Genomic DNA, 72,089 nt, shown 5'->3' on the forward strand with positions numbered 1-72,089 from the left:
TGTTCAAGTGGTCCCTAAGCTGGCACCTAGGCTAGCCTAGATTCTATACTCACCTAGTCCCTCTAAACTACTAAAGCGAGGGAATGTACGTTCTAGGTCTTCAAAACTCAAGTCAGGTGGGACGACATCAAAAGGTAGAACATCATCTGCTACTCCTCTGCACGATCAGACGTTGCCATAGGACGTCTCTCTGGTACCTCATCAAGTAGCCACACAACAAGAGTCTCGTACACAGGATTTAGGTTAGAGTTCACGTGCAAACGGGGTGTAGACATTGGCTGGTCTCACAGTATATACATAAAAACAGAGAACAATATTCACCCTAGACTCAGAAGACTATCTAGAGCGGAATCCTCTTTGCAGAACCATCATCAACAAACTACAGTAAGGTACTCTTACTTCCATCTGAAGGGGGAAAGGAGAGAGAAGGGGTAAGAACTGGGGAGTTCTTAGTAAGGCCAGGGTTATTAGTTAAGTTCATTAATTCCGTGTTGTTTAGCAGATGAATAGTAAAATACCGAGAAGTAGTGAACAGAAGATACAGGTAAATAGAGAAAATAGAGAAAACAGAAAGCAGAACACAAACAAAAGAATACAAGAAAATAAAACGCAATTACAAAAATAGAATACAAACAAACAGAGCATACATTCATTCAATAATCATAACAGATAAAATGCACAACCAAGTATGATGCATGTCTGTCCTATGCAGGCCATGAGCTCAGGTGTCGGTTTACACCCTGCAGCCCGACATTACCTAGGAACAAGTCCCAGATATGGTTTCCCTTTGTGTCCTTAGTGCATACGTGTCGGTGGTAAGAATACCACTCCTTCGTGACTACCGGCAGTCGGCGCAAAGCTCGACCCTCATAATATACGCACAAGGGGAAACAGTGATCCTCAGTTCGTGGGCGTCCCCGAGATCAATTCACAAACAAAATAATGATCCTTAGTTCGTTGGTTTCCCCGAGATCAACATACAACAACAAACACGATCCTAAGTTCGTGGGCTATACCCGAGATCAATACTCAACAATACAGTAATCTTCAGTTCGTGGGTTATACCCGAGATCAATACTCAACAATACAGTAATCTTCAGTTCGTGGGATATACCCGAGATCAACATACAACAGTTCGTGGGTTATTCCCGTAATCAATGATTATCAGTTCGTGGGTTTTTCCTGCATATAAAATAATTAACAGTTCATAGGTTTCCCCGAGATCAATGATCATTCAGTTCGTGGGTACTTCCCGTATTTAACCAATTATCCATTCGTGGGTTTTACTACTCTTTTCTCTTTGTCTGTTTACTCTGCTCTTATTACTCTTATCTCTATATCTGTTTCCTCTGCTCTCATTACTCTTTTCTCTATATCCCTATTACTCTTTTTTCTTCAAATCTTTACTTTACTCTGGTTACTCTGTTTTCTGTGTTACTTTATTCTGCTCTGATTTCTCTATTTAACGTTTGTTTTTAAGGCTTATGTAAATTTCGGAATGAATAGTTAGCCTGTCCCAAGAATAGGTTCATTAAGTCTATACTGAAATAGTTTAACTTTTCATATAATACCTAACCCTAGTCACAACTCAAGGACTAACTAATTGCCCTAGTTCGTTCACCAATCTCTGTCTGTTTTTCTATTATTAAAATTTTATAGACTTTTCTTTGGTCTTTATCTTTTCTTTAACTTCTTATCTTTCCTTTATCTTTGCCCCACTAACATGTTATTACCACTCCCTAAGTGTTTTATGAAGGTAATTATGAGATTCTACGCTTAAAGTTGTCTTTCTAAAGCTTTTACATAAAACTGCCTTTTTCCGCATTATTTTATTATTTTTATTAAAATATTATTTTTAATTAAATATTACTATTTAATATTTAATTATTATTTATTATTTTATTACTAAATTTTCGAAAATTACCTTGCCTTTACCTTTTAACCTTTAAAATTAACTTTTTACCCCGGTAACTTTTAATATTTCTACTTTAACCACCCTAACTTTCAGAAATTACAAAATAACCCCTCAAACACCAAATAATTACAACCTTGCCCTTTTTAAGATCTAAGGCCTGCTCTTCCATGTTCTTCATAATACTCAAAGTGTTCTTCGTGTTCTTCGTATATTCTTCAGATTCTCTCTCTGTTTTTACCCGTTTTTCAGTCTTTTCAGCAACCGATTTTTACCAAAATTCAAAATAAATTCCCAGCCACTAAAACTCCATCTTTTCTAAATGTTTTAAACACAAATTGAACCCCAATTTAAGGATTAGGGTTCGTTTTTCCAGCTGCACTCAAGAACATGTTTCATAGCTTGAATATCAACAAATTTCATCAAATTTTCACCAAAATTTCAACAAGAATAACTCATATAAATCATCAATTTCAAGCACAGACAAACCATATCATAATCACACAACTCAAACACAATCAATCAAGATTAAATTCGTCAAACCCTCAATGGTTTTTCTGCTCCAAATTCAGTTATACTCTCAGGTGGTCCTCAAGCACTTTTTCCTCCTAAATCACATCAAGAACAACTTTAAATCCACAAACCCTCAACTGACAAAATCTCCCTCAGCACATTAGGAAGGGATATATCACCTTAGACTTGCTGAAAATTAAGGTTTCTTGGCCCTCAAGTCAAGTTAAGCATGATTCCTAAGGAAGAACATCAAGAAAACACATGTTTAAGCATGTCTCCTTGAAAACCGAATTGAAGAGGGAGGGAGACAGCCATCTCACCTTATTTCCAGCCTTGATAAGTCACATGGTTATGTAGAGGAAGAAGAGAGGATCATTTTGGTGAAATCAGAGTTTTGATTTGAGTTTTAGTTCAGAAGAAATCAAGCTTTGAAGAATAAGTGTTCATGATAGTTTCTCTCTTTTCTCTCTTGTTATTTTCGGCCAAAATGATGAAATGAGACAGCCTTGGAGGTCTTGGAGGTTTAAGGTGAGTTGTGATTGGTTGGCTTGGAGGTGGGTTAAAATAATATTAAAATATATCAGGTGTATATCTACTAAAACTAGGTGTATCGAAACACTTGTAAAAATATCTCTAAAAATTCTTTTATGAGCTACTAGAATAAATGACACTAGTAACATATTTATTATGAGAATAGAACATGTATGATGAGGCCTTAGCATTGCTAAAGTCATCAGAGAGTACTGGTGCTAAGCTGCACCAGTAAACCGTAAACCTGGTTAAACCGATTTTCTGTATTTAACTAAAACAGACTAGGTAACCTTATAATATCATTCAAACATCTTCTAATACTAATATAATGATAATATTATACTATTATCTCTCTCCTCTCTTGGATCGAGTCCGGTTCGTCAAACAGAGACTATTTACAAAAATCAGATTCAAAACTGCCAACGATACGGTTCAAAAACTAGGTTCTTCGCGATTGCATTATCGAGCTTGCCTCAGAAGAGGTTCTAGCTTAAGGATGACATAATGACAATGAGGATTGAGATGCTTGATGATATATCATAGGTGTTCCCTTTACTGATCTTCCGGAGAAATCCGTACTTTCAGAAAAGATCTCACGTACTCGAAAGTCAGAGTTGTTACATTCTACCCTCCTAAAGGAAAATTTTTCCCTCAAAATTTCAGTTGGGTGCAAGAATCCTTCTTCAAGCGTCTATTTCCTTCAAGCCATCCTAACGAAGAGATCGATTCATTCCTTACAGCATCCAATTCTCACACAGCCATAGCCATGAAGATCATAACAGTTATGAAGATAGCTGTGGCTCACGTCAATTCATCGTTCGGAGCTCGATTAAACCATGCCTATTCACAGTCATTGAGGTCTTATCCGCACCAAACAATCAACATTAAGGTGATCAATCTTAATATCTCATGTTAAGTACGAACATTCCCAAAATGAGCACTCATAGACATTCATGCCAAATGTATCTTAAAGATACCCTAACAGCATGAGACACACAAGCAGAGTATGCAATGAAGCATAATCAGTCCAATCCCCAGGCTCTACTGGGAACGAACTGCTCTGATACCAAATTGTAACGACCCAATTTTCTGTATGTCTAGATCATACCGGAAACTGAGCATTACCAACTTGTCTTCCTAATTATTATCTATTATTTATTATATGAGCCTGATTCGTTGTTTAAAACGTAGTTATTTTGCGAGGTACCTTTCTTTTAAAACGTTTGGATTAATAGACGGAATCATTCATAATCAATTCACAAGTAATAACAGATAAAATAGTTATAAACAACCACATATACATACATCACAAGTAGTTGACAACATTCGGTGATTCAGCCTTTATTAGAGTATAGATTTTTAGTTAGAACACCCATAGATATAGCTAGATATTAACTATATACATATATATACATACAACAACCCAGGTCCTGACCTGTTCAAGTGGTCCCTAAGCTGTCACCTAGGCTAGCCTAGACTCTATACTCACCTAGTCCCTCTAAACTATTAAAGTGAGGGAAAGTACGTTCTAGGTCTTCAAAACTCAAGTCAGGTGGGACGTCATCAAAAGGTAGAACATCATCTGCTACTCCTCTGCACGATTAGACATTGCCATAGGACGTCTCTCTGGTACCTCATCAAGTAGCCACACAACAGGAGTCTCGTACACAGGATTTAGGTTAGAGTTCACGTGCAAACGGGGTGTAGACATTGGCTGGTCTCACAGTATATACATAAAAATAGAGAATAATATTTAGCCTAGACTCAGAAAGACTATCTAGAGAGGAATCCTCTTTGCAGAACCATCATCAACGAACTTCAGTAAGGTACTCTTACTTCCATCTGAAGGGGGAAAGGAGAGAGAAGGGGTAAGAACTGGGGAGTTCTTAGTAAGGCCAGGGTTATTAGTTAAGTTCATTAATTCCGTGTTGTTTAGCAGATGAATAGTAAAATACCAAGAAGTAGTGAACAGAAGATACAGGTAAATAGAGAAAATAGAGAAAACAGAAAGTAGAACACAAACAAAAGAATACAAGAAAATAAAACGCAATTACAAAAATAGAATACAAACAAACAGAGCATACATTCATTCAATAATCATAACAGAGAAAATGCACAACCAAGTATGATGCATGTCTGTCCTATGCAGGCCATGAGCTCACGTGTCGATTTACACCCTGCAGCCCGACATTACCTAGGAACAAGTCCAAGATATGGTTTCCCTTTGTGTCCTTAGTGCATACGTGTTGGTGGTAAGAATACCAATCCTTCGTGACTACCGGCAGTCGGCGCAAAGCTCGACCCCATAATATACGCACAAGGGGAAACAGTGATCCTCAATTCGTGGGCGTCCCCGAGATCAATTCACAAACAAAATAATGATCCTCAGTTCGTGGGTTTCCCCGAGATCAACATACAACAACAAACACGATCCTCAGTTCGTGGGCTATACCCGAGATCAATACTCAACAATACAGTAATCTTCAGTTCGTGGATTATACCCGAGATCAATACTCAACAATACAGTAATCTTCAGTTCGTGGGTTATACCTGAGATCAACATACAACAGTTCGTGGGTTATTCCCGTAATCAATAATTATCAGTTCGTGGGTTTTTCCCGCATATAAAATAATTAACAGTTCATAGGTTTCCCCGAGATCAATGATCATTCAGTTCGTGGGTACTTCCCGTATTTAACCAATTATCCGTCTGTGGGTTTTACTACTCTTTTCTCTTTGTCTATTTACTCTGCTCTTATTACTCTTTTCTCTGTATCTGTTTCCTCTGCTCTCATTACTCTTTTCTCTATATCCATATTACTCTTTTTTCTTTATCTCTTTACTTTACTCTGGTTACTCTATTTTCTGTGTTACTTTATTCTGCTCTGATTTCTTTGTTTAACGTTTGTTTTTAAGGCTTATGTAAATTTCAGAATGAATAGCTAGCCTGTCTGGTACGCGGAATCGTGATTACACTTTAAGTATGTAAAATTCATCGCTCTTTCTTTCCCTGGTAATGGCGCCAAAAACATGATGCCAAGACCACGGTTCACAACTCCGTGTAACTGACCAGCAAGTGCACTGGGTCGTCCAAGTAATACCTTACGTGAGTAAGGGTCGAATCCCACGGAGATTGTTGGTATGAAGCAAGCTATGGTCACCTTGCAAATCTCAGTTCGGCAAATATAAATTGATAATGGTGTTTTCGAATTTAATATAATAAAATAGGGATAGAAATACTTATGTTATTCATTGGTGGGAATTTCAGATAAGCGAATGGAGATGCTTTCGTTCCTCTGAACCTCTGCTTTCCTGCTATCTTCATCCAATCAGTCTTACTCCTTTCCATGGCTGGCTTTATGTGATACATCACCACTGTCAATAGCTACTTTTGGTCATCTCTCGGAAAATGATCCAATGCCCTGTCACGGCAGGGCTAATCGTCTGGAGGCATTACCCTTGTCAATGGCTTCATCTTATCCTCTCAGTGAAAAGGGTCAACGCACCCTGTCACGGCACGACTATTCATCTGTCGGTTCTCGATCATGCTGGAATAGGATTTACTATCCTTTTTTGTCTGTCACTAACGCCCTGCAATCGCGAGTTAGGAGCTCGTCACAGTCATCCATTCATTGAATCCTACTCGGAATACCACAGACAAGGTTTAGAATTTCCGGATTCTCTTGAATGCCGCCATCATTCTAGCTTACGCCATGAAGATTCTGATTAAGAGACCTAAGAGATATTCATTCAATCGGAGGTAGAACGGAGATGGTTGTTTGGCACGCGTTCATAGGGAATGATGATGATTGTCACGTTCATCACATTCAGGTTGAAGTGCGAATGAATATCTTAGAAGCGAAACAAGATGAATTGAATAGAAAACAGTAGTACTTTGCATTAATCTTTGAGGAACAGCAGAGCTCCACACCTTAATCTATGGAGTGTAGAAACTCTACCGTTAAAAATACATAAGTGAAGGTCCAGGCATGGCCGAGATGGCCAGCCCCTCTGATCTAAGAACCAGGCATCCAAAGATGATCCTAAGATCCTAAGATGATTAAAAGATGGTCAAAAAGACGTCTTATACAATAGTGAAAGGTCCTATTTATAATAAACTAACTACTAGGGTTTACATGAGTAAGTAATTAATGCATAAATCCACTTCCGGGGCCCACTTGGTGTGTGCTTTGGCTGAGCTTGAGTGTTGCACGTGTAGAGGTCCTTCTTGGAGTTGAACGCCAGTATTTGTGCCAGTTTGGGCGTTCAACTCTGGTTTTGGCTCCTTTTCTAGCGCTGGACGCCAGATTTGGGCAGAAAGCTGGCGTTGAACGCCAGTTTACATCGTCTATTCTTGGCCAAAGTATGGACTATTATATTTTGCTGGAAATCCCTGGGTGTCTACTTTTCAATGCAATTGGAAGCGCGCCATTTCGAGTTCTGTAGCTCCAGAAAATCCACTTTGAGTGCAGGGAGGTCAGAATCCAACAGCATCAGCAGTCCTTCTTCAACCTCTGAATCTGATTTCTGCTCAAGTCCCTCAATTTCAGCCAGAAAATACCTGAAATCACATAAAAACACACAAACTCATAGTAAAGTCCAGAAATGTGAATTTAACATAAAAACTAATGAAAACATCCTTAAAAGTAACTAGATCCTACTAAAAACATACTAAAAACAATGTCAAAAAGCATATAAATTATCCGCTCATCACAATACCAAAATAGGATAAAAAGAAGAGAATATACTATAAATTCCAAAATATCAATGAAACATAGCTTCAATCAAATGAACGGGACTTATAGCTTTTTGCCTCTTGAATAGTTTTGGCATCTCACTTTATCCATTGAGGTTCAGAATGATTGGCATTTATAGGAACTCAGATTTCAGATAGTGTTATTGATTCTCCAAGTTCAGTATGATGATTCTTGAACACAGCTATTTCATGAGTCTTGGTCGTGGCCCTAAGCACTTTGTTTTCCAGTATTACCACCGGATACATAAATGCCACAGACACATAATTGGGTGAACCTTTTCAGATTGTGACTCAGCTTTGCTAAAGTCCCCAATTAGAGGTGTCCAGGGTTCTTAAGCACACTCTTTTTTTGCTTTGGACCTTGACTTTAACCGCTCAGTCTCAAGTTTTCACTTGACACCTACACGCCAGAAGCACATGGTTAGGGACAGCTTGGTTTAGCCGCTTAGACCAGGATTTTATTCCTTTAGGCCCTCCTATCCACTGATGCTCAAAGCCTTGGGATCCTTTTTATTTGCCCTTGCCTTTTGGTTTTAAGGGTTATTGGCTTTTTGCTCTTGCCTCTTGGTTTTAAGAGCTTTTGGCTTTTTCTGCTTGCTTTTTCTTTCTATTTTTTATTTTTTTTCTATTTTTTTCGCCCCCTTTTTTTTTCTGCAAGCTTTGTTCTTTGCTGCTTTTTCTTGCTTCAAGAATCATTTTTATGATTTTTCAGATTATCAAATAACATGTCTCCTAGTCATCATTCTTTCAAGAACCAACATATTTAACATTCTTAAACAACAACTTCAAAAGACATATGCACTGTTCAAGCATACATTCAGAAAATAAGAAGCATTGTCACCACATCAATATAATTAAGCTAAGTTCAAGGATAAATTCGAAACTCATGTACTTCTTGTTCTTTTGAATTAAAACATTTTTCATTTAAGAGAGGTGATGGATTCATAGGACATTTATAACTTTAAGACATAGTTACTACTACTAATGATCATGTAATGAAGACACAAACATAGATAAGCACATAACATAGAAAATGAAAAACAGAAGAAATAAGAACAAGGAATGAATCCACCTTAGTGATGGTGGCGTTTTCTTCTTGAGGAACCAATGATGTCCTTGAGCTCTTCTATGTCTCTTCCTTGTCTTTGTTGCTCCTCCCTCATTGCTTTTTGATCTTCTCTTATTTCATGAAGCATGATGGAGTGCTCTTGATGTTCAACCCTTAGTTGTCCCATATTGGAACTCAATTCTCCTAGGGAGGTGTTGATTTGCTCCCAATAGTTTTGTAGAGGAAAGTGCATTTGAGGCATCTCCGGGATCTCATGGTGATGAGCTTCATACGCCTCTTGAGCTCCATGAATGGGCTCTCTTGCTTGCTCCATATTTTTCTTAGTGATGGGCTTGTCCTCTTTAATGAGGATATCTCCCTCTATATCAATCCCAGCTGAATTGCATAGGTGGCAAATGAGGTGAGGAAAGGCTAACCTTGCCATAGTGGAGGACTTGTCAGCCACCTTGTAGAGCTCTTGAGGTATAATCTCATGAACTTTAACCTCTTCTCCAATCATGATGCTATGGATCATGATGGCTCGGTCTATAGTAACTTCAGACCGGTTGCTAGTGGGAATGATTGAGCATTGAATGAACTCCAACCATCCTCTAGCTACAGGCTTGAGGTCCAATCTTCTTAGTTGAACCGGCTTGCCTTTGGAGTCAATCTTCCATTGAGCTCCTTCTACACATATGTCCATAAGGACTTGGTCCAACCTTTGATTAAAGTTGACCCTTCTAGTGTAGGGGTGTTCATCTCCTTGCATCATGGGCAAGTTAAACGCCAACCTCACATTTTCCGGACTAAAATCCAAGTATTTCCCCCGAACTATTGTAACATAGTTCTTTGGATCCGGGTTCTTACTTTGATCATGGTTCTTGGTGATCCATGCATTAGCATAGAACTCTTGAACCATTAAGATGCCGACTTGTTGGATGGGATTTGTTAGAACTTCCCAACCTCTTCTTTGAATTTCATGTCGGATCTCCGGATACTCATTTCTTTTGAGTTTGAAAGGGACCTCAGGGATCACCTTCTTCTTGGCCACAACATCATAGAAGTGGTCTTGATGGGCTTTGGAGATGAACTTTTCCATCTCCCATGACTCGGAGGTGGAAGCTTTTGTCTTCCCCTTCCCCTTTCTAGAGGATTCTCCGGTCTTAGGTGCCATCAATGGTAATGGAAAAACAAAAAGCTTATGCTTTTACCACATCAAACTTAGAATTTTGCTCGCCCTCGAGCAAGAGAAGAAAGAATAGATGAAGAAGAAGAAGAAGAAATGAAGGAGAGGGAGAAGGTGATGTGGTTCGGCCAAGAAGGGTATAGAGGGGATGTGTTGTGTGAATTTGAAGAAGAATGGAGGGCTTTATATAGGGAAGGGAGGGGGGTTAAGGTTCGGCCATATGGGTGGGTTTGGGTGGGAAATTGGTTTTGAATTTTGAAGGTAGGTGGAGTTTATGAGGTAGGTTTATGGGGAAGAGTGGATGGATGTGAGTGGTGAAGAGGTGATAGGGAAGAGAGATTGAGGTGATTTGTGAAGGGTTTTTGGGGAAGAGTGTTTATGGGGTTGTGTGAAAGAGAGTGGTGAGAAGAAGTGAGTGGAGGTAGGTGGGGATCCTGTGGAGTCCACAGATCCTGAGTGGATCCTGTGGGGTCCACAGATCCTGAGTAGATCCTGTGGGGTCCACAGATCCTGAGTGGATCCTGTGGGGTCCACAGATCCTGAGGTGTTCAAGGATTTACATCCCTGCACCCATTAGGCATGTAAAAATGCCTTTGCACACAACTCTGGGCGTTCAGCGCCAGGTTGGTGGCCATTTTGGGCGTTCAACACCCATTTGTGTGCCATTTCTGGCGTTGAACGCCAGAACCATGCCTGTTCTGGCGTTCAGCGCCCAGAAGCTGCCCATTTTGGGCGTTCAGCGCCAGAACCATGCTCGGTTCTGGCGCTGAACGCCGGACAGATGCTCCTCCAGGGTGTGATTTTTCTTCTACTGTTTTTGATTCCGTTTTTAATTTTTATATTTATTTTGTGACTCCACATGATCATGAACCTACAAAGACATATAACTAAGAAAAATATAGTTAGATAAATAAAAATTGGGTTGCCTCCCAACAAGCGCTTCTTTAATGTCAATAGCTTGACAGTGGGCTCTCATGGAGCCTCACAGATGTGCAGAGCTTTGTTGAGACTCTCCAACACCAAACTTAGAGTTTGGATATGGGAGTTCAACACCAAACTTAGAGTTTGGTTGTGGCCTCCCAACACCAAACTTAGAGTTTGACTGTGGGGGCTCTGGTTGACTCTGCTTTGAGAGAAGCTTTTTCTGCTTCCTCTCTATCGTTGCAGAGGGAGATCCTTGAGTTTTAAACACAATGGAGTCCTCATTCCATTGAAGGACTATTTCACCTCTGTCAACATCAATCACAGCTCTTGCTGTGGCCAGGAAAGGTCTTCCTAGGATGATGGATTCATCCTCTTCCTTTCCAGTATCCAGGACTATGAAATCAGCAGGGATGTAAAGGCCTTCAACCTTTACTAACACGTGCTCTACTTGTCCATAAGCCTGTTTTCTTGAACTGTCTGCCATCTCTAATGAGATTTTAGCAGCTTGCACCCCATAGATTCCCAGTTTCTCTATTACAGAGAGGGGCATGAGGTTTATTCCTGAACCAAGGTCACACAGAGCCTTAAAGATCATGGTGCCTATGGTACAGGGTATTATGAACTTTCCAGGATCCTGTCTCTTCTGAGGCAATGTCAGTTGATCCAGATCACTTAGTTCATTGATGAACAAGGGAGGTTCAACTTCCCAAGTATCAATGCCAAATAATTTGGCATTCAGCTTCATGATTGCACCAAGGAACTTGGCAGCTTGCTCTTCAGTAACATCCTCATTCTCTTCAGAAGAGGAATACTCATCAGAGCTCATGAAGGGCATAAGGAGGTTCAATGGAATCTCTATGGTCTCTAGATGAGCCTCAGAGTCCTTTGGTTCCTCAGAGGGAAGCTCCTTGTTGATCACTGGACGTCCCAGGAGGTCTTCCTCCTTGGGATTCACGTCCTCCACTCCCCTTGTAGGTTCGGCCATGGTGCTTATGTCAATGGCCTTGCATTCTCCTTTTGGATTCTCTTCTGTATTGCTTGGGAGAGTACTAGGAGGGATTTTAGTGATCCTTTTACTCAGCTGGCCCACTTGTGCTTCCAAATTTCTAATGGAAGATCTTGTTTCATTCATGAAACTCACAGTGGCCTTAGATAGATCAGAGACTAGATTTGCTAAATTAGAAGCATTTTGTTCAGACTCTGTCTGTTGCTGAGTGGATGATGGAAAAGGTTTATTATTGTTAAACCTGTTTCTTCCACCATTATGAAAACCTTGTTGAGGCTTTTGATCCTTCCATGAGAAATTTGGATGATTTCTCCATGATGAGTTATAGGTGTTTCCATAAGGTTCACCTAAGTAATTCACCTCTGCTATTGCAGGGTTCTCAGGATCATAAGCTTCTTCTTCATAAGAAGCCTCTTGAGTACTGTTGGATGCAGCTTGCATTCCATTCAGACTCTGAGAGATCATATTGACTTGCTGAGTCAATATTTTGTTCTGAACCAATATGGCATTCAGAGTATAAACTTCAAGAACTCCCTTCTTCATAGGCGTCCCATTACTCACAGGATTCCTTTCAGAAGTGTACATGAACTGGTTATTAGCAACCATGTCAATGAGTTCTTAAGCTTCTGCAGGCGTTTTCTTTAGGTGAATGGATCCACCTGCAGAAGTATCCAATGACATTTTAGCTAAGTCAGACAGACCATCATAGAATATATCCAGGATGGTCCATTCTGAAAGCATGTCAGAAGGACACTTTTTGGTCAACTGTTTGTATCTTTCCCAAGCTTCATAGAGGGATTCACCTTCTTTCTGTCTGAAGGTTTGAACATCAGCTCTAAGCTTGCTTAGCTTTTGAGGAGGAAAGTACTTGGCTAAGAAAGCCGTGACCAGCTTATCCCAAGAGTTCAGGCTGTCTTTGGGTTGAGAATCCAACCATAATCTAGCTCTGTCTCTTACAGCAAAAGGGAAAAGCATGAGCCTGTAGACTTCAGGATCTACTCCATTTGTCTTAACAGTATCACATATCTGCAAGAATTCAGTTAAGAACTGAAAAGGATCTTCAGATGGAAGTCCATGAAACTTGCAGTTCTGCTGCATCAGAGAAACTAATTGAGGTTTCAGCTCAAAGTTGTTTGCTCCAATGGCAGGATTGGAGATGCTTCTTCCATGTAAATTGGAATTAGGTGCAGTAAAGTCACCAAGCATCTTCCTTACATTATTATTATTTTCGGCTGCCATCTCCTCTTCCTGTTCGAAAATTTCTGAAAGGTTATCTCTGGATTGTTGTAATTTAGCTTCTCTTAATTTTCTCTTCAGAGTCCTTTCAGGTTCTGGATCTGCTTCAACAAGAATATTCTTGTCCTTGCTCCTGCTCATATGACAAAGAAGAGGGCACAGAAAAAAATAATAATAATAATATGGATCCTTTATACCACAGTATAGGGGTCCCTTTGTGAGTGGAAGGAAAGAGGGAGAATTTTCGAAAATAACTTTTGAAAAGGAGTTAGTGATTTTCGAAAATAGTTTTTGAAAAAGGTTAGTATTTTTTTTCGAAAAAAAATTTTTTTTTTTTAAATAAAAAAAAATAATCAGTTAATAAAAAAGAAATTTTTGAAAAAGAGGGGATATATTTTCAAAAATTAGAGAGAGAGAGAGTTAGTTAGGTGGTTTTGAAAAAGTTAAGAAACAAACAAAAAGTTAGTTAGTTAGTTGAAACAAATTTTGAAAAGATAAGAAGTTAGGAGGTTAGAAAAGATATTTTGAAACCAACTTTTTGAAAAAGGTAAGATAAGAAGATATTTTAGAAATTAGTTTTGAAAAAGATTTGATTTTTAAAATCTCAATTAATGACTTGATTCATAAGGAATCACAAGATATGATTCTAGAACTTAAAGTTTGAATCTTTCTTAACAAGCAAGTAACAAACTTCAAATTTTTGAATCAAAACATTAATTGATTATGTTATTTTCGAAAAATTGATATAAAAATAAGAAAAAGATTTTTGAAAAATATTTTTGGAATTTTTGAAAATAACTAAGAATTTTGAAAAAGATTTGATTTTTGAAAAAGATTTTGAAAAAGATAAGATTTTCAAATTGAAAATTTGATTTGACTCATAAGAAACAACTTGATTTTAAAAATTTTTGAAAGAGTCAACTCAAATTTTCGAATTTATGAGAGAAAAGAGGGAAGGATATTTTTTTGATTTTTGAAATTTTTATGATGAGAGAGAAAAATACTAAAAAGATGCAATGCATGAAATTTTTAGATCAAAACATGTGATGCATGCAAGAATGCTATGAATGTCAAGATGAACACCAAGAACACTATGAATGTCAAGATGAACATCATAGACACAATTTTGAAAACTTTTTAATACAAAAAAAACATGCAAGACACCAAACTTAGAATTCTTTAATGCTTACGCACTAAGAATTCAAGGATGCATATGAAAAACACCATACAACACAAAACAAAAAATCATCAAGATCAAACAAGAAGACTTACCAAGAACAACTTGAAGATCATGAAGAACACTATGAATGCATGAAATTTTTGAAAAATGCAAGATGCACATGCAAATGACACCAAACTTATGACATGACTCATAACTCAAACAAGAAACACAAAAAATGTTTTTGATTTTTATGATTTTCTATTTTTTTTGGATTTTTTCGAAATTTATATGAAAAAGAAAAATAAGGATTCCAAAATTTTTAATATGAATTCCAAGAATCTTGCATTCTTAGTCTAAAGCTTTAGTCCAGGAATTAGACATGGCTCACTAGCCAGCCAAGCTTTCAATGAAAGCTTCGGTCCAAAACACTAGACATGGACAATGGCCAGCCAAGCTTCAGCAGGTGAATCAGGAACAGCAGCAGATGGATTAGCAACAACTAGCTTGCTCTTTATAACAAATTGCTGCCTCAGTCCAAATAAATTTAGACATGGCTTTACAGCCAGCCAGGCTTCACATGCTTCATGAAACACTAGAATTCATTCTTAAAAATTTTGAATAAAATTTTTGAAAACATTTTTTTTTTGAAAACAGATGAGAAAATTTTAGAAATATTTTTGAAAAATTTTTGAAAATAAAATAAAAAGAAAATTACCTAATCTGAGCAACGAGATGAACCGTCAGTTGCCCAAACTCGAACAATCCCCGGCAACGGCGCCAAAAACTTGGTATGCGAAATTGCTACTCGGGTTGTGAATTGTTGTTCGAAATTGATTCCCCGGCAACGGCGCCAAAAACTTGGTACGTGGAATCGTGATTACACTTTAAGTATGTAAAATTCATCGCCCTTTCTTTCCCTGGTAATGGCGCCAAAAACATGATGCCAAGACCACAGTTCACAACTCCGTGTAACTGACCAGCAAGTGCACTGGGTCGTCCAAGTAATACCTTACGTGAGTAAGGGTCGAATCCCACGGAGATTGTTGGTATGAAGCAAGCTATGGTCACCTTGCAAATCTCAGTTAGGCAGATATAAATTGATAATGGTGTTTTCGAATTTAATATAATAAAATAGGGATAGAAATACTTATGTAATTCATTGGTGGGAATTTCAGATAAGCGAATGGAGATGCTTTCGTTCCTCTGAACCTCTGCTTTCCTGCTATCTTCATCCAATCAGTCTTACTCCTTTCCATGGCTGGCTTTATGTGATACATCACCACTGTCAATGGCTACTTTCGGTCATCTCTCGGGAAAATGATCCAATGCCCTGTCACAACACGGCTAATCGTCTGAGGCATCACCCTTGTCAATGGCTTCATCTTATCCTCTCAGTGAAAATGGTCAACCACCCTGTCACGGCACGGCTATTCATCTGTCGGTTCTCGATCATGCTGGAATAGGATTTACTATCCTTTTGCGTCTGTCACTAACGCCCTGCAACCGCGAGTTAGGAGCTCGTCACAGTCATTCATTCATTGAATCCTACTCGGAATACCACAGACAAGGTTTAGAATTTCCGGATTCTCTTGAATGCCGCCATCATTCTAGCTTACGCCACGAAGATTCTGATTAAGAGATCTAAGAGATACTCATTCAATCGGAGGTAGAACAGAGGTGGTTGTCAGGCACGCGTTCATAGGGAATGATGATGATTGTCACGTTCATCGCATTCAGATTGAAGTGCGAATGAATATCTTAGAAGCGAAACAAGATGAATTGAATAGAAAACAGTAGTACTTTGCATTAATCTTTGAGGAACAGCAGAGCTCCACACCTTAATCTATGGAGTGTAGAAACTCTACCGTTAAAAATACATAAGTGAAGGTCCAGGCATGGCCGAGATAGCCAGCCCCTCTGATCTAAGAACCAGGCATCCAAAGATGATCCTAAGATCCTAAAATGATTAAAAGATGGTCAAAAAGACGTCTTATACAATAGTGAAAGGTCCTATTTATAATAAACTAGCTACTAGGGTTTACATGAGTAAGTAATTGATGCATAAATCCACTTCTGGGACCCACTTGGTGTGTGCTTGGGCTGAGCTTGAGTGTTGCACGTGTAGAGGTCCTTCTTGGAGTTGAACGCCAGTATTTGTGCCAGTTTGGGCGTTCAACTCTGGTTTTGGCTCCTTTTCTGGCGTTGGACGCCAAATTTGGGCAGAAAGCTGGCGTTGAACGCCAGTTTACGTCATCTATTCTTGGCCAAAGTATGGACTATTATATATTTCTGGAACGCCCTAGGTGTCTACTTTCCAACGCAATTGGAAGCGCGCCATTTCGAGTTCTGTAGCTCCAGAAAATCCACTTTGAGTGCAAGGAGGTCAGAATCCAACAGCATCAGCAGTCCTTCTTCAACCTCTGAATCTTATTTCTGCTCAAGTCCCTCAATTTCAGTCAGAAAATACCTGAAATCACAGAAAAACACACAAACTCATAGTAAAGTCCAGAAATATGAATTTAACATAAAAACTAATGAAAACATCCTTAAAAGTAACTAGATCCTACTAAAAACATACTAAAAACAATGTCAAAAAGCGTATAAATTATCTGCTCATCACTGTCCCAAGTATAGGTTCATTAAGTCTATACCGAAACAGTTTAAGTTTTCATATAATACCTAACCCTAGTAACAACTCAAGGACTAACTAATTTGCCCTAGTTCGTTCACTAATCTCTGTCTATTTTTCTGTTATTAAAATTTTACAGACTTTTCTTTGGTTTTTATCTTTTCTTTAACTTCTTATCTTTCCTTTATCTTTGCCTCACTAACATGTTATTACCACTCCCTAAGTGTTTTATGAAGGTAATTATGAGATTCTACGCTTAAAGTTGTCTTTCTAAAACTTTTACAGAAAACTGCCTTTTTCCACATTATTTTATTATTTTTATTAAAATATTATTTTTAATTAAATATTATTATTTAATATTTAATTATTATTTATTATTTTATTACTAAATTTTCGAAAATTACCTTGCCTTTACCTTTTAACCTTTAAAATTAACTTTTTACCCCGGTAAATTTTAATATTTCTACTTTAACCACCCTAACTTTCAGAAATTACAAAATAACCCCTCAAACACCAAATAATTACAACCTTGCCCTTTTTAAGATCTAAGGCCTGCTCTTCCATGTTCTTCATCATACTCAAAGTGCTCTTCGTGTTCTTCGTATATTCTTCAGATTCTTTCTCTGTTTTTACCCGTTTTTCAGTCTTTTCAGCAACCGATTTTTACCAAAATTCAAAATAAATTCCCAGCCACTAAAACTCCATCTTTTCCACATGTTTTAAACACAAATTGAACCCCAATTTAAGGATTAGGGTTTGTTTTTCCAGCTGCACTCAAGAACATGTTTCATTGCTTGAATATCAACAAATTTCATTAAATTTTCACCAAAATTTCAACAAGAATAACTCATATAAATCATCAATTTCAAGCACAGACAAACCATATCATAATCACACAACTCAAACACAATCAATCAAGATTAAATTCGTCAAACCCTACCTGGTTTTGCTGCTCCAAATTCAGTTATACTTTCAGGTGGTCCTTAAGCACTTTTTCCTCCTAAATCACATCAAGAACAACTTTAAATCCACAAACCCTCAACTGACCAAATCTTCCTCAGCACATTAGGAAGGGATATCTCACCTTAGACTTGCTGGAAATTAACGTTTCTTGCCCCTCAAGTCAAGTTAAGCATGATTCCTAAGGAAGAACATCAAGAAAACACATGTTTAAGCATGTTTCCTTGAAAACCGAATTGAAGAGGGAGGAAGACAGCCATCTCACCTTATTTCTAGCCTTGATAAGTCACATGGTTATGTATAGGAAGAAGAGAGGATCATTTTGGTGAAATCGGAGTTTTGATTTGAGTTTTAGTTCAGAAGAAATCAAGCTTTGAAGATTAAGTGTTCATGAAAGTTTCTCTCTTTTCTCTCTTGTTATTTTCGGCCAAAATGATGAAATGAGACAGCCTTGGAGGTCTTGGAGGTTTAAGGTGAGTTGTGATTGGTTGGCTTGGAGGTGGGTTAAAATAATATTAAAATATATTAGGTGTATATCTACTAAAACTAGGTGTATCGAAACACTTGTAAAAATATCTCTAAAAATTCTTTTATGAGCTACTAGACTAAATGACACTAGTAACATATTTATTATGAGAATAGAACATGTATGATGAGGCCTTAGCATTGCTAAAGTCATTAGAGAGTGCTGGAGCTAAGCTGCACCAGTACACCGTAAACCTGGTTAAACCGATTTTCTGTTTTTAACTAAAACAGACCAGGTAACCTTATAATATCATTCAAGCATCTTCTAATACTAATATAATGATAATATTATACAATTATCTCTCTCCTCTCATGAATCAAGTCTGGTTCATCAAACAGAGATTATTTACAAAAATCAGATTCAAAACTGCCAACGATACGGTTCAAAAACTAGGTTCTTCGCGATTGCATTATCGAGCTTGCCTCAGAAGAGGTTCTAGCTTAAGGATGACATAATGGCAATGAGGATTGAGATGCTTGATGATATATCATAGGTGTTCCCTTTACTGATCTTCCGGAGAAATCCTTACTTTCAGAAAAGATCTCACGTATTTGAAAGTCAGAGTTGTTACATTCTACCCTCCTAAAAGAAAATTTTTCCCTCAAAATTTCAGTTGGGTGCGAGAATCCTTCTTCAAGCGGTCTATTTCCTTCAAGCCATCCTAACGAAGAGATCGATTCATTCCTTACAGCATCCAATTCTCACACAGCCATAGCCATGAAGATCATAACAGTTATGAAGATAGCTGTGGCTCACGTCAATTCATCGTTCGGAGCTCGATTAAACCATGCCTATTCACAGTTATTGAGGTCTTATCCGCACCAAACAATCAACATTAAGGTGATCAATCTTAATATCTCAAGTTAAGCATGAACATTCCCAAAATGAGCACTCATAGACATTCATGCCAAATGTATCTTAAAGATACCCTAACAGCATGAGACACACAAGCAGAGTATGCAATGAAGCATAATCAGTCCACTCCCCAGGCTCTACTAGGAACGAACTGCTCTGATACCAAATTGTAACGACCCAATTTTCAGTATGTCTAGATCATACCAGAAACTGAGCGTTACCAACTTGTCTTTCTAATTATTATCTATTATTTATTATATGAGCCTGATTCGCTGTTAAAAACGTAGTTATTTTGCGAGGTACCTTTTTTTTTAAAATGTTTGGATTAATAAATGGAATCATTCATAATCAATTCACAAGTAATAACAGATAAAATAGTTATAAACAACCACACATACATACATCACAAGTAGTTGACAACATTCGGTGATTCAGCCTTTATTAGAGTATAGACTTTTAGTTAGAACACCCCTAGATATAGCTAGATATTAACTATATACATATATATACATACAACATCCCAGGTCCTGACCTGTTCAAGTGGTCCCTAAGCTGGCACCTAGGCTAGCCTAGACTCTATACTCACCTAGTCCCTCTAAACTACTAAAGCGAGGGAAAGAACGTTCTAGGTCTTCAAAACTCAAGTCAGGTGGGACGTCATCAAAAGGTAGAACATCATCTGCTACTCCTCTGCACAATCAGACATTGCCATAGGATGTCTCTCTGGTACCTCATCAAGTAGCCATACAACAGGAGTCTCGTACACAGGATTTAGGTTAGAGTTCACATGCAAACGGGGTGTAGACATTGGCTGGTCTCACAGTATATACATAAAAACAGAGAATAATATTCACCCTAGACTCAGAAGACTATCTAGAGCGGAATCTTCTTTGCAGAACCATCATCAACGAACTACAGTAAGGTACTCTTGCTTCCATCTGAAGGGGGAAAGGAGAGAGAAGGGGTAAGAACTGGGGAGTTCTTAGTAAGGCCAGGGTTATTAGTTAAGTTCATTAATTCCGTGTTGTTTAGCAGATGAATAGTAAAATACCGAGAAGTAGTGAACAGAAGATACAGGTAAATAGAGAAAATAGAGAAAACAGAAAGCAGAACACAAACAAAAGAATACAAGAAAATAAAACGCAATTACAAAAATAGAATACAAACAAACAGAGCATACATTCATTCAATAATCATAACAGATAAAATGCACAACCAAGTATGATGCATGTCTGTCCTATGCAGGCCATGAGCTCAGGTGTCGGTTTACACCCTGCAGCCCGACATTACCTAGGAACAAGTCCCAGATATGGTTTCCCTTTGTGTCCTTAGTGCATACGTGTCGGTGGTAAGAATACCACTCCTTCGTGACTACCGGCAGTCGGCGCAAAGCTCGACCCCATAATATACGCACAAGGGGAAACAGTGATCCTCAGTTCGTGGGCGTCCCCGAGATCAATTCACAAACAAAATAATGATCTTCAGTTCGTTGGTTTCCCCGAGATCAACATACAACAAAAAACACGATCCTCAGTTCGTGCGCTATACCCGAGATCAATACTCAACAATACAGTAATCTTCAGTTCGTGGGTTATACCCGAGATCAATACTCAACAATACAGTAATCTTCAGTTCGTGGGTTATACCCGAGATCAACATACAACAGTTCGTGGGTTATTCCCGTAATCAATGATTATCAGTTCGTGGGTTTTACCCGCATATAAAATAATTAACAGTTCATAGGTTTTCCCGAGATCAATGATCATTCAGTTCATGGGTACTTCCCGTATTTAACCAATTATCCGTCCGTGGGTTTTACTACTCTTTTCTCTTTGTCTATTTACTCTGCTCTTATTACTCTTTTCTCTGTATCTGTTTCCTCTGCTCTCATTACTCTTTTCTCTATATCCCTATTACTCTTTTTTCTTTATCTCTTTACTTTACTCTGGATACTCTGTTTTCTGTGTTACTTTATTCTGCTCTGATTTCTCTGTTTAACGTTTGTTTTTAAGGCTTATGTAAATTTCGGAATGAATAGTTAGCCTGTCCCAAGAATAGGTTCATTAAGTCTATACTGAAATAGTTTAACTTTTCATATAATACCTAACCCTAGTCACAACTCAAGGACTAACTAATTGCCCTAGTTCGTTCACTAATCTCTGTCTGTTTTTCTGTTATTAAAATTTTACAGACTTTTCTTTGGTTTTTATCTTTTCTTTAACTTCTTATCTTTCCTTTATCTTTGCCTCACTAACATGTTATTACCACTCCCTAAGTGTTTTATGAAGGTAATTATGAGATTCTACGCTTAAAGTTGTCTTTCTAAAGCTTTTACAGAAAACTGTCTTTTTCCGCATTATTTTATTAATTTTATTAAAATATTATTTTTAATTAAATATTATTATTTAATATTTAATTATTATTTATTATTTTATTACTAAATTTTCGAAAATTACCTTGCCTTTACCTTTTAACCTTTAAAATTAACTTTTTACCCCGGTAACGTTTAATATTTCTACTTTAACCACCCTAACTTTCAGAAATTACAAAATAACCCCTCAAACACCAAATAATTACAACCTTGCCCTTTCTAAGATCTAAGGCCTGCTCTTCCATGTTCTTCATCACACTCAAAGTGTTCTTCGTGTTCTTCGTATATTCTTCAGATTCTTTCTCTGTTTTTACCTGTTTTTCAGTCTTTTCAGCAACCGATTTTTACCAAAATTCAATATAAATTCCTAGCCACTAAAACCCCATCTTTTCTACATGTTTTAAACACAAATTGAACCCCAATTTAAGGATTAGGGTTCGTTTTTCCAGCTGCACTCAAGAACATGTTTCATAGCTTGAATATCATCAAATTTCATCAAATTTTCACCAAAATTTCAACAAGAATCACTCATATAAATCAACAATTTCAAGCACAGCCAAACCATATCATAATCACACAACTCAAACACAATCAATCAAGACTTTATTCGTCAAACCCTACCTAGTTTTGCTGCTCCAAATTCAGTTATACTTTCAGGTGGTCCTTAAGCACTTTTTCCTCCTAAATCACATCAAGAATAACTTTAAATCCACAAACTCTCAACTGACCAAATCGCCCTCAGCACATTAGGAAGGGATATCTCACCTTAGTCTTGCTGGAAATTAATGTTTCTTGGCCCTCAAGTCAAGTTAAGCATGATTCCTAAGGAAGAATATCAAGAAAACACATGTTTAAGCATGTTTCCTTGAAAACCGAATTGAAGAGGGAGGGAGACAGCCATATCACCTTATTTCTAGCCTTGATAAGTCCCATGGTTATGTAGAGGAAGAAGAGAGGATCATTTTGGTGAAATCGGAGTTTTGATTTGAGTTTTAGTTCAGAAGAAATTAAGCTTTGAAGATTAACTGTTCATGAAAGTTTCTCTCTTTTCTCTCTTGTTATTTTCGGCCAAAATGATGAAATGAGACATCCTTGAAGGTCTTGGAGGTTTAAGGTAAGTTGTGATTGGTTGGCTTGGAGGTGGGTTAAAATAATATTAAAATATATCAGGTGTATATCTACTAAAACTAGGTGTATCGAAACACTTGTAAAAATATCTCTCAAAATTCTTTTCTGATCTACTAGCATAAATGAAACTAGTAACATATTTTTTATGAGAATAGAACATGTATGATGAAGCCTTAGCATTGCTAAAGTCATCAGAGAGTGCTAGTGCTAAGCTGCACCAGTAAATCGTAAACCTGGTTAAACTGATTTTCTGTTTTTAACTAAAACAAACCAGGTAACCTTATAATATCATTCAAGCATCTTCTAATACTAATATAATTATAATATTATACTATTATATCTCTCCTCTAATGAATCGAGTCCGATTCGTTAAACAGAGACTATTTACGAAAATCAGAATCAAAACTGCCAACCGATATGGTTCAAAAACTAGGTTCTTCGCGATTGCATTATCGAGCTTGCCTCAGAAGAGGTTCTAGCTTAAGGATGACATAATGACAATGAGGATTGAGATGCTTGATGATATATCAGAGGTGTTCCCTTTACTGATCTTCCGGAGAAATCTGTACTTTCAGAAAAGATCTCACGTACTCGAAATTCAGGGTTGTTACACGGAGGTGGAAGCTTTTGCCTTCCCTTTCCTCTTTCTAGAGGTTTTTCCGGCCTTAGGTGCCATAAATGGTTATGGAAAAATAAAAAGTAATTTTTTTACCATACCAAACTTAAAGTGGTTGCTCGTCCTCGAGCAAAGAAGAAGGAATGAAGGAGAAGAAGAAGAAAATGGAGGAGATGGAGGGTGAGGGTGAGATCGGCCAAGGGGGTATAAGGTGTTTGTGATATATGAAATTGAAGGAGTGATGAGGGGTATATATAGGAGTGGGGGGGCTGGGTTCGTGTATTTGGGGTTGGGTTTAGAGGGAGGAAAGAGTTTTGAATTTGAAGGTAGGTGGTGTTTTGGGGAAAAGTGAATGAGGTGATTGGTGAAGGGTATTTGGGGAAGAGGGTAAGATTTGATAGGTGAAGGGTATTTGGGGAAGAGTGTTATGGAAAGGTGTGAAGAGGAGAGAAAAAGAGATGGGGTAGGTGGGGATCCTGTGGGGTCCACAGATCCTGAGGGGTCAAGGACTTTAACATCCCTGCTCCATTTAGGCGTGCAAGACGCCCTTAGAGTGCAATTCTGGCGTTAAACGCCAGATTGCTGCTTGTTTCTGGCGTTTAACGCTAGCTTTTCTCCCTTTCTTGGCGTTTAACACCAACTTGGTGCCCTGTTCTGCTGTTAAACGCTAGTCTGGTGCCTATTTCTGGCGTTAAACGCCAGTTTGGTGCCCATTTCTGGCATTAAACGCCCAGAATGGTGCCAGACTGGGCGTTTAACGCCCATTCTGCTATTCTTACTAGCGTTTAAACGCTAGTAAGCTCTTCCTCCAGGGTGAGCTATTTTTAATGCTGTTTTTCATTCTATTTTTGATTTTTCAGTTGCTTTTGTGACTTCACATGATCATCAACCTGAAGAAAATATAAAATAACAATGGAAAATAAATAGATATAATTAAATAACATTGGGTTGCCTCCCAATAAGCGCTTCTTTAATGTCAATAGCTTGACAGTGAGCTCTCATGGAGCCTCACAGATAATCAAAGCAGGCTTGGGGCCTCTCAACACCAAACGTAGAGTTTGGTCGTGGCCTCTGGTGCACAAAATTGTGATCTCAAGCAACGGCGCCAAAAACTCTGTACGCACGTCTTAATAAATTATTTTTCATTCACAACTTCGATACAACTAACCAGCAAGTGCACTGGGTCGTCCAAGTAATAAACCTTACGTGAGTAAGGGTCGATCCCACGGAGATTGTTGGTATGAAGCAAGCTATGGTCACCTTGTAGATCTCAGTTAGGCGGATATAAAATAGTTATGGAGTTTTCGAAAATATATAATAAAATAAGGATAGAAATACTTATGTAAATCATTGGTGAGAATTTCAGATAAGCGCATAGAGATGCTTTTGTTCCTCTGAACCTCTGCTTTCTTGCTGTCTTCATCCAATCAATCCTACTCCTTTCCATGGCTGGCTTTATGTAAGGACATCACCGTTGTCAATGGCTACTTTTTATCCTCTCTGGAAAATGGTCCGATGCGCTGTCACTGCATGGCTAATCGTCTGGAGGCATCACCCTTGTCAATGGTTGCATCCCATCCTCTTGTGAAAATGGTCCAAATGATCTGTCACAGCACGGCTAATCATCTGAGGTTCTCGATCATACTGGAATAGGATTCACCCTCCTTTTGCGTCTGTCACTACGCCCAGCACTCGCGAGTTTGAAGTTCATCATAGTCATTCAATCCAAGAGTCCTACTCGGAATACCACAGACAAGGTTTAGACTTTCCGAACTCTCATGAATGCCGCCATCAATCTAGCTTATACCACGAAGATTCTGATTAAGAGATCCAAGAGATACTCATTCAATCTAAGGTGAACGGAAGTGGTTGTCAGGCACGTGTTCATGGGGGAATGATGATGATTGTCACGTTCATCACATTCAGGTTGAAGTGTGAATGAATATCTTAGAAGCGGAATAAGTTGAATTGAATAGAAAAACAGTAGTACTTTGCATTAATTCATGAGGAATAGCAGAGCTCCACACCTTAATCTATGGAGTGTAGAAACTCTACCATTGAAAATACATAAGTGAACATAGGGTAAGCATGGCCGAGTGGCCAGCCTCCCATGGAGGTCTAGAGATCTAAAAATGATCCAAGATGTCTAATACAATAGTAAAAAGTCCTATTTATACTAAACTAGTTACTAGGGTTTACAGAAGTAAGTAATTGATGCATAAATCCACTTCTGGGGCCCACTTGGTATGTGCTTGGGCTGAGCTTGAATGTCACACGTGTAGAGGTCAATCTTGGAGTTGAACGCCAGTTTGTAACGTATTTCTGGCGTTCAGCTCTGGCTTGTGACGTGTTTCTGGCGTTTAACTCCAGACAACAGCGTAGAACTGGCGTTCAACGACCTTTTACATCGTCTAAACTCGGCCAAAGTATGAACTATTATATAGTGCTGAAAAGCCCTGGATGTCTACTTTCCAACGCAATTGGAAGCGTGCCATTTTGAGTTCTGTAGCTCTAGAAAATCCACTTTGAGTGTAGGGAGGTCAGAATCCAACAGCATCAGCAGTCCTTCTTCAACCTCTGAATTTGATTTTTGCTCAAGTTCCTCAATTTCAGCCAGAAAATACCTGAAATCACAGAAAAACATACAAACTCATAGTAAAGTCCAGAAATGTGAATTTAACATAAAAACTAATGAAAACATCCCTAAAAGTAACTAGATTCTACTAAAAACATACTAAAAATAATGCCAAAAAGCGTATAAATTATCCGCTCATCAGAACACCAAACTTAAATTGTTGCTTGTCCCCAAGCAACTGAGAATCAAATAGCATAAAAAGAAGAGAATATACTATAAATTCCAAATTATCAATGAAACATAGCTCCAATCAGATGAGCGGGACTTGTAGCTTTTTGCCTCTTGAATAGTTTTGGCATCTCACTTTATCCATTGAAGTTCAGAATGATTGGCATCTATAGGAACTCAGAGTTCAGATAGTGTTATTGATTCTCCTAGTTCAGTATCATGATTCTTGAACACAGCTATTTTATGAGTCTTGGCCGTGGCCCTAAGCACTTTGTTTTCCAGTATTACCACCGGATACATAAATGCCACAGACACATAACTGGGTGAACCTTTTCAGATTGTGACTCAGCTTTGCTAAAGTCCCCAATTAGAGGTGTCCAGGGTTCTTAAGCACACTCTTTTTTTGCTTTGGACCTTGACTTTAACCGCTCAGTCTCAAGTTTTCACTTGACACCTTCACGCCACAAGCACATGGTTAGGGACAGCTTGGTTTAGCCGCTTAGGCCAGGATTTTATTCCTTTAGGCCCTCCTATCCACTGATGCTCAAAGCCTTGGGATCCTTTTTATTACCCTTGCCTTTTGGTTTTAAGGGCTATTGGCTTTTTGCTCTTGCCTTTTAGTTTTAAGAGCTTTTGGCTTTTTCTGCTTGCTTTTGCTCTCTTTTTTTTTCACTATTTTTTTTGCAAGCTTTGTTCTTTGCTTCTTTTTCTTGCTTCAAGAATCATTTTTATAATTTTTCAAGAGCCAACATATTTAACATTCTTAAACAACAACTTCAAAAGACATATGCATTGTTCAAGCATTCATTCAGAAAACAAAAAGTATTGTCACCACATCAAAATAATTAAACTAAGTTCAAGGACAAATTCGAAACTCATGTACTTCTTGTTCTTTTGAATTAAGACATTTTTCGTTTAAGAGAGGTGATGGATTCATAGGACATTCATAACTTTAAGGCATAGTTACTAAATAATAATGATCATGTAATGAAGACACAAACATATATAAGCACTTAACATAAAGAAAACGAAAAACAGAGAAAGTAAGAACAAGGAATGAGTCCACCTTAGTGATGGTGGTGTTTCCTTCTTGAGGAACCAATGATGTCCTTGAGCTCTTCTATGTCTCTTCCTTGTCTTTGTTGCTCCTCCCTCATTGCTTTTTGATCTTCTCTTATTTCATGAAGGATGATGGAGTGCTCTTGATGTTCCACCCTTAATTATCCCATGTTGGAACTTAATTCTCCTAGGGAGGTGTTGATTTGCTCCCAATAGTTTTGTGGAGGAAAATGCATTTGAGGCATCTCCGGGATCTCATGGTGATGAGCTTCATGCGTCTCTTGAGATCCATGAATGGGCTCTCTTGCTTGCTCCATCCTTTTCTTAGTGATGGGCTTCTCTTCCTCAATGGGAATGTCTCCTTCTATGAAAGCTCCAGCTGAGTAATATAGATGGCAAATAAGATGAGGAAAAGCTAGCCTTGCCCAAGGAGAGGGCTTTTCGGCTATTTTGTAGAGTTCAAGGGAGATGACTTCATGAACTTCTACTTCCTCTCCAATCATGATGCTATGAATCATGATGGCCCGATCTACAGTAACTTCAGATCGGTTGCTAGTGGGGATGATGGAGCGTTGGATGAACTCCAACCATCCTCTAGCTACATGCTTGAGGTCCAGTCTTCTTAGTTGAACCGGCTTGCCTTTGAAGTCAATCTTCCATTGAGCTCCTTCCACACATATGTCCATGAGGACTTGGTCCAACCTTTGATTAAAGTTGACCCTTCTAGTGTAGGGGCATGCATCTCCTTGCATTATAGGCAAGTTAAACGCCAATCTCACATTCTCCAGACTAAAATCTAAGTATTTCCCCCGAACCATTGTAATATAATTCTTTGGGTTTGGGTTCTTACTTTGATCATGATTCCTAGTGATCCATGCATTGGCATAGAACTCTTGAACCATTAGGATGCCGACTTGTTAGATGGGGTTTGTTAGAACTTCCCAACCTCTTCTTTGGATTTCATGTTAGATCTCCGGATACTTATTTCTCTTGAGCTTGAAAGGGACCTCGGGGATCACCTTCTTCTTGGCCACAACATCATAGAAGTGGTCTTGATGAGCTTTGGAGATGAATCTTTCCATCTCCCATGACTAGGAGGTGGAAGCTTTTGTCTTCCCTTTCCCTTTTCTAGAGGATTCTCCGGTCTTAGGTGCCATCAATGGTAATGGAAAAACAAAAAGCTTATGCTTTTACCACACCAAACTTAGAATATTGCTCGCCCTCGAGCAAGAGAAGAAAGAATAGATGATGAAGAAGAAGAAAATATGGAGGAGAGGAGGGAGAGGTGTATTCGGCCAAGAAGAGAAGAGAGGGTTGTGTGGTGTGAAAATGAGGAAGAATGGAGGGCTATATATAGGGAAGGGAGGGGGGTAAGGTTCGGCCATAAGGGTGGGTTTTGGGTGGGAAATTGATTTTGAATTTTGAAGGTAGGTGGGGTTTATGAGGTAGGTTTATGGGGAAGAGTGGATGGATGTGAGTGGTGAAGTGGTGATAGGGAAAAGAGATTGAGGTGATTGGTGAAGAGTTTTGGGGAAGAGTGTTTATGGGATTGTGTGAAAGAGGGGTGAGAAGAAGTGAGTGGAGGTAGGTGGGGATCCTGTGGGGTCCACAGATCCTGAGGTGATCAAGGATTTACAACCTTGCACCAAATTGGGCATGCAAAATGCCCTTGCACACAACTCTGGGCGTTTAGCACCAGATTGGTGCTTGTTCTGGGCGTTGAACGCCCATTTGTTGCCCATTTCTGGCGTTGAACGCCAGAACCATGCTTGTTCTGGGCGTTCAGCGCTAGCTCTTATCCAGGGTGCAATTCTGGCATTCAAATGCCCAGATACTGCCCATTTTGGGAGTTCAGCGCCAGAACCATGCTCTGTTCTGGCATTGAACGCCAGCCAGATGCTTCTTACTGGCGTTTAAACGCCAGTGAGATCCTCCTCCAGGGTGTGATTTTTCTTCTGCTATTTTTGATTCCGTTTTCAATTTTTATATTTATTTTGTGACTCCACATGATCATGAACCTAATTAAACATGAAAAACAATGAAAATAAAAATTAGATAAATAAAAATTGGGTTGCCTCCCAACAAGCGCTTCTTTAATGTCAATAGCTTGACAGTGGGCTCTCATGGAGCCTCACAGATGTTCAGAGCATTGTTGAGACTCCCCAACACCAAACTTAGAGTTTGGATATGGGAGTTCAACACCAAACTTAGAGTTTGGTTGTGGCCTCCCAACACCAAACTTAGAGTTTGACTGTGGGGGCTCTGGTTGACTCTGTTTTGAGAGAAGCTTATTGTGCCTCTTTTCCATGTTTACAGAAGGATAACCTTGAGTTGTAAACACAAGGGAGTCCCCATTCAATTGAAGGACTAATTCACCTCTGTCAACATCAATCACAGCTCTTGCTGTGGCTAGGAAGGGTCTTCCAAGGATGATGAATTCATCCTCATCCTTCCCAGTATCTAGGACTATGAAATCAGCAGGGATGTAAAGGCCTTCAACCTTTACTAACACATCCTCTACTTGTCCATAAGCCTGTTTTCTTGAACTGTCTGCCATCTCTAATGAGATTTTAGTAGCTTGCACCCCAAAGATTCCCAGTTTCTCTATTACTGAGAGGGGCATGTGGTTTATCCCTAAACCAAGGTCACACAGAGCCTTCTCAAAGGTCATGGTGCCTATGGTACAAGGTATTCGGAACTTTCCAGGATCCTGTTTCTTCTGAGGCAATCTCAGTTGATCTAGATCACTTAGTTCATTGGTGAACAAGGGAGGTTCATCTTCCCAAGTCTCAATACCAAATAATTTGGCATTCAGCTTCATGATTGCACCACGGTACTTGGTAACTTGCTCTTCAATAACATCTTCATTCTCTTCAGAAGAAGAATACTCTTCAGAGCTCATGAATGGTGTAAGGAGGTTCAATGGAATCTCTATGGTCTCTAGATGAGTCTCGGATTCCCTTGGTTCCTCAGAGGGAAACTCCTTATTAATCACTGGACGTCCCAGGAGGTCTTCCTCCTTGGGATTCACGTCCTCCTCCTCCTTTGTGGTTTCGGCCATGATGGTCATTTCAATGGCCTTGCACTTTCCTTTTGGATTTTCTTCTGTATTGCTTGGGAGAGTACTAGGAGGGATTTCAGTGATCCTTTTACTCAGCTGGCCCACTTGTGCCTCCAAATTTCTAATGGAGGACCTTGTTTCATTCATGAAACTTACAGTGGCCCTAGATAGATCAGAGACTAAGTTTGCTAAATTAGAGGTATTTTGTTCAGAGTTCTCTGTCTGTTGCTGAATGGATGATGGAAAAGGTTTACTATTGCTAAACCTGTTTCTTCTACCATTGTTAAAGCCTTGTTGAGGCTTTTGTTGATCCTTCCATGAGAGATTTGGGTGATTTCTCCATGAGGGATTATAGGTGTTTCCATATGGTTCACCCATGTAATTCACCTCTGCTATTGCAGTGTTTTCAGGATCATAAGCTTCTTCTTCAGAAGATGCCTCTTGAGTACTGTTGGATGCAGCTTGCATTCCATTCAGACTCTGAGAAATCATATTGACTTGCTGAGTCAATATTTTATTCTGAGCCAATATGGCATTCAGAGTATCAATTTCAAGAACTCCCTTCTTCATAGGCGTCCCATTACTCACATGATTCCTCTCAGAAGTGTACATGAACTGGTTATTAGCAACCATGTCAATGAGTTCTTGAGCTTCTGCAGGCGTTTTCTTTAGGTGAATGGATCCACCTGCAGAAGTATCCAATGACATCTTAGCTAATTCAGACAGACCATCATAGAATATATCCAGGATGGTCCATTCTGAAAGCATGTCAGAAGGACACTTTTTGGTCAGTTCCTTGTATCTCTCCCAAGCTTTATAGAGGGATTCACCTTCTTTCTGTCTGAAGGTTTGAACATCCACTCTAAGCTTACTCAGCTTTTGAGGAGGAAAGAACTTGGCTAAGAAAGCCTTGACCAGCTTATCCCAAGAGTTCAGGCTATCCTTAGGTTGAGAGTCCAACCATATTCTAGCTCTGTCTCTCACAGCAAAAGGGAAAAGCATGAGCCTGTAGACTTCAGGATCTACTCCATTAGTCTTAACAGTATTACAGATCTGCAAGAATTCAGTTAAGAACTGAAAAGGATCTTCAGATGGAAGTCCATGAAACTTGCAGTTTTGCTGCATCAGAGAAACTAGCTAAGGTTTCAGTTTAAAATTATTTGCTCCAATGGTAGGGATGGAGATGCTTCTTCCATGTAAATTGGAATTAGGTGCAGTAAAGTCACCCAGCATCCTCCTTACATTATTATTATTTTCGGCTGCCATGTCCTCTTCCTGTTCGAAAATTTCTGAAAGGTGCTTGCTGGCTTGTTGTAATTTAGCTTCTTTTAGTTTCCTCTTTAGAGTCCTTTCAGGTTCTGGATCTGCTTCAACAAGAATGTTCTTGTCCTTGCTCCTGCTCATATGAAAAAGAGGGAACAGAAAAATAATAATAGGGATCCTTTTTACCACAGGTATAGAGGTTCCCCTGTGTGAGTAGAAGAAGAAAAGAATGTAATGTAAAGAAAGAAACACAAGGGTAAGGAGAGCAGAGATGTGGGATGAAGAGAGGTGTTAGTAGATGAATAAATAAATAGAAAGAGATGAGAGAGAAGGAGAATTTTCGAAAATTATTTTTGAAAAAGAGTTAGTGATTTTCGAAAATAGTTTTTGAAAAAGGTTAGTAATTTTTCGAAAATTAAAATCAAAAATTAAAATAATTAGTTAATTAAAAAGAATTTTTAAAAAAGAGGGAAGATATTTTCGAAAATTAGAGAGAGAGAGAGTTAGTTAGGTAGTTTTGAAAAAGATAAGAAACAAACAAAAAGTTGGTTAGTTAGTTGAAACAAATTTGAAAATCAATTTTGAGAAGATAAGAAGATAGGAAGTTAGAAAAGATATTTTAAAAATTAAATTTTTGAAAAAGATATGTTTTAAAAAAAGATAAGATAAAAAGATATTTTTGAAAAGATATGATTGAAATTAGTTTTGAAAAAGATTTGATTTTTAAAATCACAATTAATGACTTGATTCAAAAGAAATCATAAAATATGATTCTAGAACTTAAAGTTTGAATCTTTCTTAACAAGCAAGTAACAAGCTTGAAATTTTTGAATCAAAACATTAATTGATGATGATATTTTCGAAAATTATGTGATAAAGATAAGAAAAAGATTTTTGAAAAATATGTTTATAATTTTCGAAAATAAATAAGAAAAATGAAAAAGATTTGATTTTTGAAAAAGATTTTGAAAAAGATAAGATTTTTAAATTAAAAATTTGATTTGACTCATAAGAAACAATTGGATTTTAAAAATTTTTGAAAAAGTCAAATCTAATTTACGAAATTTTGAGAGAGAAAAAGGGGAAGATATTTTTTTGATATTTGAAATTTTAATGATGAGAAAGAAAAACATGAAAAAGACTCAATGCATGAAAATTTTGGATCAAAATAATGAATGCATGCAAGAATGCTATGAATGTCAAGATGAACACCAAGAACACTTTGAATGTCAAGATGAACATCAAGAACTTTTTTTTGAAAAATTTTTAATGCAAAAAAAACATGCAAGACACCAAACTTAAAAATTTTTCATGTATAGACACTATGAATGCAAGAATGCATATGAAAAACAAGAAAAAACACAAAACATGAAAACATCAAGATCAAACAAGAAGACTTACCAAGAACAACTTGAAGATCATGAAGAACACTATGAATGCATGAATTTTTTGAAAAATGCAAGATGAATATGCAATTGACACCAAACTTTTAACTTGACTCAAGACTCAAACAAGAAACATGAAATATTTTTTATTTTTATGATTTTTTTATTTTTTTTTTTGGATTTTTGTATATTTTTTTTTTCGAAGAAACATATAGGAGAAAGAAAATAAGGATTTCAAAATTTTTTAATATGAATTCCAGGAATATTGTATTCTTAGTCTAAAGCTACAATCCGAGGGTTAGGCATGGCTTAATAGCCAGCCAAGCTTTAGTATGTAACTCAGACATGCCACGGCTGACATTCCAATTAACTTGCCTCTATGCTGATGGTTGGAAGCCTCTATCCAAAAGAATTAGACATGGCTTTACAGCCAGCCAGGCTTCAACATGCTTCATGAAACTCTAGAATTCATTCTTAAAAATTCTGAAGGAAAATATATTTTTGAAAAGATTTATTTATTTATTTATTTATTTTTTTCGAAAACAGATGAGAAATTTTTGAAAGGTTTTTGAAAAATTTTTGAAAATAAAACAAAAAGAAAATTACCTAATCTGAGCAACAAGATGAACCGTCAGTTGTCCAAACTAGAACAATCCCCGGCAACGGCACCAAAAACTTGGTGCACGAAATTGTGATCTCAGGCAACGGCACCAAAAACTCTGTACGCACGTCTTAATAAATTGTTTTTCATTCACAACTTCGATACAACTAACCAGCAAGTGCACTGGGTCGTCCAAGTAATAAACCTTACGTGAGTAAGGGTCGATCCCACGGAGATTGTTGGTATGAAGCAAGCTATGGTCACCTTGTAGATCTCAGTCAGGCGGATATAAAATAGTTATGGAGTTTTCGAAAATATATAATAAAATAAGGATAGAAATACTTTTGTAAATCATTGGTGAGAATTTCAGATAAGCGCATAGAGATGCTTTCGTTCCTCTGAACTTCTGCTTTCCTGCTGTCTTCCTCCAATCAATCCTACTCCTTTCCATGGCTGGCTTTATGTAAGGACATCACCGTTGTCAATGGATACTTTTTATCCTCTCAGGAAAATGGTCTGATGCGCTGTCACTGCATGGCTAATCATCTGGAGGCATCACCCTTGTCAATGGCTGCATCCCATCCTCTTGTGAAAATGGTCCAAATTCTCTTTCACAGCACGGCTAATCATTTGAGGTTCTCGATCATACTGGAATAGGATTCACCCTCCTTTTACGTCTGTCACTACGCCCAGCACTCGCGAGTTTGAAGTTCGTCACAGTCATTCAATCCCAGAGTCCTACTCGGAATACCACAGACAAGGTTTAGACTTTCCGAACTCTCATGAATGCCGCCATCAATCTAGCTTATACCACAAAGATTCTGATTAAGAGATCCAAGAGATACTCATTAAATCTAAGGTGAACGGAAATGGTTGTCAGGCACGCGTTCGTAGGGGAATGATGATGATTGTCACGTTCATCACATTCAGGTTGAAGTGCGAATGAATATCTTAGAAGCGGAATAAGTTGAATTGAATAGAAAAACAGTAGTACTTTGCATTAATTCATGAGGAACAGCAGAGCTCCACACCTTAATCTGTGGAGTGTAGAAACTCTACCGTTGAAAATACATAAGTGAACATAGGGTAAGCATGGCCGAGTGGCCAGCCTCCCATGGAGGTCTAGAGATCTAAAAATGATCCAAGATGTCTAATACAATAGTAAAAAGTCCTATTTATACTAAACTAGTTACTAGGGTTTATAGAAGTAAGTAATTGATGCATAAATCCACTTCCGGGGCCCACTTGGTGTGTGCTTGGGCTGAGCTTGAATGTTACACGTGTAGAGGTCAATCTTGGAGTTGAACGCCAGTTTGTAACGTATTTCTGGCGTTCAACTCTTGCTTGTGACGTGTTTCTGGCGTTTAACTCCAGACAGCAGCGTAGAACTGGCGTTCAACGCCCTTTTATATCGTCTAAACGCGGCCAAAGTATGGACTATTATATATTGCAGAAAAGCTCTGGATGTCTAGTTTCCAACGCAATTGGAATCGCACCATTTTGAGTTCTGTAGCTCCAGAAAATCCACTTTGAGTGCAGGGAGGTCAGAATCCAACAGCATCAGCAGTCCTTCTTCAACCTCTGAATCTGATTTTTGCTCAAGTCCCTCAATTTTAGCCAGAAAATACCTGAAATCACAGAAAAACACACAAACTCATAGTAAAGTCCAGAAATGTGAATTTAACATAAAAAATAATGAAAACATCCCTAAAAGTAACTAGATTCTACTAAAAACATACTAAAAACAATGCCAAAAAGCGTATAAATTATCCGCTCATCAGCCTCCCAACACCAAACTTAGAGTTTGAATGTGGGGTTGTTTGACTCTGTATTGGGAGAAGCTTTTCATGCTTCCTCTCCATGGTTACAAAAGGAGAACCTTGAGTCTTGAATACAAGGTAGTCCTCATTCAACTTTAGGACCAACTCTCCTCTGTCAACATCAATCACAGCTTTTGTTGTGGCTAGGAAGGGTCTGCCAAGGATGATGGATTCATCCTCATCCTTCCCAGTGTCTAGGATTATGAAATCAGCAGGGGTGTAAAGGCCTTCAACCTTCACTAGCACGTCCTCTACTAGTCCATAAGCCTGTTTCATTGATTTGTCTGCCATCTCTAGTGAGATTCTTGCAGCTTGTACCTCAAAGATTCTCAGTTTTTCCATTACAGAGAGTGGCATGAGGTCTATCCCTGAACCCAGGTTACATAGAGCCTTCTCAAAGGTCATGGTGCCTATGGTACAAGGTATGAAGAATTTTCCGGGATCCGGTTTCTTCTGAGGTAATGTCTACCTTATTAATGCATTCAGTTCGTTGGTGAACAAGGGGGGTTCATCCTCCCAAGTCTCAGTACCAAATAACTTGGCATTCAGCTTCATGATTGCTCCTAGATATTTAGCAACTTGCTCTTCAATGATGTCTTCATCCTCTTCAGAGGAAGAATATTCATCAGAGCTCATGAATGGCAGAAGGAAGTTCAATAGAATCTCTATGGTCTCTGTATGAGTCTCAGATTCCTTTGGTTCCTCAAAGGGAAACTCTTTTCTGTCTAAAAGACGTCCCATGAGGCTTTTCTCACTGGGACTCACGTCCTCCTCACTCTCTCCAGGTTCGGCCATGTTGGTCATGGTTATGGCCTTGCACTCTCTCTTGGGATTTTCTTCTGTGTTGCTTGGGAGAGTACTGGGAGGAGTTTCCGTAATCTTCTTACTCAGCTGACCCACCTGTGCCTCCAAATTTCTAATGGAGGACCTTGTTTCATTCATGAAACTTAGTGTGGTCTTGGATAGATCAGAGACTATGGTTGCCAGGCTAGAATGGCTCTGTTCAGAATTCTCTATCTGTTGCTGAGAAGATAATGGAAAAGGCTTGCTATTGCTAAACCTATTTCTTCCACCATTATTGTTGAAGCCTTGTTGAGGCTTCTGTTGGTCCTTCTATGAGAAATTTGGATGATTTCTCCATGAAGGATTATAGGTGTTTCCATAGGGTTCTCCCATGTAATTCACCTCTGCCATTGCAGGGTTCTCAGGATCATAACGTTCTTCTTCAGAAGATGCTTCTTTAGCACTGTTGGATGCAGCATGCAATCCATTCAGACTCTGAGAAATCATATTGACTTGCTGAGTCAATATTTTGTTCTGAGCCAATATGGCGTTTTGAGTATCAATTTCAAGAACTCCCTTCTTCTGAGGCGTCCCATTGTTCACAGGACTCCTCTCAGAGGTGTACATGAATTGGTTATTTGCAACCATTTCAATGAGTCCCTGAGCTTCTGCAGGGGTTTTCAGATGAAGAGATCCTCGTGCAGAATGGTCCAATGACATTTTTGACAACTCAGACAGACCATCATAGAATATACATATGATGCTCCATTCTGGAAGCATGTCAGAAGGACACCTTTTAATCAATTGCTTATATCTTTCCCAAGCTTCATAGAGGGACTCACCTTCCTTTTGTCTGAAGGTTTGGATTTCCACTCTAAGCTTTCTCATCTTTTGAGGTGGAAAGAATTTGGCCAGGAAAGCACTAACCATCTTTTCCCAAGAGTTCAGGCTTTCTTTAGGTTGTGAATCCAACCATGTTCTAGCTCTGTCTCTTACAGCAAAAGGGAAAAGCATAAGCCTGTAGACCTCGAGATCAACTCCATTGGTCTTGACAGTGTCACAGATTTAAAAGAATTCAGCTAAGAACTGATGAGGATCTTCCAATAGAAGTCCATGAAACTTACAATTCTGTTGCATTAGAGAAACTAATTGAGGTTTAAGCTAAATTTTGTTTGCTCCGATGGCAGGAATTGAGATGCTTCTTCCATAGCTATTCCTTGCATTGTTGTTGTTGGGTTCGGCCATAGCTGTTTTCTCTGTTTCAAAAATTTTAGTTAGGTCCTCTTCAGAGTATTGTGTTTTAGCTTCTCTTAGTTTCCTCTTAAGAGTCCTTTCAGGTTTAGGATTAGCTTCAACAAGAATGCCTTTATCCTTATTCTTGCTCATATAAAAGATAAGAGAATAAAGAAAATATGGAATCCTCTATGTCACAGTATAGAGATTCTTTTATGTGAGTAGAAAAAGAGAGGAATAGAAGAATGAGAAGAGAAAAATTCAAACACAGAGAAGAAGAGAGGGTTCGAATTATGAGTAGAAGAGAAGTGTTAGTAGATAAATAAATAATTAAAGAGAGATGAGAGGGAGGGTTTTCGAAAATAATTAAAAAGAGAGGAAAATATTTTTGTTTTTATAAAAAAGATCAGTTATAATTCGAAAATTAAAAAGAGAAACAAAATAAAATTTGAAAAATAATTAAATTCTTTAATTAAAAATATTTTTGAGAAAGTGGTTAGTGATTTTCGAAAATCAAAGAGAGGAAAGTAGTTAGATAGTTTTAAAAAAAAATAAGAATTTTTAAAATCAAACAAAAAGTTAGGTGGTTAATTGAAAAGGATTTTGAAAATCAATTTTGAAAAGATAAGAAGTTAGAAAAGATTTTGAAATTAAGTTTTGAAAAAGATATGATTGAAATTTATTTTGAAAAAGATTTGAAAAAAGAAATTTAAAAAGATTTGATTTTTAAAATTGAAGTTAATTACTTGACTAACAAGAAACAAAAAGATATGATTCTAGAATTAAAGATTGAACCTTTCTTAATAGGCAAGTAATAACTTAAAATTTTGAATCAATCGCATTAATTGTTAGTAAAGATTTTGAAAAATATGAGATAAAAATAAGAAAAAGATTTTGAAAATCAATTTTTAAAGAGTTCTCGAAAAAAAACATGAAAGGGAAATGAAAAAGATTTGATTTTTGAAAGAGTTTTGAAAAGATAGGACTTTTCTTTAAATTGAAAATTTGACTTGACTCATAAGAAACAACTAAATTTAAAAAATTTTTGAAAAAGTCAACTCAAATATTCGAAATTTATGAGAAGAATAAGGGAAAGATATTTTTTTATTTTTTAATTTTTAATGAGGAGAGAGAAAAACATCAAAATGACTCAAAACATGAAAATTATGAATCAAAACAAGAAAAATATGCAAGAACACTTTGAATGTCAAGATGAACATCAAGAACATGTTTTTGAAAATTTTTAAGAAAAGAAACACATGCAAGACACCAAACTTAGAAATTTTCAATGTTTAGACACTAACAAATTGAAAATGCATATGAAAAACAAGAAAAGACACAAAACAAGAGAATGCAAAGATCAAATAAGGAAAATCATCAAGAACAACTTGAAGATTATGAAGAACACATGCATGAGTTTTCGAAAATTTTAATGAAATTAAAAAGATGCAATTGACACCAAACTTAAAATTTGACATTAGACTCAAAGATGAAACACAAATTTTTTTTTTTTGGTTTTTATGATTTTATTAATTTTTTTTGGATTTTTCGAAAAATTAATTCGAAAAAAGAAGGTAAAGAAATTCAAAACTTTTAATAACAATTCCATGAATCATGCAATGTTAGTCTAAAGCTTTGGTCCAAAATTTTAGACATGGCTTAATAGCTAGCCAAGCTTTACATAAAAGCTTCGGTCCAAAAGACTAGACATGGCCAATGGCCAGCCAAGCTTCAGCAGAACATTACATACAACAGCAAGATTGATAGAAATCAACAAGCTCTTGTGATGATGAGTTGAAACTTCGGTCCAAAAGATTAGACATGGCTTCACAGCCAGCCAGACTTCAACAGATCATCATGAAACTCTAGAATTCATTCTTAAAAATTCTGAAGTCATAGAATAATTTATTTTTTTGAAAACTTTTCGAGAATAAAAATAATAAAAACAAAAAGCTTAAAATTAAAATAAAATTAAATAATTTGAGCAACAAGATGCACCGTTAGTTGTCCAAACTCGAACAATCCCCGGCAACGGCGCCAAAAACTTGGTACGCGAAATCGTGATTATTCATTCCCTGACTATAGCGCCAAAAACTTGGTGTGGGAGAACGTGATCTCAAGACTTCTTCACAATTCCGTGTAACTGACCAGCAAGTGCACTGGGTCGTCCAAGTAATACCTTACGTGAGTAAGGGTCGATCCCACGGAGATTGTCGTCTTGAAGCAAGCTATGGTCATCTTGTAAATCTCAGTCAGGCAGATTCAAATGGTTATGAGATTTTGATAAGTAAAATATAAATAAAATATAAAATAAGATAGAAATACTTGTTGCTTGTTGGGATTTCAGATAAGCGTATGGAGATGCTTGTTGCTTCTGAATCTCGGCTTTCCTACTGTCTTCATTCAATCATTCATACTCCTTTCCATGGCAAGCTGTATGTTGGAGGATTACCGTTGTCAATGGCTACTGTCCGTCCTCTTAGTTAAAATGGTCTAAATGCGCTGTCACCGCACAGCTAATCATCTGTCGGTTCTCACTCATGTTGGAATAGGATCCATTGATCCTTTTGCGTCTGTCACTACGCCCAACACTCGCGAGTTTGAAGCTCATCACAGTCATCCTATCCCAGATCCTACTCGGAATACCACAGACAAGATTTTGACTTTCCGGATCTCCAGAATGCTGCCAATTGATTCTAGCTTATACCACGAAGACTCTGATCTAAAGAAATTGAAGGCTCTGTTGTCAGGAGAGACAATCAAACGCATGGACCAGGAATCCAAGAGATATGCATTCAAGCTTATTTTCATGTAGAACGGAAGTGTTTGTCAGGCACGCATTCATAAGTGAGAATGGTGATGAGGGTCACTTGATCATCACATTCATCATGTTCTTGTGTGTGAATGAATATCTTAGAATAAGAATAAGCTTGAGTTGAATAGAAAGACAATAATACTTTGCAATAATTCATGAGGAATAGCAGAGCTCCACACCTTAATCTATGGGGTGTAGAAACTCCACCGTTGAAAATACATAAGTGATAATGGTCTAGGCATGGCCGTGAGGTCAGCCTCCAAATCTGTACAATATGATCTATGATAGCATAAAACTGATCAAGGATATAGAATAAATTACTAAAAGTAGTTTTTATACTAAACTAGTAGCTAGGGTTACAGAAAATGAGTAACTAACTGCAGATAGTGTAGAAATCCACTTCCGGGACCCACTTGGTGTGTGCTTGGGCTGAGCATTGAAGCCTTCACGTGTAGAGACTTTTCTTGGAGTTAAACGCCAGCTTTGGTGCCAGTTTGGGCGTTTAACTCCAGCTTTTATGCCAGTTCTGGCGTTTAACACCAGAATAGGGTAGAAAGTGAGCGTTCAAACGCCAGTTTGCGTTATCAAAACTCAGGCAAAGTATAGACTATTATATATTGCTGGAAAGCCCCGGATGTCTAACTTCCAACGCAATTGAGATCGCGCCAATTAAGTTTCTGTAGCTCCAGAAAATCCATTTCGAGTGCAGGGAGGTAAGAATCCAACAGCGTCTGCAGTCCTTTTTCAGCCTCTGAATCAGATTTTTGCTCAGGTCCCTCAATTTCAGCCAGAAAATACCTGAAATCATAAAAAAACATAAAAACTCATAGTAAAGTCCAGAAATGTGAATTTTTCTTGAAAACTAATAAAAATATACTAAAACGTAGCTAGATCCTACTAAAAACTACCTAAAAATAATGCCAAAAATTGTATAAATTATCTGCTTATCAAGCAGCTATGGAAAATTATATATTGTTGTAAAGCCCCGGATGTTAGCTTTCCAACATAACTAGAACCACCTCATTTGAACCTCTGTAGCTCAAGTTATGATCGATTTAGTGCGAGAGGATCAGGCTGGACAACTTTAGCAGTTCCTTCAGTTTCTTGTATTCCTTCTACTGTTGCATGCTTCCTTTCCATCTTCTAAGCCATTCCTGTCCTGTAATCTCTGAAATCACTTAACGCACATATCACAGCATCGAATGGTAATAAGAGAGGATTAAAATTAGTAAACTTTAAGAGCAACGAAGCATGTTTTCAATCATAGCACAAAATCAGGAAGGAAAACGTAAAACAAGCGAATTGTATGAATAAGTGGGCAAGGACTTGATAAAAACTATTCAATTGAGTACAAGATAAACCATAAAATAGGGGTTTATCAACGCCCAAGAGCATAGGTTTGGATTTTTCACACCAAAAATAGGATTGACGTTGCAAGTATAGTCCAAACCCAACAATTGATCATCAATAAAATGTTAAATTCAAATCAAAACAAATATAAACTGAGAGTCTTTCAACCTCGGGTCATTCTCCCTAGGATGCAATTGAAAATGCTACGCTTTCGGTTGTGAGGAAAAGGGATTTTTCAAATCAAAGAACTAAAGATTAAAGGAACTAAGAAATAAAAGAACTAAAGAATGATCAAAATTGTAATTAATGCAAGTAAAGAGAAATTAAGATCAAAACTAGTGAAAATGCTATAAATGCAATAAAGAGCCTTGACTTGGGAATAAGAGGATCTAAGGAATCCTATCATTGCCATAACCACAACTATGATGAGGAGTAAGTCAAGCAAGCATAATTGTACTTAATCCATAAATCCTAGCTAACTTACCAAACTAGTTGATAAAAATCTAGCGTCAATAGAAATAAGAGTCAACTAACTACCCAAGAATTATCACTAAATGTCAAACATTATGACTATAGTATCCTAGGAACTCAAATCCCAAGCCAAGGTGTGAAAATCTACTCAAAACTCATAATTGGCATTTTCACAAACACCTTTTGTGCATAAAAGTAAAACATGGAAAATTGTAAAGGAAAATGGATAACTATAACCAACTATTCACAAAATCAAATATAAACAAGCAATCAAACATAAAGAGAGCATAAAACAATAAATTCATCTATCAAAACTTCAAGAAACTCAAAATTGCATATATAAACAAAGTAACTTGAACCATAAGAAAATAAAGGCAAAGGTAATGTAATTAAAGAGAAGATCAAGAGTACTTACAATAAAAGGAGCAAAAATCCAAAGAAAAGCTTGCTATAAAATGCTACAATGGAGATGGAAAATAAACCCTAGGAGAGCATTCTACTATCTACACTACTCCTACTCCTAATACTATGAAATTAAACTATCTAAGTGAGCTCCCTTGATATGTGTTGAATCCCCCTTCATATAGCATCCCAATTCAGCCTTCAAGCCTTCCAAAATGGGCCAAAAGCCTCCAAAATTCGTGCAGCACATGTTTCATTAATGAAATCACGTGCAGGGTCCTGTGCGTATGCATAGATGTGTGCGTACGCACACTTGGCTGAATTTACTCCTGTGCGTACGCACAGGTACTTGTGCGCACGCACACATCCAAATTTCTTCTTGTGCGCACGCACACTTTGCTGTGTGTGCTTTTCCTTATTTTCTTCATGTGTTCTCTCTTGTACATGCTTTCTTCCACTTTTGCCTAGCCAATCTTGTCAAAATGACCTGAAATTACTCACAAAACAAATCACGGCATCGAATGGCATAAAAGTGGAATTAAAATCACTAATTTAAGCACAAAAACGCATGTTTTCACATTTAAGTCCAAATTTGGGATCAAACACAAAAGTATGCTATTTTGGTGCTTAAGCGCGAGTGTATGTGATGAAATCCATCCAAATTGAGTCAAAATATACCATCAAATATAAACTCATCAATTTTCCCACACTAAACAATAGCATGTCCTCATGCTAAACTAACAAGGAAAATAATCAAAGGGGTCACCAACTTATTAAATGCAACTATCTATATGCATGCAAGTATACTATATACTGTCTATATATATATATATATATATATATATATCTACCTATAGTATCCTATTAATTTTGTGAAAACAAACAATCAAATCCCAAGCAAGTATATAGAGAAATAGGGCCAAGCAAAGAATTAATTCAATGTAACCAAAGTCTATAGAATTGATTCAAGATATCAAAATTAAGCAATTTGCAAGAATACATGATAAGAGGCATGGAAACATAGAATTGAGAAATTAAACCCTCACTAGGTGTGTACACTCTCATCACTCGGTGTCTAGGGTTTAATCACTCAAGTCTCTTCCTAATCATGCTTTCAAGGTTTTGCTTTTCATCTAACAATCAACAAGTAATTGATGCATGAATGCAATTATCATGAGGTCTTTAGAAGGTTGTAATGGGGTTGGGGTAAGGGTAAGATGAATATATGGCTAAGTAGACTAAAAGATTGAATCTTTGATTAGCTTAAGTATCCAACTCAACCGATATCAATCAAACCACAAAAATGCATTCTAACCACCCATTACTTCTTTTCACACACATTCATGCCTTAGTTTCTATTCAAAACACATATGCATTCCTTATTCATTTCTTTCTTCTCTTTGGGGCAACCTTTGTCCCCTCTTGTTATTTTTTTCTCATTTCATTTTTCTTTTTCTTTTTCTATTTTTTTTTCTTTTCTTATGACAAATGCATATGGATAAAGAAAATTGACACATGAATGTGCACCTATTTTTCAAAATTTTCAATAAAATACGCAAAACAACATTTTCATTCACTACCAATGTTTTCCAAAACTGCCCCCACACTTAAATGAAACACACACCTTAACCTAAGCTAATCAAGGATAAAAATCAAGGTAAATTATGGTTTTCCGCTTAAGGTTGTGATGTGGTGATATTAAAAACAATGGGGTAGTTAAGGCTCAAAGAGGTTAACAATGGTAGATGTAAGGGTATGGCTATATGGGTAAGTATGATTAATTCAAAAATGGCCTCAATCATGCTCAATGCAATTCAAAACATCAATCATTGGAAATAAAGAATCAAGCAAAACCAAGATTAAAATCATAGAAGAGATATATTACACAATGAATAAAATTAGTGGTTAAAAATTGTAACCACTCAATATAAGCCCAAAAACTCACAAAGTATTTGTTCTTTACTCTTCTATATAAGTTTAAAAACAATTTTCCAAATCAATTCAATAGAACACCCTAAAAACAAAATTCTTGAAAAATCCTTGTTGTTTTTCACCAAAATTATTTCCTATATGTATGTATGATGTGATGGATGCAATTTCAAAAACTTCCCTAGTTTTCTTCCTAATTTTCAACATTGCAAAAAATTAACATGAACAGTTAGAAAAAAATTGAACTAGGTACTATACTATTCACAACATCCAATCACAACTTCTATTTATAAAATATATACCATGCAAAAATGCAAAATGCAATAACTATGGATGACTAAGATGTATATATACTAAAAGAAAGTGCAATGCAATATTTACAAGAAACATAGTAAAAAGAAACAAAAATTAAAGTGCAAAGTGTTCGAAAAAGAGAATTTACACCCCAAAATGACGAATCCTCCCCCACACTTAAGCGTTGCACGGTCCTCCGTGCATGAACATGATCTGGGAGGGAATGTCTCTAAGGTTCCTCCACCTTCCGTTGGCGGATGCGGAGGCTCAGGTTGTACAAAATTGCCAAGTCCATTGCATTCCTGGCATCTCCCTCCTCGGTGTCCTCCTCCTCTCCCGACTCCTCGCCTTTATGTCTCATCCTCGAAAAGAATGAATAAAGTATAATTAGTACTTATAGGGTAAGTAGCATAAAAAGGTAAAGGAGAGAGCAAATAAGCATCTAATTGAGGAAGTTGCATAGTGGTGTGGTATGACAAAAAAAATTGAGCTATGTGTGTATTCCAATTATCTGCGCGGTTAAGATACATAAAATGGCCAGTTAAAATGGCATCCACATAATCAAAAAGTAAAGAATGAGTTTGATGGGTTGAAACCGAAATTCCAACACCTTAAAACTCACCGGCAAGTGGACCGGGTCGCATCAAGTAATAATAACTCACATGAGTGAGGTCGATCCCATAGGGATTGAAGGATTGAGCAATTTTAGTTAGGTAATTGATTTAGTCAAGCGAATAAGAGTTAATTTGAGTGATTTGTGTTAAACAGAAGCTAAATTGCATGAAATTTAAAGGGAGAGGGGTAATGGACTGTAAATTAAAAGGGCAAAGAAAGTAAAGAAGCTGAATCTTAAAGTGCAAGTAATGTAAATTGCAGAAACTTAGATTGCAAGAAATGTAAATTGCTTGAATCATAAAAGGATTTGGTAATTGGGATTGCAGAAATTAAACAAGCAGAAGTAAATGACAGTTAACAGAGGATTAGAAATTAAATTGAGATGCAACAGATCTGAACAAGAAAGGAAAATTACTTTGAAAACCAAACAGAAAGTAGACTGCAGCTTAATTGCACTAGCTAAAGGGAAATGGAAGATCTCAGGGGTGGAAGAGACTAGAAAACAAGTCTAGATCTCAAATCCTTCCTTGATCCAACAAGAACAATTGTAAAAGAAGTAGAAGAGTAAATTGCAGAAGAAGTAAAAGAAAGCAATAAACAGAATTTGGATTCAAATCACAGTTTCTAGAATTATGCAGAAAACAAACAAAGAGATCTCAACGTGAGATTGAAACAGAATTTCTTCAATTCTTCACCCAAGATCTAAAACAAGAAGTAAAGAGTGCAGAAGCAAGAACAAGGAAGAAAAGAGATCAATTCGCCCTCCCAATTCTCAGAGATCCAAAGTCAAAGTAAAACTCTCAAAATTACAAGTGAAAATTCTAAAAGAAAGTAAAAGTCCTCTCTAAATCAAACTAGCTTCTATTTATACACTTCCTAATTTTTTATTTCAGAATTTGGAGTGGGCTTTTTAATTTGGTGAAGAGTTGAATTTAAATTGAATCTTGGTTCAATTTTGACCCATGGTGCTTGCTCCCAGTAGTGTGTTCAGCTCTTGGTGAGAGCGCAGCATCATGGCTTGTGTCCTTGGCTCTTTGTAGTGTGCCAAGCTTGTGTGCATCAGGGTAGCACTCTGCTCTACTTAAGAGCGCAGCATCATGCTGCCTTGAGGTTTGTCTTGGGTGCACCAAGCTTCCTGGCCGTGCCAAATTGTGCGTGTCATGCCTCCCTAGCCGTGTCACACTCGCGCTTCATGCATCAAGGAGTAAGAAGAGTAGCGCTCAGCTCTTGGTAAGAGCACAGCACTCCCTTTGTTTTGGTGAGGTCTCAAGTTCGCAACCTTGGGGAGGCATTGCTGGCCTTTTTGTTTGTGAGCAAAACCAAGCTAGCGCATGCCTTGAGTGGAGCGTCCTTGAGTTCGAACCTTGGGGGATGCATTTGGCCAATTTTGGCTTATTTTCCTTGGTGAGTAGCGCTTCCTTCCTCCCCCTTGCTCATGAGTTCAAACCTTGTGGCAAGCATTGGCAAGCTTTTCTCTTTGGATTTATTTTGGATGGAGCCCGATAATGCTCTTGACAAGAGCGGAGCATTATGCTTTTTCCTTCTCTTCCTTAGTTCATTATAGTGCTCAGCTCTCAAGGAGAGCGTAGCATTCAAGCCTTGCTTCCTTGGTTCATTATTGTGCTCCCTTGGAGAGCACTGAACTCTTGGAGAGAGCATTGTGGCTTTCCTCCTTCATTGTGCCACGCTTCTTTGTTTCTTTTGTCACACTTTTCTCTTTCTTGGGCCACGCTTCTTAGGCTACGCTTTCTTATTTTCTTCTTTTCTTCATCTACAAGTATTCAAAACAACCAATCAAAGTATCACCAAATTCACAAGGTTTATAAATCATTTAAAAATCAATTAAATTTAGCTTAAACCTCATGATTTAGTATCAATTAAAGGATGGTTGATTGATTCAAAGAAACCATGCAATACCACTCCAAATTACTAACTTACAATGCAAGAAAGTGCATAAAGCCTAATGAAACAAGTGCAAAATTGCTTGAAAAACTATCATATGATGACTTGTCATCACAACACTGATGCGGGGAAAACTTGTCTCTCAACAAATCTTCCTTCGGCAAGTGTACCGAAGTTGTCGTCAAGTAAAAACTCACAATAGAGTGAGGTCGAATCCCACAGGGATTGATTGATCAAGCAACTTTAATTAGAAGAATGTTCTAGTTGAGCGAATCCAGAAATTGGGTTGAGAGTTGCAGAAAATAAAATGGCGAGAATGTAAATAACAGAAAAGTAAATGCTAGAATTAAAGGACTGGAAGTAAATGACTGAAAATAAATTGCAGAATTATAAATGGGAATGGGGGATTTGCTCATAAAAGTAAATCGCAGAAATTAAAGAGAATGGGTAAGATTTGAGATGGGGAGTTCATTGGGCTTAGGAGATGTTGCAATTCTCCGGATCAAGTTCATTTTCATCTCTTCCTCAATCAATGCACTCATTGATCTCCTTGGCAATCTTAAGTGATTGAATTGCAATTCCTTGCAATTCAATCTCTCAAATCTTGATCAATAGCCAATTCCTTGGTCAATTGCTCATGAGAAGAGATGAAGTATGGTCACTGATTATACCACATGCATTTCCCAAACCAAGTATTGAGAGGGTTACAGTCACATACCCATCCAAATCCAATTTGGTCCAGCATGAGAAAGCATTTCTAGCTTGATCTCTTCATTCCTCTTCCAAGGTTCAAAAGAGATCCAAGTTTGAATAGCTTCTCTTCCAAGATAACTACTCAATTGGATGAAGATCGAAAGCTTTCAAGTAAAATCAAGAGGAAAGATAGAAGAAGAACAATGAAAATTAGTATTGATCCATCAAATTACAACAGAGCTCCCTAACCCAATGAAAGGGGTTTAGTTGTTCATAGCTCTTGAAAATGAAAACAAAGATGGAGAATACATCATAAAACTAGAAATTGCAAAGAAAGTAAAATATAGAGAGTGGTTCTTCAGCCTCCAGAACTCTCTTACAATTCAAAGCTACTCCTATATATACTACTCTTCTCAGCTTCTAGTTCACTCTTCAAGTCTTGGGCCTTTGGATCTTGAGTTTGAAGCAGTTCCTTTCTTTATTTGGGCTTGGCTTTACTTGCAGAGAGAAAGTGCGGAGTGGGCAAAGACTTAAGCTCAGGGCGTAAGGAGTGTTAATCATTTAGTGAAAGTCCAAGTTCGGAAACGTTAGTGATACTTAACATTGTCACTAATGTTCCAATGCACCCCTTTTGCCTCACGTTAAAACCCACGTTAACTAGGTTAACGTGGCTTTTAACGTTGCCTTGTCAACCTTCGAGAACGTTAGTGACACTCAACATTGTCACTAACGTTCCAGTGTACCCCTTCTTGCTTCACGTTAAAGCTCACGTTAACTAGGTTAACGTGGCTTCTAACGTGGCCTTTGCCATCCTTCGAGAACGTTAGTGACATTCAACATTGTCACTAACGTTCCAATGTGCCCCTAGGTCTCACGTTGGAGTCCACGTTAACTAGGTTAACGTGGCTTCTAACGTGGCCATCTTTCAGCCATCCCAACGTTAGTGACAATGTTGAGTGTCACTAACGTTGGCTCATCCTTCATTTCTCATCGTTAGCTTCCACGTTAACCAAGTTAACGTGGAAGTTAACATGACTCTTGGGGGTTGTGTGGTTGCTTCAACGTTAGTGACAATGTTGAGTGTCACTAACGTTGTCGACAACTCTTCATCTTCTACGTTAGTTCCCACGTTAACCAAGTTAACGTGGGAGTTAACGTGGTACTTTGCACCATAGGCCAACGTTAGTGACAATGTTGAGTGTCACTAACGTTGGCTTCTCTTCCCCCCTTTAATGTTAGAGGCCACGTCTAACGTGGCCACTTATGAGTGATTGCCAACGTTAGTGACAATGTTGAGTGTCACTAACGTTGGCTCAACTTCTCTTCTCCACGTTAGAGTTCACGTTAACTTGGTTAACGTGACTCTCTAACGTGGGCATTAATGGCTTTTTTGAGAGTGTTATTGGCAATCACTTTTCTCATTAATCTTGCAAGTTACCTCCCCTTTTCTTGCTTCTTTTTGGTCCTGAAATCAAGCAACAAAATGCATCAAAGCTCTAGTCCAAGTCATGAGTAATGCAACATAATATTTGTCACTAAACTTATGCAAAATCCTCATGAAATCATGTAAAATGCACAATGTATGCTTGAGTCAAGGCATAAGTGAATATTTACCCAAAACTAGCTTATTTCCTAAAGAAATGCATGAAACTAACCTAAAAATAGTAAAGAAAAGGTCAGTGAAACTGGCCAAGATGCCCTGGCATCACACACCAAACTTAAAACTTGCTTGTCTCCAAGCAAGCATTAAACATAAGAGAAGATAGAATGAAATAGAGAAGTATGCATGTCCTTATTTAGAAGATAGCTGAATTTGGTTCATGGGGTTTTATGCAGATCAATGGTAGCTCATTTATTACTTGCTGCTAAATAAACAATGTTTCCCCAAGGGTTCACTAAGGTTGCTGCTCCAATGCTTTACTTTTTGCTTACTTCCCTTGCTAATTTTTCCTTCTTTATTTTTGCTTAGAGCTTATTGTTCATTGAAAGCTTGGTGGTAATTGTTGCAGCAGCCTTTGGCTTAGTTTTGCTTAGCATTTCTTCACCACAGACACATGGCTCACATTTTCTTCCTAGGATCATTGATGCCCAGCATCTCTTTGGAATACTAAATGTTTTGTAGCTAGGTTGCTCTTCATTGTGGACTTTCAATTGGCAATCCCAAATCAGTTGATCTAAGTGGCCAAGTTTTGAAATACTCCATAGAACATACTTGTCCAAGCATATCCTAGTACAAAAACACCACAGGCATGTGTCCTAGGATCCAAGCTATTGGTGTCTAGCCTTATTGTTTATTTCTTTGCCACTTCTTGGCTTTTCTTTTTCTTTTTCTTTTTGTTTTGATTCTTTCTCAAGGGACTTTCATTAATTGAAAGCATTATAGCAACAAACTAGCTTAAGCTTCAAGTAATATGTCATTATGCAGCATTTATTTTATGAGTTAGCAATTGAATCAAACACATACCACCACTAACTTTCATTCTAACTTTTGCAACATTGAACAATTACTTTTCTAAATCAAACATTTTTTCTTTTATTCAAATAGCAAGGGGAACAAAACAAAATACTCAGGCTAATGAAGGATGACAAGATTATGCAAATTACTTTTTTTTCAGCAAAAATTCTCACTTGCAAATAAATGAACACTTTAGCTAGACATGAAGGAATCCCTAATTTAGAACATTTTACCATAACAAGGATCAAGTGTGAATACAACCTGTCGGGTTGCAGCTTTTCATTCTTCCTTCTGTTATGTCCCTTTTGAGTCATATTGCCTATTATCTTCAAATGTTAGCTGTTTTCCTGCATGATTCTCAAAAGTTGCTTGTTTCTCAAGCCCTTAAGGCAACTGGTTAATATACAGAGCTTATTTATGGGCTTTTGAACTTACTTTGGTGTGTGAACACCAAACTTAGTCCCTTGCAAATGCTCCTTATGTAACAAGTTAACCATGTGTAAGACCCTTCTGTCTTTGCTAAAGGTAATAGCACCAAAAACTAGGAAATAACAAATTGGTTAAATGGTTCATCTAATTGCTTGAAGCTAGCATTATGTAGAAGGTGAGAATGTGTTTTATGATGAGATTTTTTTGGTGGAACACCAAACTTAGAATCCTTCATTCTTCCTTAGATTGTTTTGGTGTGCAACACTAAACTTAACTTCTTGCAATATAGATAAAACTAATTAACCTTTTTATTAAAATAGCTATGAAAAGGAAACTACCTCAGGTTGGGTTGCCTCCCAACAAGCGCTTCTTTATTGTCACTAGCTTGACATTGGACCCACCTTTTATGGTGGTTGATGACTGTAGTGTCTCAGTTTGTCCGCCCTTACTGTGAGCTTCTTCTTTGTTCCTTGATGCTCAATTTCGGCATGCTCAAGTGAGAGTATTTTGCAAATAGTATAGTAGTCATTGACTTTTTGGTTTGTCCCCAACTGTTGATAGATCAACTGTACTTCATCACCCTTGGAGAACCCCTCTGTTGGAATCTTTTTGTTCTTCCAACCCTTTTTAGTTTTGTTCTTGTTTTTCTTCCTTCTGTTTGTTGATCCTTCTTCTTTGACAATAGGCTTCACTTTGGGGCTTTTCTTCTCAGTGGTTAACACTTTAGTGTCTTCTTGAGTTTCTTCATCACTCTGCACAGTCTCTTTCTCTTTTGGCCCTGCTGTGTTATCTGTTTCTTGCTTTGGAAGGTAACTACTGATTGTCTTGTTGATTCCTTCCTTCCACTGCAAGTCTTCCTTGTCAGTTTCTATGCAGTTCTTCTTTTCATCAATGAGCTGTATTTCTGGAAATACATTCAGGGTGACACTTTCATCTTGGATTCTGATGGTCAACTCTCCTTCCTCTACATCTATAATGGCCCTAGCAGTGGCCAAGAATGGTCTCCCCAGTATAACGGAATCACCTTCATCGTCATCTGAGTCTAAGACCACAAAATCTGCAGGGAATATGAATTTGTCTACCTTGACTAGAAAGTTTTCAATCACACCCCTGGGACATATCACTGACTTGTCCACCAATTCTAAAGACATCTGTACTGGCTTCACTTCCTCTATGCACAGCTTTTTCACTAGAGAGGAAGGTATCAGATTGATACTAGCCCCTAAGTCACACATTGCCTTGTTGATGATTATACTACCGGTGGTACAAGGTAGAAAGAAACTTCCAGGGTCTTCAAGTTTAGGGGGGAGTCCTTTCTAGATTAATGCTCTGCATTCTTCAGTGAGCAGTATAGTTTCATTCTCTTGCCAACTTCTCTTCTTGTTGATGAGCTCCTTCAAGAACTTTGCATATAGGGGCATGTGTTCTAATGCCTCAGCCAAGGGAATGTTGATCTCCAATTTCTTGAAGACTTCAAGAAATTTGGGGAAGTGTTGGTCCTTAGTCTCCTTGTTGAACCTTTGGGGATATGGCAATGGAGGTGTGAAGCTCACTCCCTGCCTTTGTTCCTTGGTTGGTTCTTCTATTGTATTGAGCTTCTCTGAAGTTTGCTTGCTTGTTGTCACTTCTTTGTTGATGGCTTCCTCTTTCTCAGCTTGCTTCTTGTCATTTTCCTTTGGCTTATTGGTTGCTCCTTCATCTTTCATCAAGACCTTTCCACTCCTTAGCTGTATAGCTTTGCACTCTTCTTTTGGATTAGGAATGGTGTCGCTTGGAAATGAGCTTGATGGTCTCTCACTAGCAATTTGCTTGGAAAGCTGTCCAATCTTTCTTTCCATATTTTTCATGGAAGCTTCCTGGTTCTTTGTTGTCATCTCTTGGTGCTTCATTATTTTCTCCATTAAGAGCTCCAAGTTGGTGTTCCTCTGAGAGTCTTGTGAGATTGGATGGTTGTGAGGTGTTGAGGGTTGATGGTAAGTGTTTTGATTGGTGGCTTGGTTATTGGATGGATGATGGTTAGAGTTAGGGTAAGTGTTTTGTGGTTTTCTATATGTGTTTTGGTTATTATTTTGCTGGTTGTTGTGGCTTGTGTTTTTCCAACTATTTTGGGTTAAATTCCTTTGCCATGGCTGTTGAGTCTGAGTGTGATTGTCTCCCCATCTGAGGTTGGGATGGTTCTTCCAGGAAGGGTTGTAAGTGTCACCATAAACCTCAATTGGCCCAGAATTTTGGTTGTGCATATACTAGACTTGTTCCTGCTGTTGATCCTCTTGAGTTTTTTCATTTGTCCCCCATGTGGGTGATGGTTGGCTTGTACTTACTACTGCAACATGGAGGTTATCAATCCTTTTGGCCATTTGCTCAAATTATTGCTGAATTTGCTGCTGCATCATTTTGTTTTGAGAGCTAGGATTGAGTACACTCCTTCCAATTCCATTACTCCTTTCCTTTGTGATGGTTGGAGTTGCCTTTGGTGAGCAAAGAAATATTGGTTGTTAGCCACCATATCAATGAGATTTTGGGCCTCCTCTGCAGTTTTCATGAGTTACAAAGAGGCTCCAGCTGAGTGATCCAGTGCTTCCTGAGATTTCAATGTCAAGCCTTCATAAAAATTCTGCAATATGTCCCATTCATTGAACATTTTAGGAGGGTACTTCCTTATTAGAGCCTTGTATCTCTCTCATGCCTCATAGATGGGTTCAGTATCCATCTGTGTGAATGTTTGTACTTCAGTCTTCAATCTAATAATCCTTTACGGTGGGTAAAATTTGGCAAGGAATTTGCTCACTAGATCTTCCCAATTGTTGATGCTATCTCTTGGGAATGACTCCAACCATTGAGTAGCTTTGTCTCTGAGGGAAAATGGAAATAACAGCAGCTTGTAACTATCAGGATGCACACCATTGGTTTTGACAGTATCACAAATCCTCAGGAAAGTAGACAAGTGTTGGTTCGGATCTTCAAGTGGTCCTCCTCCATAGGAGCAGTTACTTTGAACCAAGGTGATGAGTTGTTGCTTCAATTCAAAATTATTTGCATTAACATTTGGGGTAAGAATGCTACTCCCACAATGTCTAGGATTTGCAAATGTATATGAGGCTAAAACTCTCCTTTGTGGTGGATTGTTGTTGTTGTTGGCTGCTCCTGCTGGTGGATTTGGTGGATTTGTTGAGTGTTCCTCCATTTCCTGGAACTCTTCCTCTGATTCTTCCTCTCCAATAACACTTTTCCCTCTTGCCTCTCTTCTTAATCTCCTGAGGGTTCTTTCGTCTTGTTCACAAGAGGTGGGTCTAGCTCCCCTTGTCCCTGACATACAAACCAAACAAAAAATCACACATCTAGAAAAACCAGGGAAAACTTCACTCTTTTGCTAGAGTGAGGTTTTAGTTAGCTTAAGCAAAAATTCAAACAGTTAGTATGTTAGTAAAAAAGTAAAGAAACAGAAAAGAAAAAGTGCTTGATCTAGACCTTCACCTTCCTTAATCATTGTCAATCTAATCAATCCCCGGCAACGGCGCCAAAAACTTGATGGGTTGAAACCAAAATTCCAACACCTTAAAACTCACCGGCAAGTGGACCGGGTTGCATCAAGAAATAATAACTCACATGAGTGAGTCGATCCCACAAGGATTGAAGGATTGAGCAATTTTAGTTAGGTGATTGATTTAGTCAAGCGAATAAGAGTTGATTTGAGTGATTTGTGTTCAACAGATGCTAAATTGCATGAAATTTAAAGGGAGAGGGGTAATGGACTGTAAATTAAAAGGGCAAAGAAAGTAAATAAGCTAAATCTTAAAGTGCAAGTAATGTAAATTGCAGAAACTTAGATTGCAAGAAATGTAAATGACTGAAGCTTAAAGTGCAAGAAATGTAAATTGCTTGAATCATAAAAGTATTTGGGAATTAGGATTGCAGAAATTAAACAAGCAGAAGTAAATGACAATTAACAGAGGATTAGAAATTAAATTGAGATGCAACAAATCTGCACACGAAAGGAAAATTACTTTGAAAACCAAACAGAAAGTAGACTGCAGCTTAATTGCACTAGCTAAGGGGAAATTGAAGATCTCAGAGGTGGAAGAGACTAGAAAACAAGTCTAGATCTCAAATCCTTCCTTGATCCAACAAGAACAATTGCAAAAGAAGTAGAAGAGTAAATTGCAGAAGAAGTAAAAGAAAGCAATAAACAGAATTTAGATTCAAATCACAGTTTCTAGAATTATGCATAAAACAAACAAAGAGATCTCAAGGTGAGATTGAAACAGAATTTCTTCAATTCTTCACTGAAGATCTAAAATAAGAAGTAAAGAGTGCAGAAGCAAGAACAAGGAAGAAGAAAGATCAATTCTCCCTCCCAATTCTCAGATATCCAAAGTCAAAGTAACACTCTCAAAATTACAAGTGAAAATTCTAAAAGAAAGTAAAAGTCCTCTCTAAATTAAACTAGCTTCTATTTATACACTTCCTAATTTTTTATTTTAGAACTTGGACTGGGCTTTTTAATTTGGTGAAGAGTTGAATTTAAATTGAATCTTGGTTCAATTTTGGCCCATTGTGCTTGCTCCTAGTAGTGTGCTCAGCTCTTAGTGAGAGCGCAGCATCATGGCTTGTGTCCTTGGCTCTTTGTAGCGTGCCAAGCTTGTGTGCATCAGGGTAGCGCTCTGCTCTCCTTGAGAGCGCAGCATCATGCTGCCTTGAGGTTTGTCTTGGGCGCACCAAGCTTCCTGGCCGTGCCAAATTGTGCGTGTCATGCCTCCCTGGCCGTGTCACACTCGTGCTTCATGCATCAAGGAGTAAGAAGAGTAGCGCTCAGCTCTTGGTAAGAGCGCAGCACTCCCTTTGTTTTGGTGAGGTCTCAAGTTCGAAACCTTGGGGAGGCATTGCTGGCCTTTTTGTTTGTGAGGGAAACCAAGCTAGCGCATGCCTTGAGTGGGGCGTCCTTGAGTTCGAACCTTGGGGTATGCATTTGGCCAATTTTGGCTTATTTTCCTTGGTGAGTAGCGCTTCCTTCCTCCCCCTTGCTCATGAGTTCGAACCTTGTGGCAAGCATTGGCAAGCTTTTCTCTTTGGATTTATTTTGGATGGAACCCAATAATGCTCTTGACAAGAGCGGAGCATTATGCTTTTCCCCTCTCTTCCTTGGTTCATTATAGTGCTCAACTCTCAAGGAGAGCGTAGCATTCAAGCCTTGCTTCCTTGGTTCATTATTGTGCTCCCTTGGAGAGCACTGAGCTCTTGGAGAGAGCATTGTGGCTTTCCTCCTTCATTGTGCCACGCTTCTTTGTTTCTTTTTCCACACTTTTCTCTTCCTTGGGCCACGCTTCATAGGCTACGCTTTCTTATTTTCTTCTTTTCTTCATCTACAAGTAATCAAAATAACCAATCAAAGTATCACCAAATTCACAAGGTTTATAAATCATTTAAAAATCAATTAAATTTAGCTTAAACCTCATGATTTAGTATCAATTAAAGGGTGGTTGATTGATTCAAAGAAACCATGCAATACCACTCCAAATTACTAACTTACAATGCAAGAAAGTGCATAAAGCCTAATGAAACAAGTGCAAAATTGCTTGAAAAACTATCATATGATGACTTATCATCAAAGTTCCTCAATTAAATGTCCTAAGATGCAAGCAATGAATGAGCATCAATTAAGCACAAGCAAACTTAGGCAACTACAACAAAAGTAAATTGAATGTAGGAATTATTGGATATTGAAGTTGTGCAAGTGAAAGAACAAAATTGATATAGAATAGCACAACAAAAGGTGCTTGCTACAAAAAGTGACAAGTCTTGATAAGAATCAAGTCAAGTCAACTCAAACAAATGCAAAGCATTAACAAGGTGAAAATACCTTGTGATGTGATTATATTGACCAAAAAATCATGATGGACAAGCAATTTCATTCAATTCACTAAATTCAATATGTATTTGTTAAAAATTTCACCAAAAAAGAAGTCAAATGTCACTTTCATATCAATTTGGTGCTAGCAACTCAAAGTATTAAACAAGTACATTATTGAAATTTCAATCCTAAATAACATCATCATCATTCAAAAGTGCACAATTCTTAATTAGAATGCCAAACAAGGATATAGTCTAACACATATGGTCGCGACAACATATTCATTAAACAAAAAGTTCATTCAGGCATTATGTCAAACACATGGAGTGCGGTGCACATATTCAACAAATTCAAGCCAAAAATTCAAGCATTAACAACCCACAAATCAAAAATTGAACACTTGCAACTCAACAATAACTAATTAAGCAAAACATAAGCTAGATTACCAAAGTTAAATAAGGAGAACAAAAAATTAAGCAAGCAACTAAACATAACTAAGAAGATTAAAACAAGAAAATTAAAAAGATGAAGGATAGAAAAGAGAGGGATAGGCAACAATGGCACTTGTGTTAGCCACTGCAAGGCTCATTGAGGCGGAACTTCGCCGGAAAAGAGAAGAAAGAAAGAAGAAAAAGAAGAAAGAAAGAAAAGAGAAGAAGAAAGAAGAAGAAAAGAAAAGAGAGAGAGACGGTGGTGGTGGTGGTGGTTTCGGCGTCGGCGCCGACTGTCAGGTGGCGACGTGGTGGTCTCCGGAAGAAGGGTTGGCTCGGGATAGGGAGGTAGAAGAAGAAAGAAGGAAAGAAGAAAGGGGGTGAGGAGTGGCGCAACAGGGCAGCTTTCAAATTACTGCCCAGAGCGCGACTCGTGCGTACGCACAAGGATGTGTGCGTACGCACACCAGCAAAAATTGGGGGCGTTCATACGCACAGGACGTGCGAGTGCTGCTGGCAGAGAGGGTCTCAAGATGTGTGCGTGTGCACAGATCTGTGCGCACACACAGAAAACTTTCTTTTAAGAAGGTAAAAATGACCATGTGTGCGTACGCACAGGGGCGCATGCAGACGCACAGAATGAAAATGTGGTGGGGTGCGCATGCATAGAGGGTGCGAGCGCTGCGAATAGAGCGTGCTACAATGGGTGTGCTTACGCACACTGCTGTGCATACGCACACTGTTGTGCGCATGGACAGATGGGGAAAAACAGGGGAAGTATGCGTACGCACAAGGATGTGCGCACGCACAGAATGCACAAGGCTGTGCGCACGCACAGAACTCTGTTTCTGCCACATTTTTAATGCCTCTAAGTCACCAACCATGATATCAATCAAAGTTTTTCAAGCCCAAAACATATCATTCATCAAAAACACATGATCAAACATAAAATGCAACTAATTTAAACCTAGCATGCAATCAAATTATGCTAATTAAAGAGGTAAAATTCAATAAACAAAAACCAAAAGAAAGAAAGGTTGAAAGGATATTACCATGGTGGGGTATCTCCTACCTAGCACTTTGGTTTTAAGTCCTCAAGTTGGACTTTTGGTTGAAGCTCACATCAAGGCGGCTTGTGCTTCCATCCATCCTTGAGTTGCCAACCATGCTTGCTCTTTAAAAATCCTCCGGGATCCCACACAAAGTACATCAAGCTCTCAAGCAATCTCAAGCAAACGATTAGGATCCAAAATTGATTGTTGTAGAGTTGTATGCCTGGATCCCACACTTTGGTTTCTCTATCATCTTCTTGTTGACTTTCACTTGTACCATGGGATAAACAACCTCTCCAAGCACCTTTGAAGTACCTACTTGAATCTTGGAATCCTCCCAAGTGGACCTCGCACCATTTATACCTTGAATTCCTTGGGTAACGAACACCCATTCCTTCACCATTTAACACTCCAAGAAGTACCTTAAGTTGGTAGTCCATTTCCAAGATAGCATATTGATATGGGCCTATGAAGCTATTGGAGGAAATTGTTGTCCATTCAATTTGTCCTTAGATTGGAGTCACTCTTGTAAGCTCTTGCATGAAAGCTTCCACTTCTTGGATGTTTTCCTCTTCCTCACTACCCATATCTCTCCTAAACTCAAGAGGGGAATGTTCCTCAAGATCATTGAGGGGGTTGACCAAGGTGGACAAAAAATCATTGATGATGCAATCCACTTCTTGATCAAACTCTCTCAATTCTCCATTTACTCCTTCTGGTTCACTAGTTCTACCTTCCACCCTTGTTTGCTCAAGCCTTGGCTCCTCTTCTTCTTTCCGTTGAGGCTCCATGTTTTCCTCCTCACTACACTGCTTCATCGATCCTCCACATCCCTCAAGGGGGATGTCTTGATTGCTTGAGTGTAGCAAGGTCAAGCGGTTCACCGCTTCAACTATGGTGGTCATGAACTCCCCTTGCTTCCTTTAGAACACTTCTTGCTCTTGGAAGAATGCTTGAAGGTCTTGTTCTTCTTGGGGCAAGGGTTGGAAAACTTCGCATTGAGGTAGAAGAGAAGGTTCAAAAGTTGGGAGGAAGGTTGTATATGTGGAAGGTGTGTCATGTGGGTGGGGATATTGAGGTGGTGTATAAGGGGGTGATGGTTCATATAGTTGGTAGTAAGGTGTATAGACATTTTGATTCCATGGAGGTGTATGGTGTGGTACTTGAAGTTTTGTTGGTTGGAGGGTATGTATGGGGTATCCTTCATATCCTTGGGTTTGATATTCATATAGGGGAGAGTGTGGCTCGTTGTAGTATGAGGGAGGTGTTTGCCATGAGTGTTGCTCATACACAATTGGTTCCTCCCTTAATTGGTTCTCCCACTCTATGAAGCAATCCAAATTTGAATTTGTCATACCCTACAAAATACTCACAACCAAGCTCCAAGCAACAAGGGTGATAACTCATAGGGAAAATAGAAAATAAAAACCAAAGACATCAACAAACAAGAAAAATAAACACCCAAAAATTAACAAAAACAACCAAATACCCAAAAAGTAAGATATTTACATTATCAACATATTTACAACAACCAAAAATACAACACCAATTGCATCCCCGGCAACGGCGCCAAATTTGACAGACACCCAAGAGCATAGGTTTGGATTTTTCATACTAAAAATAGGATTGACGTTGCAAGTATAGTCCAAACCCAACATTTGATCGTCAATTAAATGTTAAATTTAAATAAAAACAAATATAAATTGAGAGTCTTTCAACCTCGGGTCGCTCTCCCTAGGATGCAATTGAAAAGGCTACACGTTCGGTTGTGAGGAAAAGGGGTTTTTCAAATCAAAGAACTAAAGATTAAAGGAACTAAGAAATTAAAGAACTAAGGAATGATCAAAATTGAAATTAATGCAAGTAAAGAGAAGATGAGATCAAAACTAGTGAAAATGCTATAAATATAATAAAGAGCCTTGACTTGGGAATAAAAGGATCTAAGGAATCCTATCCTTGCCATAACCACAACTATGATAATTATGATGAGTCAATCTCGCCTAGTTAACCCCTAACATCGAGGAGTAAGTCAAGCAAGCATAATTGACTTTAATCCATAAGTCCTAGCTAACTTACCAAACTAGTTGATAAAAAGCTAGCGTCAATGGAAACAAGAGTCAACTAACTACCCAAGAATTATCACTAAATGTCGGACATTATGACTCTAGTATCCTAGGAAATCAAATCCCAAGCCAAGGTGTGAAAATCTACTCAAAACTCATAATTGGTATTTTCACAAACACCTTGTGTGCATAAAAGTAAAACATGGAAAATTGTAAAGGAAAATGGATAACTATAACCAACTATTCACAAAATCAAATATAAACAAGCAATCAAATATAAAGAGAGCATAAAACATTAAATTCATCTATCAAAACTTCAAGAAACTCAAAATTGTATATATAAACAAAGTAACTTTAACCATAAGAAAATAAAGGCAAAGGTAATGTAATTAAAGAGAAGATCAAGAGTACTTACAATAAAAGGAGCAAAAATCCAAAGAAAAGCTTGCTATAAAATGCTACAATGGAGATGGAAATGAAACCCTAGGAGGGCATTCTACTATCTACACTACTCCTACTCCTAATTCTATGAAATTAAACTATCTAAGTGAGCTCCCTTGATATGTGTTGAATCCCCTTTCATATAGCATCCCGATTCAGCCTTCAGGCCTTTAAAAATGGTCCAAAAGACTCCAAAATTCACAGAGCATATGTTTCATTAATGAAATCACGTGTAGGGTCCTGTGCGTATGCACAGATGTGTGCGTACGCACACTTGGCTGAATTTCCTCCTGTGCGTATGCACGGGTACTTGTGCACACGCACACATGAAAATTTCTTCTTGTGCGCACGCACGCAAGCTTGTGCACACGCACATTTTGCTGTGTGTGCTTTTCCTTATTTTCTTCATGTGTTCTCCCTTGTACATGCTTTCTTCCACTTTTGCCTAGCCAATCTTGCCAAAATGACCTGAAATCACTCACAAAACATATTACGGCATCGAATGGCATAAAAGTGGAATTAAAATCACTAATTTAAGCACAAAAATGCATGTTTTCAAATTTAAGTCCAAATTAGGGATCAAACATAAAACTATGCTATTTTGGTGCTTAAGTGCGAGTTTACGTGATGAAATCCATCCAAATTGAGTCAAAATATACCATCAAATATGAACTCATCAGTAGACAAAGTCATCAGAGCACCTCCCAAGTCATTACCGTTTCCTTCCCCATTATTATTCCCATTTCCATCCCCATTTTCATTTCCGTTTCCCGCCGGTTAACCTAACCTCCGCACAACTTGCAGAGTCGTAGTAGCATTCGCCTCCATGGTATTAGCAAAATTAGCCATCGCCGCCATAAACTCGGCATAGTTATCGGTTGGTTGTTCATTTCCAGTCTCTCCTCGTGAACCTGTATGACCTCATCCGCAAGTAGCCATTAGGGTTCCTATCTACACCAAACAATCGATATCAAGGTGATCAGTCTCAATATCAAAAGCCTAGTTCTTCAATTATCCCAAAAAGGCACTCACAAACAAGCATGCTATGAAATATCAATGAGATAACCTAAATAGCATGAAAGAAAAAGACACAGAGTATGCAATGAAGCACAATCGGTCTATCCCTCAGGCTCATGTGTGCGTGTACACAAAACCCACACTATTTGGTACAACAGCAGCAGTACCAGTAAGTGCACTGGGTAGTGCAAATAATACCTGAGCAAGTCAAGGTCGATCCCACGAGGATTGTGGCTTGAAGCAAGCTTATGGTTGTCTTGCAGGTCTTAGTCAGGAGGAATCAGAAGGTCTTTGGATTAGAGGAAACTATTCATAATTTGTATCTGTAAAATAAGTGTTTTCAGGGATAGGATTAGAGTTGAAAGTCGGAGTTGCTTTGTCTTTCTGAAGTAACTCTGGTACTACTGTCTTCCTTGCTTGTGAATGATCTTCTTCTATGGCAGGCTGTAAGTGATCAAAGCCATTGCCCGTGGTCATTGATCTCCTCTGCTACAGAATGAACACGGCCGTGGCCATTGGCCGTGGTTAGTCAATCTGACGAAGGGTGAAGCGCATAGCAATCCATTCTCTTGGCGATCCTACTCAAAATGCCATAGACAAGGTCGAATCTTCCAGATTAGAGAATGCTGCTTCTTCGGATTCTAGCCTATACCACAGACTGATGAGGGAAAAACGATTCCACACAAACTCACCGGCAAGTGTACCAGGTAGCATCAGGTAGTAAAACTCACAAAAGTGAGGTCGATCCCACAGGAATTGATGGATTGATCAACTTTAGTATGATGATGAATTTAGTTAAGCGAATATTTGATGATGTTGGTGAAATTTGATTTACAGAAACTTAATTGCAAGTAAACTAGAGTACAGAATGAAAATTGGCAGAATTTTAAAATGCAAAAGAAGTAAATTGCAGAAACTTAAAGTGCAAGAAATTAAAAGAACTGAAACTTAAATGGCAAGAAAAGTAAATAACTGAAACTTAAAGTGCAAGTAATGTCAATTGCTGAATCTAAACTGCTGAGAAACATAAATTGCATGAATAATAAAGGGATTTAGGTATTGGAAATCAACATAGAACTGGAGAATGTAAATTGCACTAAATGAGAGACTCTAAGGTGAAGGGATTCAGAAAAATTAATCACTCAGAATTTTAGTACTAAACGGAAATGAAAAATTTGCAGAAGAATCAAAACAGAATGAAGACTTAGATCAAAACAGCAAGAAAAGAAGATATCAATTTCTCTCTTAACAAAACAGAAAAGAAGAAATTGTAGAGGAAAGCAGAACAGAAAGAAAACTAAGATCAGATCTCAAATTCTTAGAATTATAAAAACAGAAAATAAAAGTTGCAGAAGAGAGAAAACAAAGCAGAAAGGAAAATTTAGATCTGATCTCCCATTCTAAAATTCTAAAAGGAAAATTAATAAAGAGTCCCCCTTTTTGAAATCAAATCTCTCTCTATTTATACACTTTCCAATTCTGTCATCAAGCACTTGGAGTGGTCTTTTTGGCCTGTGAAGAAGTGGATCAAAATGGCACTTTCTTACTGCTTCCAGGGGAACGTTGCGTTCTCAAAGTGAGCGCAGCGTTCATTCATCCACGCGTACGCGTCTCTGACGCGTGCGCGTCCTTTTGCCTTTTTGCTCATCGACGCGTACGTGTCACGTACGCATGTGCGTCACTATCAATCTTCAGCTTCCAACACACTTGCGCACCCCTTCACGCGTGCGCGTCTTCAATGGCGTTCACTTAATGAGTGCTACGTTGGCTTAACAAACGCTACCCACGCGTGCGCGTCCTCTGCACGTGCGTGTGCGTAGCGAAATACAAATTCCAAGCTTCAGCTCCACCCATGCGTTTCCATGGTTCCTCCCAGGTGCTTCATCAACGCGTGCGCGTCATTTATGCGGGTGCGTCGATTACAAAACTTCACCTCCAAATTTGAATCTGCCCGAAAACGCTGAGTAAATGAACGTAGCGCTCTCTTTAAAAACGAGCGCCAACCACTACCACGCATATGCGTCATGCATGCGTACGCGTGGGTCTTCAAATTTTGTTGCCTGACGCATAAGCGTCCTGTACGCGTGCGCATCGCAAGTGAGTTTGGCGTTCTTTATTTGAACATAACGTTCGTCTGCAGTGCTTCTCCTTCTCTTCATTTTCTCAACTAAAATCAACCAAACAAGCAATCAAAGTCTCACCAAAATCATAAGAATTTGCATCATTCATAATAATCACTTAAATTCTTGCATAAATCTCATGATTTTGTATAAAATAGATGATGTTTGATTGAATCAAAATAATCATGAAATTCCACTCCAACCACTTACTTGTTGTGCAAGAAAGTGCATAAAACCTAATGAAACAAATGAAAAATGCTTGTAAAACTAGCATAAGATGACTTGTCATCACAACACCAAACTTAAATCTTGCTTGTCCCCAATCAAGCACTAAAACATGAGAGGAAATGGAAGAAAATAGGAAAGCATATATGTCCTTATTTAGCAGGTAATTAAATTTGGTTCATGGGGTTTTATGCAGAAGTAATTGAAGCTCTACTTTCTTTAGATTTCAGGATTGAAATGTCCCTTTAAATGATAACCAAAGTTGCTGCTGTGAGCCTTGTTATTCATCCATCCTTCGTGTTTTGATTTTCTTTTGTCTTTCATACTGAGAAGCTTATACTTTTATTCAAAGCTAAGTGTTATGTGTTGAAGCAGCTTTTTAGCTTTGTTTTTCAGTCAACACATCTTCACCACGAACACTTGGCTCACAATTCATCCTAAGATATTGATGCCCAGCACCTCTTTGGGTTACTAAATGCCTTGTAACTAGGTTGATCTTGATGGTGGACTTTCGGTTGATAATCCCGGATTAATTAACCCAAGTTACCAAGTTTCAAAATACTCCTTAGAACCTAATTGTCCAAGCAGATCCTAGTACAAAGAGCACCACAGTCATGTATCCTAAGGTCCAAGCTATTGGTGTCTAGCCTTATTATTTGTTTCTTTCATTTTTGTTGCCACTTTTTGGATTTTCTTCCTTTCCTTTCTTGCTCTTTCTTTTTCCAAGGATAATTATTAATTGAAGGCTTTACAACAGCAATTAAGTTCTCATTACAAAGGATCATCCTAACCTTTATCCTTTATTAATGAGCTTACTTTAACAATCAAACATACATACCACCACTGAACTCTATTATCATTCCTACCACATTGGACATTCACCTCCTATTTCAACATTTTTCTCTTATTCATGCAGAGGGAAACAGGACAATTATTCAAGTGGGATGACATGTGACAAACACTTATGGCTAGATTATCTACTTTAAGAATTAAGAAAAACAAAAGACAAAATGCAAAACTTATTCAAAAACATAGACGTGCAAAACATGAAATCTTAATCATAAAAATTGCATAACTTGGAAGGCATATCATTTTGCAGATATGCATCTTCCTTGTTTATTAAGATTATGAAGGAACTCCACCACCTCTACTTTTTGTGCTCTTTTCCTTTGCTGGACTCTCCTTTCTTCTTTGGCTTCTGCTTTCTCTTCTTGTTTGTTTCTTGTGGCTCTTCAGCAGGGAGTTTCTGAGGCCAAGATTGGACTACCTGATTCCAGAGTCCAGCATTCTTCAGCCTTTGTTCCGTTCTTTCTATATTTCCATGAGCTATTGCTCTTTGCTTGTTTACCAATTCCTAGCTTTCCATGAATGGTTTGATTTCTCTATTTATCACTGGCATGCCACAGACTATGTAGTTCAGCTTTGATTGAGTCTCTATATCATAATCAATCCTGTCTAAGTGCCGAACTTCTCTATCTATGTGGTATATATTCTTCCATTGACAAAAAATCTGGAGGTACTTCTCCTGTTCAGCTTGTTGTTGAAACAATTTACCGAATGATTCTTGAGTGTGACTGAATTATTCCCTTTGCTGTTCCATAATTCTTGCTTGGAATTCTCTCTGCTGGTCCATCACCTTCAGCTGGAAGTTTTCTAGTTGCTCCATCATCTTCAACTGCCAGTTCTCTTACTACTCCTGAGCTCTCAAATATTGCTCTTGTTGCCTTAAGAATTGCTCTTGTTGTTGTTCCTGTGCTCTCATATATTGATGAAACATCTCTTCAATGGCTCTTTGCATTTGGCTTAAGTCCATTACACCAGAAGCATGTCCCTCCTCCATTTGTTGTCTCTTTCTTCTTCCTTGAGTTCTTCTCTCCTCCTGGGTGTCAGTGACACCTTCCATCCTTTATTGAGTGATTCCTCTGCCTCTCTTTACCCGATCTGTATCTCCATCCTTAAAGAGTACCCCTGCTCTATTGTGCAGCCTCAAAATGGTACTTGGGTGACCAAGTCTGCTTGATCAGCCCCTATCCTCAGCCATCTCTTGGATGCTGTCTGCTATGAGCTGTGGGACATTGATTTCTGCCCCTTTGAGTATGCAGTATGTCTGAATTGCTCTCTTTATTGTGACCTCTGAAGTATTTCCAGTAGGGAGTATGGATCTTCTCACTATCTCATACCAACCTTTGGCCTCAGGTATGAGATCAATCCTTTTCAAGTAGCTTGGGTCCTCATCTAAATCCCTTTTCCAGTCTTTGCCTTCCAAGCATAAACCATTTAGTAGCTCATCAGGATCATTTTCACCCTTCATTCTTTTATTAAAGCTGGGTTCTCCAAAGGGTATCACTCTTATCTGCAAGACCCTCATGATGGATGATGGGCTGAAATCCTCATCGATCCCCCTAACATAGCTCTTGTAGCAAGGACTGATTTTGCTTGGCCTTACAGCATTTGTATAGAACTCCCTTATCATGGTTGCACTTATGTCTGTGAGAGGTTCACACAGGAGTTTCCACCTTCTCTGTTCGACTATCCTTCTCATGATGGGGTATTCTCCTTCTTTCAATCTGAAACCAATCTCTGGAATGACTTCTTTTGATTCCATCAACCTATGACATTGTGACTCATGAAATTGATATTTAAATCTTTTGTCATCATAGGTTGGTGGTTCAGCTTCAACTGGTTGCTTCTCTTTCCTTCTTCTGGAACTTGATGAAGCCATTAGTTTAGGGAAGGAGGGGTCCGAATGGAGAAACGAAGAATGGTGAGGGAGAGGGGATTTATGTAGTCTTAGGATGAGTGAAGCAAGAATAAAAGATTAAGGAGACAAGTGTGGTTTGGGGTTCACAGAATACGGTAGCTAGGACTTTTTCTTAAGGAAACCGAAAGCTAAATTTTTCAATGCACGGAGTGTGAAAGTTGGGTTATGAGGCATAGTCCAAGTGAATCTATTTATAGTAACTTTAATGAAGATTGGATGGTCAGGATGTCTTTTGAAAGAGTTGGAATGAATGGTGTGCATGTAGGGAAGGATGAGGACAAGGACCACCTCTTCATTGGGCATGTGGTTCGGTCTCCTAGGTGCTGAACCTTTCAGATTTTTGCTTCCCAAAAAGCAATTCCCAAACACATGTGACTCACTTTTCCTCCTTGTGATGACCGTACATGGCATGGTGTTGTCCTTTCCTCAGTTTTCTTCATACCTATCCAATTTAATCAATGCAATAATAAGAAACAAAATTTGAATTTATTATGGTGGGGGTCAGCAAGTTAAGAATATAGAAAGGGAAAAAGAAAAAATAACATTTTCTACATGTTCCTTATTTATGAATAACCAACTATGCTCCTTAGAAATTGAACAAAATATTGGTGAACACCAAACTTGTTTTCTGCTATGGTTGGTATAATCATTACAAGGGACATTTTATTTTCTAATTTAGCAAAATAAATTCACTAGAATGATGCAGATATGGTTTATCTTTTCATGAACTTGACTCTTTGAGCAAAAGTGACTTTCCTGAGATTCATAGCATATGTAGACACCAAACTTAATGTTTGGCTATATACTTTAATAGAATGAATGAGTATATATCCAAAAAGGGTTATATGATCAGCATGCTTGAAAAGCCATTTTGGAGTGCCTTTAGGCACACCAAACTTAGGAATCAGACATATGCTTCAAAGCAATGTGTGCAGTTATCAAATCTACTCATGAGAGGTCAAATTTATGCTAGAAGAACCATTAATTATTGAAATTAAAACAAAAGCAAGAACATTAAATCATGGGCTGCCTCCCATGGAGTGCTCTTTTACTATCACTAGCTTGACATTGGTTCCTTGTAAGGGTGGCTGATGATTATGGTGCCTCAGCTTGTCCCCTCTCACTGTGAGCCTTCTTCTTGTGCTTTGGTGATCTATCTTTATATGCTCCAACGAGAGTATCTTATTGATAGTGTAATAATCATCAGTTTGTGGGCCTGTCTCCAACTGTTGGTATATCAGTTTCACTTTGTCTCTTTTTGAGAACCCTTCAGTTAGGATTCCTTTGTTTCTCCACCCTTTTGGAATCCTTTTCTTACTCTTCTTTCCTTTCTTTGGTGGCCCTTCTGTCTTGGCAGCAGGCTTTATATTAGGGGCTTCCTTCCTAGTGATCAAACTCTTAACCTCTTCTTGCAGTCCCTTTTGAGCTGTCACATTTTCATCACCCTTTTGTTCTTCTCCACTGTCTGTCTTTTGCTTCGGAGGTGAGCTGATGAGTGCCTCCTTGGGTTTTTCCTTCCAGTTCAAGTCTTCCTCTTCAATTCTCATGCAATTTTTCTCCTCAGCAGTATGCTGTATTTCCTTAAAGACATTTAGAGTGATCTTCTCATCATGTGCTCTCAGAGTCATTTCTTCTTTTTCTACATCAATGATGGCCCTTGCTGTGGCTAGGAAAGGTCTTCCTAATATGATGGGATCGCCTTCCTCTTCATCTAAATCCAAGATCACAAAATCTGCTAGAAATATGAACTTATCTACCTTGACCAAGAAATTTTCAACCACTCCATTAGGGGTTACCATTGATCTGTCAACAAGGTGCAAGATCATCCTTGTAGGTTTCACTTTTTCTATGGACAGCTTTCTCATCATAGATAGGGGCATCAGATTGATACTTGATACTAAATCACACAATGCCTTATCAATGAATATATTACCAATGGTGCTAGGCAAAAAGAAGTTCCAAAGATCCTTGAGTTTTGGTGGGAGACCTTTTTAAATCACTGCACTGCACTCTTGTGTTAAGATCACTGTCTCCCACTCATTCCAGCTTCTCTTTTTACTTATGAGCTCTTTGAGAAATTTTTCATATAGAGACATCTGCTCCAATGCTTCAGCAAGTGGTATATTGATTTCCAGCTTCTTAAAAACTTCCAGAAATTTAGGAAACTGTTGATCCTTGAGCTCTCTTTGCAATCTTTGAGGGTATGGCAGAGGAGGGATATAATGTTTAACTTCCTTCCTCTGTTCTTGTGGAGGCTCTATCATGACTTGTTTTCCCTTCTTTGAAGCTTGTGACTCTTCATCCTTCTTTTTGAGCTCTTTCTGGTCTTTCTCTTGAATTGTCACTTCTTCCTTGCTGTTAGCCTTGTCATCCTCTGCTAGCTTTTTGTTAGTTTCTTTATTTATTCTCTAATGTCTTTCCACTTCTAAGTTGAATTACTTTACATTCTTCCTTGGGTTGGGAATAGTATCACTTGGTAGTGCATTGGTTGGTCTTTCAGCGGTTGTTTGCTTGGACAATTGTCCAATTTGTCTTTCCAGGTTCCTCAGTGAAGCTTCATGGTTCTTGTTGGCCAATTCTTGATGCTTGATCATTTTCTCCATCATCATCTCCAAGTTGGAAATTCTTTAAGATTCTTGGGGTGGTTGTGGCTGAGTGTGGGATATAGATGAGGAATGAAAGTTGTTTTGGCTGGTTGATGGATTATTGGCTGGATAGAAGATGGGTTGGGGTTGATTGTTTTATGGTTTTCTGTATGAATTTTGGTTAGTGTTTTGATGCTTTTGGTGGTTTGTGTTGCGGAAGTTATTTTGGTTGGAGTTCCTTTGCCAAGGTTGCTGGTTCTGGTTCTCTCCCGATTTCAGATTGGGGTGGTTTCTCCAAGATGAGTTGTAAGTGTCTCTATGGAAATCATTTGGTCCAGAACCTTGACTGTGCATGTATTGTACTTGTTCAAGCTGCTGTTCTTCATAGCTTTCCTCCTGCTGTCCCCACACCACTGGTGGTTGGTTAGTTGTGCTCACTGCTGCAAGTTGTAATCCATCCATCCTCTTTGACATCATTTCAATTTGCTGTTGAAGCTGCTGGTGCATGAGTTTATTCTGAGTAATATTGTATCAACTCCTTCAAGTTCAAATACACCTTTCTTTGGAGCTACTTGCCATTTAGAGGAGTAGAAGTACTCATTGTTGGCCAACATATCTGTAAGATAATGTGCCTCTTAAGTAATTTTCATCATTTGTAAAGATCCTCCTGAAGAATATTCCAAAGCTTTCCTTGACGGCAAGGACAAGCCTTCATAGAAATTCTGCAACTCCACCCATTCACTAAACATTCCTTCTGGACACCTTCTGATCAAAGCTTTATACCTCTTCCAGGCTTCATACCATGATTCTTCTTCTAGATGTCTGAAGGTTTGTACATCAGTTTTTAGCTTAATGACTCTTTGGGGTGGATAGAATTTGGCTAGAAATTTGCTAACCAAATCATCCCAATTGGTGATGCTTTCTTTAAGGAAGGTCTCTAACCAATGTGTGGCTTTGTCTCTCAGTGAAATGGGAATAACAAGAGTTTATAGATGTCAGGGTGGACTCCATTGATTTTGACAGTGTCACAAATTCTCAAAAACACAGAGAGGTGTTGGTTTGGATCGTCAGCAGCACTTCCTCCATATTGACAATTGTTCTGAACCAGGGTAATTAATTGAGGCTTGAGTTCGAAGTTATTAGCATGGACATTGGGGGTTAGGATACTACTCCCATAATTCCTTGGGTTAGGGATAGTATAAGAGGCTAAAACTCTTCTCAAGAGGATTAGGTAGGTTACCCTCCATCTCTTGATCCTCTTCTTCTGATTCTTCTTCTCCAATAATTCCCTTCCCTCTTGCTTCTCTTCTCAATCTCAAAAATGTCCTCTCTAGCTCAGAATCAAAAGAGGTAGGTGCACCTTTTCTTCCTCCAGGCATACAACACAAACAAAACCATAAAACCAAAATAAAACACTATACTGCTAGAGTGTGGTTAAGGTTATTTTAAACAAAGTCTCAAACAGTTAAAATGCTTAACAAAAACAAAGAAAAAGTGCTTAATCTAGATTATCACCTACTTAATCATTGTCGATGTAAATCAATCCCCGGCAACGGTGCCAAAAACTTGATGAGGGAAAAATGATTCCACACAAACTCATCGGCAAGTGTACCGGGTCGTATCAGGTAGTAAACTCACAAAAGTGAGGTCGATCCCACAGGGATTGATGGATTGAGCAACTTTAGTATGGTGATGAATTTAGTTAAGCAAATATTTGATGATGTTGGTGAAATTTCATTTACAGAAACTTAATTGCAAGTAAACTAGAACAGAATGAAAATTGGCAGAATCTTAAAGTGCAAAAGAAGTAAATTGCAGAAACTTAAAGTGCAAGAAATTAAAAAAACTGAAACTTAAATGGCAAGAAAAGTAAATAACTGAAACTTAAAGCGCAAGTAATGTAAATTGCTGAATCTAAACTGCTGAGAAACATAAATTGCATGAATAATAATGAGTGCCAACCACTACCACACGTACGCGTCATGCAACGCATACGCGTGGGTCTTCAAATTTTGTTGCCTGACGCGTAAGCGTCCTGTACACGTGTGCGTCGCAAGTGAGCGTGGCGTTCTTTATTTGAATGCAATGTTCGTCTGCTGTGCTTCTCCTTTTCTTCATTTTCTCACCTAAAATCAACCAAACAAGCAATCAAAGTCTCACCAAAATCATAAGAATTTGCATCATTCATAATAATCATTTAAATTCTTGCATAAATCTCATGATTTTTTTGTATAAAACAGATGATGTTTGATTGAATCAAAATAATCATGAAATTCCACTCCAACCACTTACTTGTTGTGCAAGAAAGTGCATAAAATCTAATGAAACAAATGAAAAATGCTTGGGAAACTAGTGATGAGCGGATAATTTATACGCTTTTTGACATTGTTTTTAGTATGTTTTTAGTAGGATCTAGTTACTTTTAGGGATGTTTTCATTAGTTTTTATGTTAAATTCACATTTCTGGACTTTACTATGAGTTTGTGTGTTTTTCTGTGATTTCAGGTATTTTCTGACTGAAATTGAGGGACTTGAGCAAAAATCAGATTCAGAGGTTGAAGAAGGACTGCTGATGCTGTTGGATTCTGACCTCCCTGCACTCAAAGTGGATTTTCTGGAGCTACAGAACTCAAAATAGCGCGCTTCCAATTGCGTTGGAAAGTATACATCCAGGGCATTCAAGCAATATATAATAGTCCATACTTTGCCCAAGTTTAGACGACGCAAACTGGCGTTCAACGCCAGCTCTCTGCCCAATTCTGGAATTCAGCGCCAGAAAGGGATCAAAAACCAAAGTTGAATGCCAGAAATGGATCAAAACCTG

General features: G+C 38.1%; 3 non-coding genes across 3 annotated transcripts; all 3 read left to right on the plus strand.

The window, feature by feature from the left end:
* Positions 1–12,611: 12,611 nt before the first annotated feature.
* On the plus strand, positions 12,612–12,719 carry LOC112745418 (small nucleolar RNA R71). Its single transcript, XR_003173348.1, has one exon. It is a non-coding gene; the product is annotated as a small nucleolar RNA R71 (small nucleolar RNA).
* An 18,325-nt stretch (positions 12,720–31,044) lies between these two features.
* On the plus strand, positions 31,045–31,152 carry LOC112745040 (small nucleolar RNA R71). Its single transcript, XR_003172988.1, has one exon. It is a non-coding gene; the product is annotated as a small nucleolar RNA R71 (small nucleolar RNA).
* Positions 31,153–36,908: 5,756 nt separating this feature from the next.
* Positions 36,909–37,016, plus strand: LOC112745878 (small nucleolar RNA R71). The gene has a single exon (XR_003173785.1). It is a non-coding gene; the product is annotated as a small nucleolar RNA R71 (small nucleolar RNA).
* Positions 37,017–72,089: the final 35,073 nt, after the last annotated feature.

This window comes from Arachis hypogaea, chromosome 14, assembly GCF_003086295.3.
Source record: "Arachis hypogaea cultivar Tifrunner chromosome 14, arahy.Tifrunner.gnm2.J5K5, whole genome shotgun sequence".
In the NCBI taxonomy this organism is placed as follows: Eukaryota; Viridiplantae; Streptophyta; class Magnoliopsida; order Fabales; family Fabaceae; genus Arachis; species Arachis hypogaea.